This window comes from Hemibagrus wyckioides, linkage group LG18, assembly GCF_019097595.1.
Source record: "Hemibagrus wyckioides isolate EC202008001 linkage group LG18, SWU_Hwy_1.0, whole genome shotgun sequence".
In the NCBI taxonomy this organism is placed as follows: domain Eukaryota; kingdom Metazoa; phylum Chordata; class Actinopteri; order Siluriformes; family Bagridae; genus Hemibagrus; species Hemibagrus wyckioides.
The window spans coordinates 12,978,142-13,049,959 of NC_080727.1; the positions used below are offsets into that span (position 1 = coordinate 12,978,142).

Genomic DNA, 71,818 nt, shown 5'->3' on the forward strand with positions numbered 1-71,818 from the left:
CTTCTGATCAACAACCCAGAGCCTTAACCACTTGAGCAACTACCGCTCTGTTTGATTATGTCAGTGAGTCAAAAGCTTGATGTAGTTATTGCAAAAAAGGGATCATGCAGCCAAATTTGTTGACTTGAATTGAATGGTTTGTTACAAAAAAGTTTTATGTTGTTTAATACATCTAGCTGTAAATGATTTGGCCTTGCTATTCCAATAGTTTTGTAGGGGACTGTGTATGTTTATAGTTTGGGAACTAGCATCTAAATTTAGAATAAAATAAAGCAGGCAGTTAAAACGGAGATAATAACTGAATAGGCATACATTCATAATGAACAGATAACGAGTTCTAATCAGATACAAAAAGGATCCTTAAGATATTTTTAGAAAGCTTGCCAAAAAGGTTCACCACAAGAATCCTAAAATAAATCATACTAACTGGAGGATATTTCAGGCTCTTGCTTGAAGGCCATTAGTATTAGGCTTGCAAGAGAAAGACAAAATTTATTAAAAAGATATAAATAGTTACACTTACCTGGGATTTTTATCTTTGTATGTTTATTGTCTTTTTTTATCTTTTGTCAGTGGTTTGCTCTAGCAGCCTGAACATTCAGCTACAAAATAAAAAAAGGATTTCTGTCATACTTCTGCATAAACAGGCCTGACATGTTCTATTTATGTAAAGATATTTTTAAATGATATTTTTTTAAAGTGATCTTTTTTTCATGCACTGGAGTTCAGTGTTCAGTTCACCAGATTTAGACTTCTGACCCTATCTGCATTTTGCGTCTTTCCATCCAACAAAAACAATTATTGCACAAGTCTCTGTAGCTCATGGATCTGGCAGTCCTAAATGGTTTAGGGGAATAAAAAAAAACTATTTCGTCACATTCTTCATCACATGCTGCTAAGTTCAACAAATGTTCTGGAAATTATAGTTCAGTTTGCTTAGGGGTCAGATTGTGAAAATATGCTGGTGTCAATCCAGAACCATAAAAAAAACAAGAACATAAAAAGAGTTTGTGTAGAAAAACATAACCCTTTAGGTTGAGTAAGTGCAGGGAATCACTGGGTTGAGTAATCTCTCAGCATTAGCTACTATATTAGTGTGGCCTTGTTCTGCTTAAGACAGATAACTGGTAACAGTTAGACAGATAACAGAGCCACTCAGGCCTCTAGCATGAAGGTAAGCACTGAACTCAAACTACACTGGATAAAATAATGCAGATTTCTATAAAAGCAGCTCCGACAATTCAAAACTATTTCAATTCATTTTCATATGATTATCGTTTCCATAGTAATGTCTCATGCACAGAGATATTACACACGTAATCTAAGCCTAAAAATACACAGATTATGATAATGTATCGCTATTTAATGCATAGAAATATATAAATGTTGATACGGTGACGTTTTCTTTAAGGAGATGTTAATTTAACATTTATGGAAGGACTCTTTGTAACAGTCAGAATTAAAGCTGGAGCTTTTGTGACAGAGGAGTTCATCATTGCAGGAGATTTAGGACCGGTTCTTACACAAATTTCCTTATTAACTGTACACACACACACACACGCAGCCCAAATGTACACAAAATCCAGTTTGTTTTTCTGTTGGTTATATACCCTGTATTATAAAAATCCAAATGAATCCTCTTTAAGACATCATAATCTGATGTTGAGGATAAAAATTAAGCCTTCTATTGATATTTGTTTACCATTGAAAGACAGAGCACTCAGCTCTGCTTCTGCTATGTCATATTAATTAAGGCAAACATGCAAAGCCGTTGTACGTTATTTTGCTCATTTCATAATGCTCACATTCGTATCATGTTTTATACATAGCTTTACTCAATTCTATTAAAAAAAACACTTTTGCTCCTTAAATTTATTCAATTTCTATTCAGTAACAATATAATAATAATATTCTTTTTTTCTCTTTTATTTATTAACTATTTAAAACATGTGTTTAGTTTATTTCCAGCATGAATGGATTCTAAAACCAATTAACTTTGGAAAGTTGCTTTAATGACAAAAAGCTGATCAAATTCTTTCTATTTCATTCAAGATAAATCTTTGGGTTGAGTAAGTGCAGGGAATCACTGGGTTGAGTAATCTCTCAGCATTAGCTACTATAAGAGTGTGGCCTTGTTCTGCTTTAGACACAATAACTGGTAACAGTTAGACAGATAACAGAGTCACTCAGGCCTCTAGCATGAAGATAAGCTCTGAACTTAAACTGCGATGCTCTAAATATTATAATACAACAGATTTCTAAAAAGCAGGTCTGACAATTCAAAACTATTTTTATTCATTCAAAAAGATGCATTTATTTCTTTGTAACCTTTTACATGAATCAAGTTCTGCAAAACGGATTTAAAAGTTTGAGACAATATTTTTTTTAGAAAAAGTTATAAGTTGTAAAAAATAATTTGTATTTCACTTGTACATACCCGAGTACATTTAATTGTGGCGCTCTTTTGACTCATTTTCTTTCTCATTTTGACTCACTACATTTTAATACAGTATGTGCCTCTGTCCTTTTTCCACCCCCAACACCTTCCTTAATAAGCCTTATATTGTATATTTGATTCATTTCTGGTTTATAATGTAAAGAATAGAAGGCTTTGTGTGCTTCATCACTGTATGTGTTTCCAGAAACCTCTGCTATGTGTGACTTCACCCTCCTTGTTAATCCTGCTCATGTCTCTGTCACATATCAGGTAGGTTAAAAAAGCAACTGTGAAAATGAAAATGCTCATCTCTTTAAAGGATTAACTTGTCCAAAAACCAAATTTGTTTCCTTGCAAATGTAGTTGATCAGTCGATGTTTGCTGTGTAAACTTTTAGTGCTAATATTAAGCACCGGTTTATCATTCTACTTCAGACGGCTTTGTGAAGTTGTCCGGTGAGAGAGAGTGACTTTGTATGACACACTGTTATCTATAAAATACAAAACAATGTCACATGGATTGAAACAGTCATGGCTCCATCTTAAAGCTGAATCACTTTATTGCTCCCGGTCTTCTGGTGAATCGTCCAGCTCTTTTAGTTAAATACGTTACTTATTTTATGTAAATGAGTCAACTCTTTTAAGGGAATGGGTCAGTTCTTTTAGGTAAATCAGTCTTCTAGGTGAACGAGTCATCTCTTACAGGTACACAAATCAGCACTTTCTGGTAAATGAGTCAGTTCTTATCAATGAATGTTTTGATGAATGTTTACCAAGGTAATGAGAATTGAATATGCATTTATTCTACTATATCATGCAATTGTTTATGTATCAAGCTGGTAGCTGTAAGCTTCCATTAAGTGTTAACTATATTAGTCTCGTAGCGTCAGTGGCAAATGTCAGACACCAAAATTTAAAAATATCTTTGCTGATCATCTACATTTTGAGATCTGTCTCAGACACTGAACAACTCTACAAAGCCACTTGAAGCACAGTGCTACTCTAGTGGTTAACATTACCCTGCTTGCAACAGAATTCTGAAGAATTCTAAAGAATCAGATTTTAATCAGCAAAAATAGCTTGACTGACATTTGGTTTAAGAAAGAATTGTTTAGGCATACATCAGTTATTTCTGTCAAAGAGTTTCCTCTAGTGTTTTGAGTCAGTTTCATGTTTGCTCTGACAGATGTGACCAGCCAGTAAACTGCATATGGGGCAGTTACGGAGACTGGTCGGAGTGTGACGGCTGCACCAAAACACAGGTACACAGAATCAAGTGAATATGGCTAAAAAAAGAGCATCAAACCAATAAAAAAAAAAAAGTTTACTCTTTTTTTATTTTATTTTTTTGTCTTCTCTTAGGTTAGAACTCGCTCTACACAAGTTTTCCCTCAGTTCGGTGGGAATGTTTGCACAGGGGATGCCGTACAAAGACGAGCTTGCGTACCTAATAAAAGCTGTCCCCTGGAAGCTGGATGTGGAGATCGTTTCCGCTGCACTTCGGGTACTAAGTCTTGTAAAATGAGTGAAATGTCTGGCCAAAACAAAATAAGATACGAAGTGTTATCTAAATAAGACAAGAAGTAATAAGAAGAGTCAAAATGAAAATCTATTATTATTAACATCACTCTCTGGTATAATTCCCACTATAAACATTAGGAGCCAGATCCTAAGGGGTGGAATCATACCAAACTTTGCTAAACAACTGTGAAATAAATTCTGACTGAAGAAAAATTAGTTTCTAGTATTAGGACAGTAGTCTTCCTAACATTCCAGCATTTTATTACATAGTGAGGAACATAGAAAAAACAGGTTGATATTTATTGTGTGATACATACTTTCTTTTATGTGTCAGCTACCTCATACCTCAGATCCAGTTGTGAAAATAAGACGTTCTTTAAAAACATTAGTGTGTGTGTGTGTGTAGGTCAGTGTATCAGCTCCACTCTTGTGTGTAACGGTGATCATGACTGCCAGGAGGATGGTTTAGATGAGCAGCGCTGTACACAATCCAGCGCTCTCGTGTGTAACCTGCACAAAGCTCCACCCAATTCTGATCTCACTGGAAAAGGGTAGGACACACTGCTTATTAAAGGAATACTTCAGGAATACTTACCTGATCTCTAGTGTATCTACAGTACATTCTATTAACGTAATAAGAATTCAGTATCTTTTCCTTTACTGAGAAAAAAACAGAATCCCCAAACTCCAAGGATATGACCTCAAAAACCGTCTACCTGAGTAAACTTGGAGGTGTTCTTGTTTATAATTCTTGCCGATATTAATCACATATGAGTGAAAGGTTGTGTTTGATAAGAATTTGTTTAAAGCCTAAAGCAAACTTATATTTCTACCATGTATTTGCTGCTGTCTTTCACAGGGTTGATGTGTTGACCGGAAAGCTGAAGGCTGGTGTTATTAACACGCTCAGCTTCGGTGGCCAGTGCAGGAAAGTGTTTAGTGGGGACCACAGAGACTTTTACAGACTCCCACAAAGTATTCTCAGATACAGCTTTCAGGTGAGCAAGCTTTGTGTGAAGAACATACTTCACTATGTATAAGGAGTGTGAATGAAGATAAATATTTGGAATGTGTACACTTCTAGGTCATCAGTGGGAGGTTTTTACTTTCATGTGGGTGAAGGGTCAGTTATGAACATAAGCATGTGGCAGGAATTCACTGATCATGCTCACATTTCAACATCTGAATGGTTTCCAGTGTTTCTAAAGGCATAGTTGTAGTGTTCATATTTAATCTTTAAAAAGCTGTCTGGTTTAGGCTACACCCACATTGGTTTAAATCCAAACACAGGAGCAAGAAACAGATGCAGATATTGTCACATTAGCTCCTTATAATTGAAACTTTTTAAACTATAACATAATTGTAAATATAAGCTGACATGTTATGTTACTTATGAGCTAGTAGAGTTCAGTAGATGTCAGAAAACATATCACTCACTATATTTTCACGCTTAAATTAAAATACCCTGCACCCTTTAAATTTCCTTAAGCTTAATGAAGCTTAATGAAAGCATTTTTAATACATTAATTACATTAGCCTGTATGACAACTGACATGCCTTCATTATGGCAACGTTTTAAATGTCTCATCCAGCAGGTGTCACCTTTCACAAGGACCATTTCTGTAAATTTTGACATGAAGTTTAGTCACCTGACAGATTTATTTTGCTGTTGTCATGACATTTGTTGGGTTGATATAATCTTAGAACAACAGGGCTACTATGTCAGGTATAATTTTTGTCAGGTTTGTTGTCCTGTAAAATGCTATGCTGCCTGTAGCAGTTGTAAAATCAGTAACCTTTGACTTAAATGAAGTGTTTATAAGCTTACATAAGACCTACCAAACTAATTTGGGGCACTTACTAATTTGTGATAAAATGATATCAGTATAGAGAAATGTTTACACTATAACTAGCCCACTTTTTAAAAAACACATTCATGTCTTAGAAGTTTGCTTCATTAAAATCTAATTTCCTCACATTTTTATCAGGTGGCTGTTGACAATGACTTTAGTGACGAGTTCTACAACAGCGCCTGGTCCTACATAGACCATATAGAGCAGCGCTATAACATCCAAGGAGGCCATGATCACAAAACCTTCCACAATGAACTGAAGAAGGACAAGGTAATGCAAACCTATTAAACGTACTCAGGATTTGGTTATTAAACTGACAATGATATGATATGATTTCTGTCTTTCTTTTCCTATAATTCAACTTTATCAATATGACTTGGGTCACTTTGTGAAATGTGTTGATTTTATTAATTAATGTAATGATTTAGAACATTTTCATCATGCCTGCCTGTAGAAATGAATAGCTGAAGCAAATCCCTGTGTGTTGTTAATTGTTCATTGTTTAGGTCTTGATATTTTTGTGATCATATCTTCTGTATTCATCTGGGTTATACAGGACTTTTTGTTTGTCCATCATAAACACACATCTGGTCTTTAATTTCACTGTGAACGTGTTGAGGGACAACACACACCAACACGTGTAGATGCTTCGTTGTCTTTACAACAAATTCACAACCAGGTCGAAAGCTGAACTTATCAATGTGAGAGGCTGTAGGAAACAGGCCTGAGCTTTAGTCAATAATTCTGATGCAAAATGAAGAAGAAAAAAATGCTAATTGTTTACAGCTCATATTCACTCTTAATAAAAGTTTCCATCAAGTACATTAAAGTGCTTTTTGTTTTGTCACTCTAGCAGAACAGCTAAAAGGTTTAGAACCCCTACTATAGGTGACAATACTACATTACACAAGAAATTTTTCATTTAAAGGTGCAGTTTGTATTAAAAAATGTTTGTAATGATTTCAGATGTGCCATTCAGGGTTCTGCTTATATTTTTCTGGGCCTCAAACTAGCTCTGCAGGTGAAATAGATCTGCTCAGACATGCACTTTAAGAAAGGAATTGCCGTTCATTTTTCAATTCATTTTCAGAGCTATATACAATAAGACAAAAAGTTCCATCTAGCACCATTAAGAATAGCCATTTAAAAACCATTGAGGAACCCTTGATCTACGGGGCTTCAAAAATCTCAAGGCTTCACAAAATGTTACTATGACATTCACATGCTTTCACTTTAGGCAGCTGTGAAACTATTCAGCTGGTCTCACTGTGGATCCACAACTTTAAAATAATCTAGATCTTCAAAAATACACTACTAAATGCTAATGATTTACAAAGACATACAATCTGTTGTTCTTCCCCCAGGTTTACCAGCTCTTGATTATCAAGAACGAGGTGGAAGTAGCTCAGTTCCAGAATAACATCCCAGAGTACCTCCCTCTCTCTGAGGAGTTTTGGAGAGCTCTGTCTTCTCTTCCCAACACATACGATCCAGCAGCTTACCGCTCAATCCTGCAACTCTATGGAACACATTACATGGCTGAGGGCTCTTTGGGTGGAGAGTATCAAGTCCTGCTGGAGTTTGACTCACAGTTTATGAGTGAAATGAGTATGTGTTATTTTACTGCTGTTCTCGATTTGAGGGGAGGGGGATGAAATGCCTCCAGTTCAACTCAAGCCCTTAAACTCTACAGAACTGGCTCACTCTCATAAGACACTTGTAATACATAAGTTATATAACTCCCTCAGTACTGTAATTATTGACTCAGGAGCTTTAACGTGTCTTATTAAAACTGATTTACTAATATGTGATTTATGGGCTAGATTCTGTAGAGAACCTATAGGAATTTATATCTCAACACTTTTTAATTCTCAAATCTGATTAGGCAAAATGTTTCTTTTCTTTTCTTTTCTTTTCTTTTCTTTCTGTTTTTTTTTTGTTGCTTTTCTTTTCTTTAATAACACTGTAATAGTTGGAAAATAAGTGCCAGAGAAGAGGAATAAAGCCCTTTCAAGCCTTTTCACCTGCTGTTATACGATAATAATCAGCTTTGGGGTGGTAACAGTAGCAGTAGTTTTATTCTTTATATGTCCCACTGATTCTAATGAAGTTAATATTTTTCCTGTTTTAACATGCAGGTCAAACAGATACTGACTTTCACAAGTGTGTCACACGTGTCAAGAGACGTCTGTTTCGAAAGAAGAGAACGACCAAGTGTGAGAAATTGGTCCAGTCACTTAGGAGCTACAATGGTTACTTTATTTCTTTTCATACAGTACTGTACATTCCACAAGCTCACAAAGAAATGTGCAGCTTATTTTAACCTATAAATGTTGTTTCACAGAGCAAAGCAGCCAGACCATGCCAGTGAAGACCAACATAATTGGAGGTCATGGTGCGTATGTGGCTGGTTTAAGCCAGCTGGATCTGGAGAACCCTGAGCGAAACCTTGACATGTACACCAAATGGGCCGGCTCAGTCAAGGACTTCCCTCAGGTCATCAAATCGAAGGTATGTCTAAACACATCAGCAAATTAATTTCCTAACATACAATTAAAGAATAAAATTTTTTTATTTCTAATTTCGGTAATACTTTACCATACTGTTCTTCACCTTGTAGGTAACTATGCAGGAATTTAGCAGGAACAAATAAGTAGTTATCTGTTCCTATCAATAATCAGTAGTTAATCACTCTTCTTCTTCTTCTTCTTCTTCTTCTTGCGGCTTTTCCCTTCAGGGGTCACCACAGCGAATCATCTCTGTCCACCTATCCCTATCTTCTGCATCCTCAACACTTGTATCAGTAGTTAATCACTGGTTATTATAAAAGAGCTGTAGTTAACTAGTAGTTCTGCAGGAGAAATGTAACTCTCAGTAATGACTGCTTAATATTCAATCAATTAATGCTTGGCTAATAGTGAACTCCTACTAACATATTTAATTAACGAGCAATAAACTTGTAGTTCTTAGTATTTTATATGAATAATCTACTCATTCATTTCTGCATAGTTACCTGGGTTGAACAGTATCGTGAAGTGGTCTTCTTTCTTTCTTTCTTTCTTTCTTTCTTTCTTTCTTTCTTTCTTTCTTTCTTTCTTTCTTTCTTTCTTTCTTTCTTTACGTTTTTTAACAAAAGAAAGGAAATTGTTCCCGTACTTGTACAATCGATCAACATTTGGTTTAAATTCAAATATTAAAAGCAAAACACTGTAATACAATGAACCTCTTTGCTATCAGAAAAATGAAGAATGTGCAGTGGGCTACAGGGAGGCAAAAAAATGTACACCTGAGAGAAAGAAAAAGCTGTTCAGAGGATATGAAAGAGGTTGTAGGCAGTCCTAAAGGCATAGTGAAGGAAACTGCAAGCTTCTGAAAGTTTTTAATGAATAATATCTGTGAATACTATCATATCAATTGGCTTGAACTATAATAATATAATTTTTTCTCTTCTTTATTTTATATGTAAGTATATCATTTGCCTATAGCCAATATTTTGTTTTGAGAGGCCTAGACAATCGCAACACAATACATTTATAGATTTTTGTCATAATATCCTCAGCTGAGGCCAATCTATGAGCTGGTGAAGGAGGTATCATGTGCACAGCTGAAGAAGCTACACCTGAAGAGGGCGCTGGAGGCCTACCTTGAGGAACAGAGCCCGTGCCATTGCAGGCCATGCCACAACAACGGCAGGCCTGTGCTGAGTGATGGAGTGTGTACCTGTGTGTGCAAACCCGACACCAGCGGCACATCCTGCCAGAGCGGTCACGTCCTTGGAGAACAGCCAGGTACAGCTGAGTATATTACACATAATCAGATATTTTTCCACAGTCTTGAGTTCTTGAATTTCACTGGTCGTTAATTCATAACTGCAACTCATTCACAAGGACATTACATAACATTGTTTAAATGTTAGATAAATCCTCTACAGGGAGATGTTTATTTAAGATTAATGGTAGTCTCAAGAAAAACAAATTTAAATTTGTATTTATAAAATTATAATTAATATATAAGAATCACGATATGTTGTTTTGTTCTTTAACAATAAAAAAAAATGTAATTGGTGCAAAATTGCTTACTATAGGAGTTATACATTATAGGAGAGAAACACTCAACTTCAGTTTCATCACACTATACTGTCATTGATTATTTTCTCTGAACATCCACAGGAGTGGTTCACGGTGGTTGGAATTGCTGGTCAGCATGGGGAACTTGTTCTCGAGGTCAGAAATCAAGGACTCGCACATGTAATAATCCTGTACCGAAAAATGGGGGCAAGCATTGTGTAGGCCCTTCCATCGAGCACAAATCCTGTGAGGACCCGGACCTTGAACACTTAAGGTGTGATACTGAAAAACATTTCATTGTAAAACACATCATATTGCATCATCTTCAGCCTAATTACCGTAATTGACATTTTAGATTTCTGGAGCCACATTGTTTTGATCCATCCCTGACCCCGGTAAAGTCGTGCAAGCTTCCACCTCCTCTGCGAAATGGGTTTGTTTTGGTGAGGTTCTCCCACTATCATGAAGCAACACAACATTTCTATAAACAAACTGGAGGGCTGGCTCACCCCTTACTCATCTACTCCCTCACTATTTAGAGCCCTAAAGATGTTTATGCAGTTGGCAGTAAGATTGAATATGCCTGCATTGATGGATATTATCTTGCTGGGGATCCTGTTGCTGAATGTACGGAGAGCTTGAGCTGGAGGAGAGGACAAACAGCGTGCAAGAGTAAGTCAGAGTCTAGTTCCTCTCAAGGTTTCTTCCTCACTCCGTCTCAGGAAGGTTTTCCTAGACACAGTTGCCTCAGTCTTGCTCAGAGCTCAATATTAATGCAATTTTAAACTTCGAGACAATGTCTATGGTTAACAAATAAATTTATATATAAAAAAAAATTGATTTGATTTGAATTGGAAAGTTTTCAGGACATATGGCTTTGTGAGTTTTAGGTAATGTGACAAGCTGAATCTGTGGTCTTGTTAACTTAAAAAGAAAGAAAAAGGAGAGTCTGGGGAAAGAAATACTATATAAGACTATATAAAGATTCAACATCAGTGAATAAAATGTAATTGTTGACAAACATAATGTTATTGGAAAATATCAGTATTTGGTTTGTAACAGTAACTCCACGTCATCACACCACCCCATCATTTTTTATTTTCTCGGTTTCTATCATCAACATTATGCTTAGATTTGTTTCCTGTATTAATAATAAACATAAAAGGTCTTAGCTTAAGATATACAGAACTGTGCAAAAGTTTTAGGTAGGTATGAAAAAATGCTGTAAAGTGCTTTCAAAAATAGAAGTGTCCCACTGGTTTCTGTCAGTTCTTTGCTGAAGGCACTGCTGGACATCTTCTGATGTTGAAGGGACGTAAGCATGATGTGTCTTTTATCTGCTTTGTCTTTTATCTAAGTTTCCTTAGCATACCATTTCATTGTGCTTCTTCAGAACAGCTTGAACAGCACATCTTGAAACTCTAGTCTGCTTTCAAATCTTTGCCTGGGAGAGACCTTGCTGATGCAGTCGAACTACTACTGTGACATGAAACTGTCTTCCACAACCTCACCTTATTAGCAGAGCTTGGCTGTTCCACACCTGCCTAAAACTTTTGCATAGTACTATATTTCAGCTCTATTCAAAATCTTAAAAACTTCCATTTAACCGTTGTGCTCTATACCAGGAACTTCATGTGATGCTCCACCGCTCCTGAATCATGTCATCGCCTCACCCTCGAAGCAGACGTATTCGATAGGAGAGGCAGTGTCCTTGTCATGTCCCAGTGGCATGCAGCTCGAGGGACAGCAGGAGATAATCTGCCGTGCAAGTCTCAGCTGGTCTCCAGTACCCAGCAATATTAAATGCAACCCAGGTACAAACTTTAAGCTGGTTTCCTGCACTGGCTAAACCAGTGAAAGCGTATTTTAATCCAGTTTTGAAACTGTACAGAAGCACTGAATCTGAATCAGAAGCCAGAAGTTCATTATTTTTTTTTATCACAAATTGTGATTCAGGGCTTCCATTAAAAGCAGCATACAGAAAAAGATTCATTATTACTATATACTAGATAATGTGCTGTTATGTATTAAGTTGAAATAATGAAAAACATAATGTAATAATTAATCAAACTGCTTTCTCACTATTTTGACTTAATAAGTAACACCAAAGGCATTTTTTTAGATTTATATGGCATACTATATTGTATCAGATTAACAAGATATTAAGTTCAAATAATAAAATATCTTGAGATAATAAGATATTAGTTCAACTAACAACATGCTGTCTTGAAATAATGATTTATCAAGTTAATGCAATGACATACTGTCTTTGGATTGCATGATATTAAGTCAAAATAATGATATAATATCTTGAAATAATGGGTTATATTTTTTCACAAATTGCTGCAAAACATAAAAAAGGATTTAGTCTAGAATATTTGCAAGTTTATCTGCTTAGCCAATAGATCGCAAATCACCTGTAGCTATGTTTCTTAGTGTTGAATTTCTAGTGTTGACTACAGTATGCCGAACCTAACGAAGACTCACTGGTCACTAAACTCACTAGGACTAGTTTATGGCAAGTTAGCAACAAAAGCTGTTTGAAAATGTTCTTAGGTTGCCAGTTTTAACTATATCTTCTGATATTCCAGCACATACAGACACATATTGAGACACACAGTGTTTTACATTTCTTGGTTGGTGCAACAATTTGGCCTGTCATCCTAAAAAAATGGCATTGCAAAAGCCAAGAAAGTCCCGTGCTCCATGTTCCCTTCACTTTTGGCCAAGCTTAGAGCACAGCTGCTTTTTAAATGGAACAGCCATTTTTATCCACATTTTTGGCAGGAGTGTGCAGGAGTGTAATGGTTGGAGTTGTGCAATAATAACACCCTCTCATTTTCCTCCACTGAAATGGATTGTGTGTTTTTAGTGGTCCAGTTAGAGTCGTCCCTGAGCTGCAAGCCATGGGAGAAACCTGGACAGGCCCAGTGTGTGTGCAAGATACCGTATGAATGCGGGTAAGCTGGTCTGAGGGCTCGGTTCCTGTATCATGTCATATACAGAAGTATGCAAAAGTCTTAGCCACCCTATGTTTTACATGCACATTTTGACTTAGATGTTTATTTGAAAATTGGATCAAAATTCCAGAATACAGTAATTACATTGTATGTAGATATAATACCATGTGCAATATCATACTATCATACCATGTGCTATACCATATCACGTGCAATATCATATTATGGGCAATATGTTCTTAGTTCTCTAGCACCTTTTTTGTACTTTTAATACATTTTGTATATAGAATATTTCCTTTATTTTTCATTTATATTTCATTTATATTTATTTTTCTTGTAATCTGAAGCAGTCTCTGGCAAAAGAATTTCTTTCAGGATCACTATCTTATCTTATCTTATCTTATCTTATCTTATCTTATCTTATCTTATCTTATCTTATCTTATCTTATCTTATCTTATTTGATGTCTTTTGAATTACTGAATGAGTAAAATAGAGTTATTTTGAAGAAAATAGAGTTATTTTGAAGCTCAGTCAACTTTACTTGTTGGTGGTCTTTGATATACTTGTTGTATATCAAAGAATACATACAGTATGGTGTATGTAAAGAAACATATAGTATGATGAAACTATACACTTCCAAAAAATAAAACATAAAGAGGTTGTCAGAGTTTACCTGCACAAAGAGAAGCAGGTCCTCAATAAGGACCTTTATCCATTGCATGTATATTATATTTTGTTGTTATTAAATATGTGCATTTTTTGTAGACATATTTTACATATTTTTGCACAGAAAAGCCCGTTATTTCCTCCTGTCTCATTCCACAGGTCTTCTCTGCAAGTGTGTGCCTCTGTGCGTCCCGGCCTGGTGAAACAAATGGGCGTGTGTCAGCTCGGTGCCCTGCAGTGTCTGGGCCGGACACTCTCTCTCCTCCAGGACACTGCCTGTAATTGGCCAGAGACCAAATTCACATCCTGTCAAGACTGCAAGCCATGGGAGGAGTGCACTGGTATGACTTCCTGATTATTATTTTAAGAATCAAACACTGTGGGTGGTTTAGAGGCTGGCACTATGCTGTACTACTGATACTATCCTGATGCTGAAATTGATTATTTTTACTATAACAACACATTCTGAACAATGTTGTTCCTCTTATGCCTCAATAATTTGGCAATATGTATAATTCTTTATTTATTAAAGAACGAAACACACATGACACATTTATTCCTGTTAGCACTGGGACACCAGTTATTCCCTCACCAGTCTTTTTCTCTTTCTCAAATTTAAAAAGACAAATTTTAGTAGTAGTAGTACTCATATTAGTAAGAAACCTGTCCTAGTAGATTTTTTTTACTAGTGTTGGAAAACTTAAAACTACAGCTTTACCGCTGAATGCTACAAAGCCCTGACACCGGAGACTCCTTCCTTAAATATCTCCACACAGGTTTTTCATCTGTTTAAGTGAAGTGTTAATATAAGCTGTGACATGCAGCTGCTTTCTGACCGATCAGAGTTGAAAATTCAATGGCTCTGTTGTCTAAAAAATTATATCAGTAATGCAGCTCTTGCACTACAGAGAGGGCTGAGATTGAACGGAATGCTGTGTGTTTCAGGTGTAGAGTGTAGCTGTAAAGACCCAGAGGATTGTCCAGAAGAACCCGCTCACCTTTGTGTCTCTGTTAACAACGGCAGCCATGAGTCTATGACAGAATGTGAGGCTGGGGCTTGGAGGTGCTCAGGGAACGACATCAGAGTCATCAACATTGGAGAATGTCTAAATTGAACTAAATCAATATAACTTTTATATGCTCCTTTTCTACTTTATTACTGCTGTTATTTAAAAGGCTGTGTGGCATTGCTGTTTCAGCTGCAAATAAAGGTTGTGTTTTGTATCTTGGGACTGTTATTACTTCAGAATTTATATCACATGGTATTGAGGAGCATAAAGCCAGCTGTAGTTTTGGATGTTATTGATTTGAGAGTTTTGGTCAGAAAAGACTGCACACTGTAAATGATTTCTTTGCCGGTATCAAAACACATAGTAGGGATTTTCATATTTGGTTTATTCTTACTCCCAGACAAACTGAATTCTGGGTAATGTTTCATGTTTCACTCATACTGCTCATACTTTACCAAGGGGTAACAATCAATCCTGGTTCTTCATAATTTGACATTTCACGCTGTACAATTCCTTAACCCTGAGTTAATGTTCTTATTTGCATATATGCACTTTCAACAACCATGATTGGATAAATACAGCACACAACCTGTTTAAATAAAGGCTTGACTCATACTTTGAGAAAATTAGGCTGGACACTCGCCCAATCGTTAAGAATTGGGTATACAGTTAAAAAAATAGACAGGTCTGTCATTCAGGTCTTGTTATCTTTCACAGCTTTGTAATCTTTTTGGCCTGTTTGTTATGTAGTTGACCAGGCGTCCATTGATAAATCAGTTTCCTAAATACTTACGGTCATCCAGTTTGTCCTGAACAGACTTTTCTGATTAAAACTCATCCTCTTTGCTCCAGCTGATGCCTTTTCTGTCACCATTTAACATTATTTCAGTTCATTTTTCCCTCCAAAGCTACAGCTACTGTTTACACAGCATGCAGGGTTTCTGTGACTGTACAAAGCACGTGATATGAGGTACAAGCTGTTCAATTTCTGCGTCTGTTGCTAAGCATCTAGCCTGACACTGCATCATTTCACACTGTACACATTTGGCACCACGATGTGCCAGAGAGGGTAAAAAACACACAGTACTTAACCCCAGTTAAAAGTGCGAAATGTTCCTCTGTATTGGGTTAAGCTTAGTATGAAAAGTCCTAATGTGACGTGCTGATTATCGGCTGAATCTGCCATTGTAACCATGATCATTTACCTGTGACTGAATATAGTCAAGTCCAACATGCAGCTGAAGTTCTCTAGATTCTGGATAGTGTAGGCAAACAACCTCCTCATCACCAGCATTACACCAGGCTTTATTTCTCCATCTTATTTCATCTTTATTACACTAATCTTTATTTAATATTGTATCAGTTATTGCCTACGATAAAAAATCTAATCAAGCTGGATTAATTAGCCAATTCTAGCTAGGACTGATAAGAGTGTTGTGAAAGCTGCAGTGTGTGCAATGCATTTTCACAGTCTCTGATAAGTAATCAGTATTATTCTGGTTGGGCAGAGTGAAGGCCTCTTACAAATGCACAATATATAAAAATGAAACTAAAAACTGTAATTTAAAGTTCCTGTTTAAATTATATACTACATATTAAATATTTGTAAAATCATGATAAACATTTTCATCAGCACACGACACACATTACCCTTGAACTTTATTCACAATAGTGTTCCACATAAATATTTAACACCGACTAATTCAAAGTGAAAGTGTTTATAAAATGTTACCTCAGTGCTTGACAATATCAGAAGAAAGTGAGTGAATAGGTATACATAGAGCATGGTTATGTCACAGCATCAGGAGTATGAATTCGATTTATGGGTTTTAACATACACCTTCATGAAGGATTTCCAAGTCAAAGCCGCTGCACTTCATGGCAGCCATGTTACACAGCTTGAGAGTTTGCTTGCGCTGAAGTCTCACGATATTCACACAGTAATCTTGTCCATCGGTCTTTGGACAATCTCTGGGAGATATGCACGCACACCTACCAGATGCTGGGGATAAACACAGAGAAAAAAAGCAGTGTGCTTAGAAATTAGCTAGGAAATTAATTAATCACCTAGGATTTGTAATATATTAGCTGTTGACTCTGCTAGTATGTTGTTTAGTCAAGTAGCTATACTGTGATATTAACTACTTAATTAGCTATGTTTGCACATTAGCCGGCGCATTAGTTATACTATATTAGCTAATCTATTTGCTCTACTAGTATATTAGCTAGTCCTTTATCTGTGTACTAGCATATAGTGTATTTGCTATGCTAGTCTATTAGTTAGCTATTATACTGGTGAGTTAATTAGTGGTGCTAGACCATCATTTATGCTTAGATTTATCATCAGCCATGTATTCTGCAATCCATTGTCATAAAATCCTCAGTTACTGTATGATTTGAAAAAACTTAGTAGACATCATGATTTTTCATAAATGTTCAGTGTGAAACATTAATGTTTCACATAAATGTTCAGTTTGTCCTGTAGGATCAAATTTGATTTCTAGAATCATATTGGAGCTCTGCTTCGATTTGATCAGAAATAATGTCTTGTTATTGGAAAGTTGTTGGAAATTTTAGATTTTTGTGATTTGGGAGATTTTCATTTTTATTTTTAATGCCAATGCTGTGTTCTAAATAGCGTACTACACTGTATATGGCAGAAATGTTATGAGTACTTTGGTGGTATGGTATTTTTATACACATATTTGCTGGATTTTTATTATTTGATTTCTGATCAACATAACTACCCTCTCTGCTGCCCCCTATGTTGTTTATCATGCTACAGCAAGTTGACCAGCATGATAAACCAACAACACGATTGCCTCTTTAACTGGTGTGAAAGGACTTATATACAGTAGTACATCCTCCAAGTGCTATGTACTGCATTCATAATTTAAGCTTTGGCTTCAGTTTTATATTTTGCAGTTGTACATCCCACCATCAGCAACTGAATGAAAAGAATGACTCCATGGCAGTGTCTTATATTGATTCAATTGATTGTATTGACTCATTCAAAAAGACTGAACGAAATGCCAATAAGATGGTTTGCTGCACTGAAAAAACCTTAGCAGGGAATTAACACCTAAAGCTGGCACTGCACATGTTTTTGCATGATGCTGCTGTCACTCATTCTGTTAATGACTGTATATAAATGACTCTTGCATGCAGAAGTGTGTGTACCCTGTTCCTCATGTGAGTACATGTACCTGAACAGGTCTCCCACTCGTAACAGGCGTCTGATCCACATGGCTTCTGCACCGAGCTCTTCTCAGAAATGCTGGCCCTGAATCTGGCCCAGTTCACATCATCTTTACATGGACCATTGTTAATGAAGTGTAGCTTGTCTCCATGGCAACGGTCAGCGTGAAAGGAGCAGAAGGACATCATCACAGCGCGGTCTTTTGTCACGTCCAAAGCACAAATGTCGTTCTTATACTTCCTAGAGATTAATAGATTTTCCAAAACACATAGAAACCATTCAGGTTCTCCACATAATGTAGAGAAAATAATGCTAATATAATGAATAACACATGATCCATCCTAACACACCAGGGTGGCTGGATATGACCCAACTCGGACCACATAATAACACATACAATACATTTGCTCATTTAGGATACAATTAAGCCAAAGGTTAAGGGATTTGTCCAACTAGAGCAGCTTAATTGTGCTCAGACTTGAACAGACAGTGTTTGGATCTGTGACCAGTGACAAAAATGCCACAACTGGATTGCATCCATTCAACTACATATACTGAATTAATTCCACCAAAATAGTCCATTAAGCCACTAAAGACTAGATGTTGTGTCTCTGTGCCTTAATTAGTTCCTTGAGAAAGATGCTTTAGCTCAGTCATCAACTTAGTCAGTCATCATTAATATAGATTTCTCAGAAAAGAAACAGTTGCTCCATTGTTTTTAAGCAGTTACAACAAAACCTGATCTTTGTCACTTAAGTGAAGGTGTCCTTTAAAATCTGAACATTTGTGTCCCTCTCTCACAAAAGAAATTGTGTCCCTAAATGTGGGTTATTATAAAGGACTCACCTGCAGTCTTCTCGAGGAATGCAGACACATGTGGAACCCACACGCTGCTGTCCCATCTCACAGCTGCTGTCTGCTATAAAGGGCTCATCTGTGGCCAAATAATAAGGTCTGTTATATTTTTAATCAAATGGAATAACTACTCACATCTATAAGCAGGTTTCTACTGCAGAATTCTTTAAAAAACATAGAAACTATTTCAGAAATCTAATGACTCTATTTTCATGACTCATGACTCTATTTTCATGAAATTTCATGACTCTAATCTATAATTTTATGTAAATCATAAAAAATCTCTTTCTTAAGATGTTTTGCTAAATTTTAAACAGACACACAGATGACTGGCTGGATGGATGGATGGGTGGGTGGGTGGATGGGTGGGTGGATGGATGGATGGATGGATGGAAAAAAATTGGCCTTGACTACCTGAGCATGGACTTATAATTAACATTTCTATAATGTGACAAACAAATATTTCAGACATTTGACCTTGCTCTGACCTTGACCCTTTTCAGTTCCAAAATCAATCCATATAAATCCTATAAAAATTCACCTACTTCCTCTAGAGATATTATGCTGAAAAGAGTCTCAGATGGGCAGCCATGTGGAAGTAAAAAAGGAAAGACAGATAGCAGAAACTGTAAATGGGCTTCAAGCAGCATCGTAGTAGAAAAATAGCAAGGAAACCATCGAAGAAAAACTATTTCAGACATTTGACCTTGCTGTCACTTTAAACCTGCTTGGATCGATTGCAGAATCTAATCAGTTGATTTGTTACAATAATAATGCCATCATAATCCTACAAATATTCAACCAGACATTCTACAGATCAAATATCATATCATATGAATATCTCAAAAGGGGGGTAAAATGGCTTCACCACCTAGTGCTGGTGTTGAGTTTGCTGTACTGAACAGCATTGATTGGTGAAAAGCAACCTAACAGAATGACCTTTAATTAAGCTAAGAAATACTTGACAGGAAACAACTGGCAAAGAATTTAATGCCACTGTTGTTAGTATATATAAAAAGTAAATATCTACTTAGTAAATATAATAAGTAAAATAAAAGTTGTACAATAGTCATTTCAGTTAGTTCTTCTCAGAGAAGTATAAAATGTCCTGTGTAGATTCCTGCAAAAGGAGATGGGTAAGGGTAAGATGAGCATGGGTAAGAAGTTATGCTATAATTAATGGTACAAAGCTAAATGAACCCTGTGGGGACTGGTGATATGTTAGTACAAAATATTTTTCAAAATATTAAAATTGCTTAACTTTTGGGTTAACATAATATTCTTTCTTTTGTGTGTGTCTGCAGTGTTAATGCGCTCTTGTCTTATGTGGATATATTACATACTGCACCAATGGAAATGCAAATTCTTCCTCTAAAAGTTACTGAACCTCAGTGGACATGCATTCAGATAAAGAAGCTCTAATAAAACAACAGAAATAAACAACACTGATTCAGCAAACAGCCTAGAACGCTAGAAGTACCGCTTTTGCACTGTATGTCATCAGGGATGGACGGCTCCCAGTTGAGCACGTTAGTGCAGGTGTAGTAAGTTGGACCTGATGGACTCATGGTACTGTCCGTGCAGCTCAGAATGACACCGGAGCCAATACTGTATTCCTCTTTGCTTGGGGATATGTTCATGTCATGGGGCACTTTAGGTCTGGAACACGACCTCTCTAAAAAGAAGTGAATACAGAACATGGACATCACTTTACACAGGACAGTTCTAGAGAGCTTTAATGGATTTTTCTTACATTTTATCCCTTTATAGTTACATTTAATGTTTGAATTAATTATTGACCAATCAGAATTCAATGTATTATCGTTTGTTCATACTGGCTGTAATGTAAATAATAACTAATGTAAGAAATTAAGTTACTTGTTTCATCAACATTCCAACACATTAACTGTAACTATGTTTATAACATATGATATGTTATAAAAGGAAATGAATAAACAGTGAGTATTTTCCTATAAAAGTGCTACATTTGCCGGTGTAGTTTGTTAGCTACGTGGCCTCATAGCTTCATAGTGCAAAACAAAAGCAGCCAGCTTTGGATCTCAATCATGTCCTGTCATGTGATTTAAAGATTAGTTGATTTTCTTGAACATACTGATGCAGCTGCCCTTTGCCTCCTCCCACGTTCCATCCTGCTGGCAGTGAATGAGCTGGTAACCCTCCAGCTCGAAACCAGAGAAGCACACAAACTCCTCATGATCTCCATAATCATACACTCGCTTATTGATCTAAAAAGGAAGAAGAAGATGGAACAGTGTAACATAACACCAACAGTGATGGAAAAGGTGTTTCTAAAAAGGTGCAGTGAGATATACTGAAGTGAATAAGAGCATTAAAAAATTAAAGACTCTGTTAGAAAACTGAATTATGCAACACATCCATGTCTCTAGAAAGGGAAATGTGCAAAAAAAACTACACTCATTTCCTCAAATTAAATGGATAAATGTTATATGATGTGAACATAATGTGATGTACAGCACAACTAATTACAAGTACAATGAAATTGTGTGTGTGTGTGTGTGTGTGAGAGAGAGAGAGAGAGAGAGACCCTCAGGTAGCTGTGGGCAGGTGGTTTGGGTTTGGCACAGCCAGAAGCTCCAGGAGGCAGAATGCTCTCACTTTCTCCCTCAAACTCAAAGTCATCATCATTGATGCACACATCCTTCCTGTGAAACAAGCACTGATCAAAGTGAGGACATAGGAAGTACTTTAGAAAACCACAGCTACATCTTTCTTCATGTTTACTCAAAATGAAGAGCACGCCTACTGTTGGAAGATAGAGATGGTGCACTCCTCCTCCTGCCGCTTGGGGCCTTGGCAGGGATTCCCTCCTTTCTGAGGAGCAGGGTTGTTACAGGAGCGTGTCCGGTGCTTCTTTAAGGTTGCGTCACAGACACTCCATGAGCTCCAGCAGCTCCAATGGCCATCAACTGCCTCTGGTCATGGAGGAATACATGCATTTAGACACAAAGGATCATGACTCATTTATACTATAATAAAATCTGGCAACGTAAATTAATCTTCAGTTTCTATGTAGAACCCCATAAGAGAGGATTTCTAACCAGAACCACCTGGCTGTCCCTTAAGAAATATTGTACACTTAAAAAAATTGATGTGATTTATTGATATGATTTACAGTAAAGTACTGTAAATCATAAATATTACATAGTACAAAATCACACAGTCCATTATACTGTATTTGCAAACATTTGTGAAATTTACAGCCAATTATTTTACTGTGTAGTGTGCTCAAGTCACATTTTAATTAACATTGACATAAACATGTGCTAGCAGATGAGCTAATATCTTTCATCAGGTTCAACTAAAACAGCTTCAATCCACATTTTATCAATTTAATCTTATCAATCAATTTAAATTTATCAATTTAACTTACTTTTAAGTATCTACACGTGTCTATCTCACCTAGATCACTGTATCACCTAATTAAATAAAATAAACCTGAAGTATAGTCCTTTGCTCGTTTCTCACAGTTGGCCCCATAGGTTCCAGTCTGGCAGATACACACACACACTGTCCCTGACAAGGCGGGACGGCCATTGTTGGGACATGGGGCACATTTACATGAGTCAAAGGATGTCAGATACTCATCCAGAGCCTTATGCATGTGCCGTCTCTTAGTCACAGCACAGGGAATGCCGCGTACAAGATCCACCAGAGGCTTCAGCTGGTTAAAAAAAGTAGAGAAAAGATCACATGAGCAGTGAACTTATGAACATGACACATTTTGTATGCATTTGTGTTTTTTAAAAGTACACATGAATGTACAAAGATGGTACAGATTCATTTATTAACTAGTGGAAGCTCCAGCCCCAAGATTATCCCAGTCCAATGGGGTCTTCTGGTATTATTAGTCTGTTTCTGAAAATGATATGCTTTGCTTTAGCATACAATCACATTTCTGGCTTTTGGCAAATTCCCTTATCCAGAGCGACTTACATTCATCTCTGAGCAATTAGGAAAAAAAAGTTTAAGGGCCTCGCTCAGGGCCCCAGCAGTGGCAACATGGTAGACCCAGGATTTGAACTCACAATCATCCGATCACTAGTCCAACACCTTAAACACTAAGTTACCACATGTTTAAGTATATTGTTTCACAATGCATATACTATAAACAAACCAAAATGTATGAGATAGTGAATGAGGGGAGAAAGATCCAAATCATCCTATACACCAGTGAGAGGCAACATTCCACTCCCTGGACATTTGGTTTTGCTCCATCCAGGTATGTGGGGTTGGATCAGGTCCACCTCCACCCTCTTAAATTAAGGTTATGCCATAAGGGAATCTTTTTATTTACTGTGTGTGAGTTTGATTAATGTGGAGAATAAATCTAGCTTAATCTGATCTTAGAATTTTTCACCTCGTAGTCTATGACAGTGGGGTTGTCTATAGTGGAACTGATCCAGTCCTTGTAAGTCGTGCTGTCTGGTGGAGCACCTTTCTTTTCCCAGGCCAGAGCTGCAGCATACTCCGCTCTTCCTCCCTTCACTGATGATATGGATTTCTCTGATGTCTGTAGGAATGAACCTGAGGAAGATCCCGATAAGATGCATTATGCATGCAAATGTATAACAACGAAAGAAGTATGGTGAAGATGGTGTTGATTATTTACCTTCATATCTGGTGGTCTGCGTGTTCGTACCACATCTATTGCTATGTGAACTTGTAGAATAAATGAAGATGTGGATAGAAAATTCTTTCTGAAGGCAGCTTTTCGTCTGCTCCTGTGAAAAACCTGACAATAGCAGATAATAAGAGTGAAGCTACAAGATAAAGCATTTACTGATGAACAACTCCATGCCATGCCAGTATGTAAGATACCCTGAGTCTTGAGCTGTTCACGATCATATTGGAAAAGCAGATCGTACCGCCCTCCCAGAGTACCAGAGCTGAAGTAGTGAGTCCCAAACTGCTGAAAGATCTGCCTGTAGAGGGCGTAGTTGTAGTCCAGAGGTAGGTTGTGGAGGAAGGTCAGGAAGGGTTGCGAGAGGTACAGGTCAGATGATTTTGTTCTGAAAGTGGATATGGCTATTTCCTGGTGTACCCTGAAATACTCAGAGTCCTGCAACACAGGTTAGGAAATACTATAGAATTAGAATTTCTAATTCTAATCTTTAATACATGCTATGTTTGCATACAAACTTATTATTTTATTAAGAATTTTTGAAGTAATTTGTCAGTATCACCAAGGTGTTTTTCTTTCTCTTTTCAGTCATGTGGAATTTGTATGTTTGGTTCATTCATTCATTCATTCATTCATTCACAGTAAGCACTTTATCATTTTAATGATTACTAATTACTGATAATAATGGGGACATGGTGGCTTAGTGGTTGTATGTTTGCCAGTTCAAAGACAAGCACTGTAGGCTGTTTGCCTTCTCTAAACTTTCTCCTTTCTTGCTTGCTTTATTCAATTTGTATAGCACGATTGAACATTGTCTCAAAGCAGCTTTACAGAAGCACAGAAACAGAAAAAAATTATAAAGTTTAAAGTTAAGTTACTATTTATCCCAAAAATTTATCCCTAATAAGCAAGCCTGTGGCCATGGTGGCAAGGAAAAACTCCCTGAGATGATATGAGGAAGAAAGCTTAAGAAGAACCAGACTCAGAAGGGAACCTCATCCTTATTTGGATGACACTGGACAGTAAATAATGTAAATGTAGATAATGTCCTTTCTACAACAGCAACCACAAGCGCTTGAGGGACTAATAGGTCAGTCTAGTTTTTGAGTTCATTATAGACTTAGCACCAATTCCTTCCTGATGAAAGCTGACTGAGGCAACAGCATTTGATGGCAAGATGAACGGCAAGACTCAGATCTATCCTCAGCAACAGTGAGCACCACCTGTGCTCTGACTAGGGGTAAACTGTCTGTAATGTGTGATTGTGTGTGTGCTTCACAGTGACGCCCCATCCAGCATGTCCTCTGGATTGTGCCCTGGTATAGACCTGGGAAAATAATAATAATAATAATAATAACTGAGTTCTCTGGAAGTCTCCCACCTCCCAAAAACATGCTTTAACCATGTGGATTGCCTATTTTAAATTAAACTGTGATGAAATGATGGGTCATGTTTAGGATCCACTGTCACCATGTCCCACCATGAAAATGTTCCAAAACAAAACTTCTAGTGAAGGACCTCAGCCATCTGAACAATGGACTTGATCTTGGACTTTTATACACAGCCCTCACTACCCTAGGCAGATTTTTACACAGCACATATTACATACAGTATATTGCACAAAATTTGCACACATTATTGCAATACACATCAAAGCAACACTGTGATTTTTGCAGCTCCAAATTTTTCTTACCTTTTTTTGAAATGCGCTCAATTCTTCTTCGAAGGATTTGGACTGGTGAGATTGTCGCAGAACTTTCAGAAAGATGGGAATATTCAAGGAATAGCCCCCTGGATTAGACGATTCAGAGCTTGAGATCTGAGTTTTCGGTGTGACTTGCTCAGAATGCACTGGTAGGTTCTCCTTAATGTCCTCAAGTGTTTCCACCTAATAGATCAAATTAGTGAGAAAAAAGTCAATTTGTATTTGTAATTAAAACAAAATACTGGATAGGAGTGAAAAAGAGAAAAAATCCTCACATTAATTTCATAGCTCTCGATGTTGGCTGGGATGCGGTAGACTTTCCTGTTTTCTTTGCTGCGGTTTAAGCGACATTCATCTCCCATGATAGAGTTGTCTAAAACAGCACCCCTCATCTGCTCTGCGACAGCATCAAACCTGCAGTCCAACACAGAATGAATCAACTTGCGCATAAATTCCTCCAAATCTGTGAGTTCACAATAATCACTTCATCTCATCCTCATCTGCTATGATGTTTAAATCACGAGATCCGCTGTCTTAATGATTCTTACCCACTGCCGATGAGATCCACTCCAGGCAAAGGGATAAACACTCTTTTTGTAGCACACACGTCTTTGATTTGGCCACAGTTTTTCTCATCAGAGTTGTCCAGGCAGTCATTCTGGCCATTACACTCAAGAACAGCTTTTATACATCTGCCTGTTGAAAAGAATTATTTTCTCATTGCATTGAATTATTCTGTGGGGCATTGAATCATTCTGTGGGGCACTGAATTATTCTGTGGGGCGTTGAGTCATTCTGTGGGGCATTGAATCATTCTGTGGGGCATTGAGTCATTCTGTGGGGCATTGAGTCATTCTGTGGGGCACTGAATCATTTTGTGGGGCACTGAATCATTCTGTGGGGCACTGAATCATTTTGTGGGGCACTGAATCATTCTGTGGGGCACTGAATCATTTTGTGGGGCATTGAATCATTCTGTGGGGCATTGAGTCATTCTGTGGGGCATTGAGTCATTCTGTGGGGCACTGAATCATTTTGTGGTGCACTGAATCATTCTGTGGGGCACTGAATCATTTTGTGGGGCACTGAATCATTCTGTGGGGCACTGAATCATTCTGTGGGGCATTGAATCATTCTGTGGGGCATTGAGTCATTCTGTGGGGCATTGAATTATTCTGTGGGGCATTGAATCATTCTGTGGGGCACTGAATCATTCTGTGGGGCATTGAGTCATTCTGTGGGGCAATGAATCATTCTGTGGGGCATTGAATCATTCTGTGGGGCATTGAATCATTCTGTGGGGCATTGAATCATTTTGTGGGGCACTGAATCATTCTGTGGGGCATTGAATCATTCTGTGGGGCACTGAATCATTCTGTGAGGCACTGAATCATTCTGTGGGACATTGAATCATTCTGTGGGGCATTGAATCATTTTGTGAGGCACTGAATCATTCTGTGAGGCATTGAATCATTCTGTGGGGCATTGAATCATTCTGTGGGGCACTGAATCATTCTGTGAGGCACTGAATCATTCTGTGGGGCATTGAGTCATTCTGTGGGGCAATGAATCATTCTGTGGGGAATTGAATCATTCTGTCGGGCACAAAATCATTCTGTGGGGCAGTGAATTATTCTGTGGGGCATTGAATCATTTTGTGGGGCATTGAATCATTTTGTGGGGCACTGAATCATTCTGTGGGGCATTGAATCATTCTGTGGGCATTGAATCATTCTGTGGGGCACTGAATCATTTTGTGGGGCAGGCTACTTACTCTTGTACTACACATTTTGTTGTTTTTCTGCTCTAAAACATACTTCACTTTAGCTAATGGTGACTGGGAAACTGGGAACCACAACGGTTTCATGAACATAGTAGTGCATGTGATTCCTACATGAATTACACATGTCCACATTTTTTTTAAACAGTTTGGCCAATGAAGTTGTACAAATGCAAGTGTTTTTTCTTCAAAACATGATCCTGATTTGGTCTTTCATAATCACTCTCAGGTGAATCAGGCAAATCAATTTGTACACCACTACTATTAACAGTGTCAATAAGACAGTACTGTATGGTCATGGTATGGGTGTATGAAGTGATTCACTAATGATTCATTAACAATTCACAAATAGTTTTTCATTCTCAAGCCACAAACAAATAAGGGGTCACTCCTGTAAAGGACCATTGTTAAAATTGGGGTCTTAATTGAATAATTAAGCTTTCTAGGAGTCATTTAGAAGAGTGAATCAAATGAATCAAAACTCACAATTTTGACTCTCTCGTTTTGGCAATTCAAAAGAATAAAAAATATGGCCAATACTTATATATAGTATATGCATACATCACATATATACAGTGTATACATGTATACACTCTCTGGCCACTTTAATAGGAACACTGGTTAATCATGCATGTATCCAATCAGGCAGTCATGTGGCTGAAGTGCAGTATATAGAATCATGGAATTACAGGTCAATAATTAATGTTAATGTTTACACCAAACATCAGAATGTGGAAAAAACATGTAATCCCAGTGACTTTGACTGTGGTAGTTGTTGGTTTAAGTAATTCAGAACTGCTAATCTGCTAAAACAAAAAAAATAATCCAGTGAGAATATGTTCTCTGGACAGAACTGCCTTTTTGAGAGAGGTCTGAGGAGCATAGCTGGATTGGTTGGAGCTTAAAGGAAGTCTACACTTAATCAAATAACCGTTCTTTACAACTATACACATAAAATTATCTCAGAATCCACAAGACTCTGAGAGAAGAAGCTTGATAGGCGGCAACAGCAGAAGACCACACTGGGTTTCACTCCTGTCAGCTTCAAAAAGGGATGTTAAGCAGTCGGCACATAGTCACCAACACTGAACAACTAAAGAGGTAGCTATGTTTTGGAATAAAGTGGTCAGTAAGTAACAGCTAAGTACCGTTATCACAGGTGAATTGGTCCTTGCAGTTGATTTTTTCAATTCTGCATTCTTTAGAAGGATGACAAGGTCGTTCCTCCATCAGAGAGTCACTGCAGTCCTGTCCCCCAAACTGAGCTGGCCTCAGGATAGACTTGGTTCTGAACTGTTAAATAAATAACATGAAGACATGAAGAAATGAGGATGATAAGTTTACATCAGAAAGGTCAATGATAAAGTGAGAGAGAGAGAGAGAGAGATTGGTCTATTGATTTTTACTTACCATTTTTTTGGCACAGGGTGAACATTCTGACCACGGTCCAAACTCTGTCAGTTGGCAGTTTATGGGACATGGATGAACATTACATGTCCGGCGCTCATATGTCTGGCACAGCTGAGCACATTTGTTCTTGGTCCAGTGCTCATCATACCGGACGTTTCTGCGAAATAGTCAGTGCCCTTGTCAAGAAACCAGGCATAACATAACCCAAGTTAAAAATGTTGAATAAACCATACCTGCTACGTTCCTGAGTCCCCTGGTCACAAGTCTTGGTGCAATAGGACCATGAGCTCCATGCATAATGATCACAGTAACAGCCAGAAATGGTCTTGACTGAGGCCAGGATTAAAAGGAATATGAGAAGGAACCTGATGTGACCCATTAGTACACAAATTCTATGGAAGAGCAGATTTGGGGTTTAGACATTAGACATTTTGATAGCTTCTTTAGCCTAGTGCATCAAGTCAACATGATATGACAAAGGTGTATAACACAATACCACTATATGTATCTGATTACTACCTCAAATATCCATATCTGTATCTTTATATGGGTTTAAATATGAAGGGATCGGGGTTCAAGCAAGGCCCTTAACCCTCTCAACTCCAGGGGCACTCTGTCATAGTTGCCCTTGTGCTCTGACCCTAACTTCCGCAGCTGGGATATGTGACTGTGCTGTAATGTATGTGTCGTGAAAATAAAGGCTTTGTGCCCTCAGTTCTTTTAATATAAAGTGTGTGTGGTTTGAAGCGTGAACATAAATACCTCCAGAAACAGTTAACTGTTAGCACTGTCTGTGAATTTGACTCTGACAGTTCTTTGTTGGTCTCAGCTAGATGTTGAAAATAAGACATTTGTTTAATCGCGACTATGTCATTTTTGGTCCTATTTCCCAAAATACAAACACACTAAGGAGTTACTGAGGATGAAAGAATAAATGCTGTCCTGCAAACTTGTCCTGCTGAATCTCGATCCCAATACACACCTCTACTCTCAGATAGTACACACCTCTACTCTCAGATAGTACACACCTCTACTCTCAGATAGTACACACCTCTATTCTCAGATAGTACAAACCTCTACACTCAGCTAGTACACACCTGTACTCTCAGCTAGTACACACTTCTACTCTCAGCTAATACACACCTCTATTCTCAGATAGTACAAACCTCTACACTCAGCTAGTACACACCTGTACTCTCAGCTAGTACACACTTCTACTCTCAGCTAATACACACCTCTACTCTCAGCTAGTACACACCTCTACTCTCAGATAGTACACACCTCTACACCCAGCTAGTACACACCTCTACTCTCAGCTAGTACACAACTCTACACTCAGCTAGTACAGACCTCTACACCCAGCTAATACACACCTCTACTCTCAGCTAGTACACACCTCTACACTCAGCTAGTACAGACCTCTACACCCAGCTAGTACACACCTCTACACTCAGCTAGTACAGACCTCTACACCCAGCTAATACACACCTCTACTCTCAGCTAGTACACACCTCTACACTCAGCTAGTACAGACCTCTACACCCAGCTAGTACACACCTCTACTCTCAGCTAGTACACACCTCTACACTCAGCTAGTACACACCTCTACACCCAGCTAGTACAAACCTCTACTCTCAGCTAGTACACACCTCTACACTCAGCTAGTACAGACCTCTACACTCAGCTAGTACACCCCTCTACACTCAGCTAGTACACACCTCTACACTCAGCTAGTACACATCTCTACACTCAGATAGTACACACCTCTACACTCAGCTAGTACACACCTCTACACTCAGCTAGTACACATCTCTACACTCAGCTAGTACACACCTCTACACTCAGCTAGTACACACCTCTACACTCAGCTAGTACACATCTCTACTCTCAGCTAGTAAACACTTCTACTCTCAGCTAGTACACACCTCTACACTCAGCTAGTACACACCTCTACACTCAGCTAGTACACATCTCTACTCTCAGCTAGTACACACCTCTACTCTCAGCTAGTACACACCTCTACACTCAGCTAGTACACACCTCTACTCTCAGCTAGTACACCCCTCTACACCCAGCTAGCACACACCACTACTCTCAGTTAGTACACACCTCCACACTCAGCTAGTACACACCACTACTCTCAGTTAGTACACACATCTACACTCAGCTAGAACACACCTCTACACTCAGCTAGCACATATCTCTACTCTCAGCTAGTACACACCTCTACACTCAGATAGTACACACCTCTACACTCAGATAGTACACACCTCTACTCTCAGCTAGTACACACCTCTACACTCAGATAGTACACACCTCTACACTCAGCTAGTACACACCTCCACACTCAGATAGTACAGACCTCTACACTCAGCTAGTACACACCTCTACACTCAGATAGTACACACCTCTACACTCAGCTAGTACACATCTCTACTCTCAGCTAGTACACATCTCTACTCTCAGCTAGTACACACCTCTACACTCAGCTAGTACACACCTCTACTCTCAGCTAGTACACACCTCTACACTCAGCTAGTACACACCTCTACACCCAGCTAGTACAAACCTCTACTCTCAGCTAGTACACACCTCTACACTCAGCTAGTACAGACCTCTACACTCAGCTAGTACACCCCTCTACACTCAGCTAGTACACACCTCTACACTCAGCTAGTACACATCTCTACACTCAGATAGTACACACCTCTACACTCAGCTAGTACACACCTCTACACTCAGCTAGTACACATCTCTACACTCAGCTAGTACACACCTCTACACTCAGCTAGTACACACCTCTACACTCAGCTAGTACACATCTCTACTCTCAGCTAGTAAACACTTCTACTCTCAGCTAGTACACACCTCTACACTCAGCTAGTACACACCTCTACACTCAGCTAGTACACATCTCTACTCTCAGCTAGTACACACCTCTACTCTCAGCTAGTACACACCTCTACACTCAGCTAGTACACACCTCTACTCTCAGCTAGTACACCCCTCTACACCCAGCTAGCACACACCACTACTCTCAGTTAGTACACACCTCCACACTCAGCTAGTACACACCACTACTCTCAGTTAGTACACACATCTACACTCAGCTAGAACACACCTCTACACTCAGCTAGCACATATCTCTACTCTCAGCTAGTACACACCTCTACACTCAGATAGTACACACCTCTACACTCAGATAGTACACACCTCTACACTCAGCTAGTACACACCTCTACTCTCAGCTAGTACACATCTCTACTCTCAGCTAGTACACACCTCTACTCTCAGCTAGTACACACCTCTACACTCAGCTAGTACAGACCTCTACACCCAGCTAGTACAAACCTCTACTCTCAGCTAGTACACACCTCTACACTCAGCTAGTACAGACCTCTACACTCAGCTAGTACACCCCTCTACACTCAGCTAGTACACACCTCTACACTCAGCTAGTACACATCTCTACACTCAGATAGTACACACCTCTACACTCAGATAGTACACACCTCTACACTCAGCTAGTACACATCTCTACACTCAGCTAGTACACACCTCTACACTCAGCTAGTACACACCTCTACACTCAGCTAGTACACATCTCTACTCTCAGCTAGTAAACACTTCTACTCTCAGCTAGTACACACCTCTACACTCAGCTAGTACACACCTCTACACTCAGCTAGTACACATCTCTACTCTCAGCTAGTACACACCTCTACTCTCAGCTAGTACACACCTCTACACTCAGCTAGTACACACCTCTACTCTCAGCTAGTACACCCCTCTACACCCAGCTAGCACACACCACTACTCTCAGTTAGTACACACCTCCACACTCAGCTAGTACACACCACTACTCTCAGTTAGTACACACATCTACACTTAGCTAGAACACACCTCTACACTCAGCTAGCACATATCTCTACTCTCAGCTAGTACACACCTCTACACTCAGCTAGTACACACCTCTACACTCAGATAGTACACACCTCTACACTCAGATAGTACACACCTCTACACTCAGCTAGTACACACCTCTACACTCAGATAGTACACACCTCTACACTCAGCTAGTACACACCTCTACACTCAGATAGTACACACCTCTACACTCAGCTAGTACACATCTCTACTCTCAGCTAGTACACACCTCTACTCTCAGCTAGTACACACCTCTACACTCAGCTAGTACACATCTCTACTCTCAGCTAGTACACACCTCTACTCTCAGCTAGTACACACCTCTACACTCAGCTAGTACACACCTCTACACTCAGCTAGTACACATCTCTACTCTCAGCTAGTACACACCTCTACTCTCAGCTAGTACACACCTCTACTCTCAGCTAGTACACACCTCTACACTCAGCTAGTACACACCTCTACTCTCAGCTAGTACACACCTCTACACTCAGCTAGTACACACCTCTACTCTCAGCTAGTACACATCTCTACTCTCAGCTAGTACACACCTCTACTCTCAGCTAGTACACACCTCTACTCTCAGCTAGTACACACCTCTACTCTCAGCTAGTACACACCTCTACACTCAGCTAGTACACATCTCTATTCTCAGCTAGTACACACCTCTACACTCAGCAAGTACACACCTGTACTCTCAGCTAGTACACACCTCTACTCTCAGCTAGTACACACCTCTACACTCAGCTAGTACACACCTCTACTCTCAGCTAGTACACACCTCTACACTCAGCTAGTACACATCTCTACTCTCAGCTAGTCCAAATCTCTACTCTCAGCTAGTCCAAATCTCTACACTCAGCAAGTACACACCTCTACTCTCAGCTAGTACACACCTCTACTCTCAGATAGTACACACCTCTACACTCAGCTAGTACACACCTCTACTCTCAGCTAGTACACACCTCTACACTCAGCTAGTACACATCTCTACTCTCAGCTAGTCCAAATCTCTATTCTCAGATAGTACACACCTCTACACTCAGCAAGTACACACCTCTACTCTCAGCTAGTACACACCTCTACTCTCAGCTAGTACACACCTCTACTCTCAGCTAGTACACACCTCTACACTCAGCTAGTACACACCTCTACTCTCAGCTAGTACACACCTCTACACTCAGCTAGTACACAACTCTACACTCAGCTAGTACACACCTCTACTCTCAGCTAGTACACACCTCTACTCTCAGCTAGTACACACCTCTACTCTCAGATAGTACACACCTCTACACTCAGCTAGTACACACCTCTACTCTCAGCTAGTACACACCTCTACTCTCAGCTAGTACACACCTCTACTCTCAGCTAGTACACACCTCTACACTCAGCTAGTACACATCTCTACTCTCAGCTAGTCCAAATCTCTACTCTCAGATAGTACACACCTCTACACTCAGCAAGTACACACCTCTACTCTCAGCTAGTACACACCTCTACTCTCAGCTAGTACACACCTCTACTCTCAGCTAGTACACACCTCTACACTCAGCTAGTACACACCTCTACTCTCAGCTAGTACACACCTCTACTCTCAGCTAGTACACACCTCTACTCTCAGCTAGTACACACCTCTACTCTCAGCTAGTACACAACTCTACACTCAGCTAGTACACACCTCTACACTCAGATAGTACACACCTCTACACTCAGATAGTACACATCTCTACACTCAGCTAGTACACAACTCTACACTCAGCTAGTACACACCTCTACACTCAGATAGTACACACCTCTACTCTCAGATAGTACACCCCTCCACACTCAGATAGTACACACCTCTACACTCAGATAGTACACACCTCTACTCTCAGATAGTACACCCCTCTACACCCAGCTAGCACACACCACTACACTCAGTTAGTACACACCTCTACACTCAGTTAGTACACACCTCTACACTCAGATAGTACACACCTCTACACTCAGATAGTACACACCACTACACTCAGTTAGTACACACCTCTACACTCAGATAGTACACACCACTACACTCAGTTAGTACACACCTCTACACTCAGATAGTACACACCACTACACTCAGTTAGTACACACCTCTACACTCAGATAGTACACACCTCTACACTCAGTTAGTACACCCCTCCACACTCAGCTAGTACACACCACTACTCTCAGTTAGTACACACCTCTACACCCAGCTAGCACACACCACTACACTCAGTTAGTATACACCTCTATACTCAGCTAAAGGTAGCACGTTTTCTAAAATATATTTAAAACAACAATAGTTCATTTATTTGTAGCTGTATTTGTACAATTTTCTATTTTCTAACCTAGAAGTCATTTAGAAGACTGAATCAAATGAATCAAAACTCACAATTTTGACTCTCTTATGTTGGCAATTCAAAGGATCAAAAAAAAATCATATTCATAACACTTACATACATAGCCTATATACAGTGTATAAATGCATACACTCTCTGGTCACTTTAATAGGAACACTGGTTAATCATGTGTTTATACGTTCATGCAAATCATACAATCATGAGCTAGCAGTGCAGTATAAAATATGGAATTACAAGACATTATCATTAGTAATAAATAATTTTAACGATAAATAATGATTATAATAATAATTATTATTATTATTAATATTATTATTATTGTTGTTGTTGATGTTGTTATTATTATTATTGTCAGTTTTATAAATTAAAACGAGGAAAAAGATGAAAAAGTGTGCATAGTTGCAATACAAAATAAAATAATTTATTTAATGCATGATAAGTATCTTAAATTTAAATATTGTGAAACATAACTTAATTTTTTTTTTGTTTTCTGCCTTCCACTGTACATCTATTTCACGGCCAACTGTTAATTGGTTGAACTTTCACACCTATCTAAAGCCAGTCACTAGCTTTGTAACATTATCCAGTTGATGATTTTTTTAACCAATTGCTTTTGCAAAGTTTTTCCAAATTGCAGGACTTGCCAGCCACTTGGCTCATCAATTACAAACAACAAGCTGAACATGACTCTAGTGATGTTGATGGGGATGCACTAGAGGAATACAGCAGTATGATTTGGAGGAGAAGTTGAATTAGGTCAGTTGTATGAGCTGAAGGAAATGTACAGAAATAGTGGAAAAGAATTACATAAGTAAGCATTAGATATGTATTTCAAAATTCTAATAGAGTGATGATAAATAGTCACTGACTCACCATATACTGAAGACCCTCTTTGTATGTCAAGATTAGCTTTGTGGTTAAAGTTCTAGGTTATTCTAACAAAAAAATAAACAGCCGAATAATGTCCTTTTCACAACACTGCTGACTGCAAAGGCTCAGATTAAAGGAATGACCAACAAGCCAGAGTGAGTTATTACCCCCTCTATGTGTCCTTCCTTTTCAACTCTTTTCCCCTCTTCTTCCATCCCCTCACCCATCAAGCCAGACCTCCAAATTCCAGTAAATCCAGCAGCTGGAAGTGCTTCTCTTGGTTCTACTCTGCACGACCTCTAAACTCTGACCCTCTTGGACATCAATTTAGAAAAGGAGTCACGTACAGATTATCAAAAACAGTAGGAATTAAGTAGGAATCCGTGTTTATAGCTACACTATATAGAGAAAAGTAGGTGGACATCCCATTAGAGATCTAGTCCTCCGGGTGTTCCAGGTCATCCTATAGGTGGTCATTGTGGTTGAGGTCAGGGCTCTGCCATGTGTTTACGGTCCTGACTTTTGGGCACAGGTCATGTCTTAGTTCCAGTGAAGGAAAATCGTAATTCTACAGCATATAAAGACATTCTAGACATTTAGGTGCATCAAACCTTGTAGCAACAGTTTGGTGAACACCCACATATGGTTGTGATCATCAGTTATACACATACCTCTGGCTATATAGTGTATCAAGTTACCAAGAAATCCTTTTGCTCACTAACACCATTTGTATACAAATCAATTTTCCAACTTTCTAAGGAAAACCTCTTATCAGCATGATGGACTGTAGATGTATTTGCTTATTGAAAGTTCCCATATTCTAGGAGAGGAAAAATGCTCGAAGCTGTGGTCTTGGTGTAATATCTACAATCCCTAAATTAAAAGTGGTTTTCTAAATGTTCAATGCTTTACTGCAGCATATGGTTACAAAGACTGTAACAATTCAAAAAGCAAAGCAACCACCAATATTTCCAAGCTCTCACCTTCTTATTTAGGGCGAGTGTGTGATGGTTTAGGTATGTGGCTTGCATGACGCTAAATAATCCAAATTAAACATTCACTCTTGGATAGAAATTTTCATTCTACAATAAGAGTATTATATGTAATGCATGAAACTGGATACAAAAACATATAGACCAGCTTATAATAAAAAAAAAGTTTATTATCATTATAAAATGGCCTTTACATGATGGATGTTGACTCTATGCATACCTAATATACTGGACACTAGAAGCATGCTGCAGACTCTCATAAAACACACACAAATCACACAAATGAATGTGTAAAACATCCAGAGAACAGGACATGAATCATCTTGAGTTTTTTGTATACATTACACTGTATTATGTACATAAATCTATTCTGTCTTCATGTTAAGAATGAAGAAGTAATGGCTTTAGTGCAGAGCACATGTGTGCCCTAAAAATGAATCGGAATTGTATACTTTTCCCATTTATGGAAGACTAAATAAGAAGCCTTGCACAGTGACTGAACTAAACTGGAGTAAAGTCATGGAGCCTGTACTGAATATCGTTGCATATGTTCACTATCGCTGAGGACAAACTTCCTGACTGCAGACTGGGACGAAGACGAAAAACAAGGAGAAAAAGAGTATTATGCTTACAAAATACAGTAGGTCTGATTCTATTATTTTTTTTTCGTTTTGAGATTCGTTCATATTTGTACTACAAATGACAGAAAACAAAAGGACAATTGACAACAAAAAAAAAAGTGATTTTGAGAAAAGTCTCTACAGAATTTAGAGTTTGGGGTGGGGCAAGGTGTGGCGGTGTATGGAAGGGTGGGGCATGGCAAGGGGATGAGAAGCCAAGGAAGGGGTGCAGTGCATGGTAGAGCTGGGTGTGATGGGTACAGCAAGGATTTTCAGGGTAGAGGAGGGCATGACAGGGCAGGGTATTGCAGGATTGGGACAAAGCAGGGCAACATGGGACAGGGTAAGGCAGGGTGGGATGTAGCATTTCGGTTTGCACTCTCTAGTAATGAATGAAGTCTGTAGTGATGGTGGTGACAGAGTTAGATTACTGCTGCACATTTACAGTGAACGAATTAGACAAGTGGAACTTGAAGTCGCCGTTGAGAGGCGAAGACTGTAAGTGGTTCATCCCGACACAAGGCAGCAGAGCCCAGAGAAACGCCTCTTCCTCTGCCTGACCAGTGGGTAGGGTGTCAGGTTTAGCAAACTGCTGTCATCTATACACAAAGAGGAGAGGCATGTGAATTGACTCTCATATTACACTATAAATGAGTTCAGTGATTTAAGTGTTAATATTCGTGAAATGTACAAACCTTGGTTCTTCAGTGGCAAAGGCATAGTCTCCCTGAGTTTGCTTAGCAGATTTCTCATCTCACGCATGTCACTAGAAAGCATATTACAATACATGTCAGAATAAATGCAGCACTTTAATCGTTAATAGTAAAGGTAATATTTGCACCATAAACATAAAAGCTTTGCAAAATCAGCAAAATGTTGAAACAAATAAAAATAAGCAAAATCTGATTGTCATTAAATTAACTAGATGTTTATGAGTGAGAACAACAAAATTTATATCATATCTTGTGTTTCCAGTTACACACCAGTACACTTAAATGGTAATACAATACACAGTTGATATCAGTGATTCAGATAAAATTGCCTTGTGCTTAAAATGTTTTCAACAGTTTTTAATGTGGATGTTTGTATCATATTTAGATTTATTATATTTATTGACTATTGACAATTACATAAGAAAAAAAGCTTTTGCTTTTTGACTAATTAAACTGAACTACTTCTAGTACGCTGAAGTGAATTCGTACTAAAGTGTTTAATTATTCAAAATGATTCAGGGAGACTTATTTCAGTCAATACCTTTCTATGTTCTCAATATCTGTGCACACAAGCCAGGATTCATGAGGGAAGTCGACAGGTGATGAAGACCTGTCCTCCAATATGGGGACATCAGAGCTTTCGTCCACCCTGCAGTCTGCATTTGACTCGGGGCACGGCTCGTTTCCTGCAGGAAGTAACAAAAGATACAGAGAGCTATATCTGTGTGTATATATACAACGAGTCTACAGTAAGGAGGCACTGACATCAGGTCAGTTGTTTGAGTCAGGCACCAGAATACAGTTTGTAGATTTAGTTGCTCTAAATCTCGTGCTTAGTGCTGAATCAAGACTTTTTAAAATGTAAAACGCCACATACGAGCGACATCTGCTGGCCAAATGTCTGTAACTGCATTGAGAAAATAAACAAATACAGTACTTAACTTACATCATTTAATAGAGACTTGCATATAGCTTGATTTTATGCATTGTGTGTCATTTTCTGTAAACATTTTGAATTGTAATATGTATTTATATTCCAGGCATTTTACAATACATTCTACAATAGTGTAGTACTGAACTTGTGTTACTGTATAGAATCTTTGGGCATGTTCTCTCAGTGTCTGTGTGGGGTTTTATCTGAGTGCTGATCTATCTATCTATCTATCTATCTATCTATCTATCTATCTATCTATCTGTCTGTCTGTCTGTCTGTCTGTCTGTCTGTCTGTCTGTCTGTCTGTCTATCTATGCTAACCAATCGCAGAGAACATTCATATACACTCACACACCAATCCACACACTACGGACAATTTAGAGATGTGCAATCAGCCTACAACACATGTCTTTGGACTGTGAAACGAAACTGGAGTACCTCGAAGAAACCCCTACAGTACTGGGAGAACATGCAAACTCCACACAGATGGAAGAGATGCAGGAATCAAACCCCAAACTTGTTATACTCTAAATCACCATGCTTCCATAAAAATGTGATTATGTTATATGAAAATAATCAATGGCAAAGTGGTGTGATGAAGTTGCCTTACAGTAGCAATCGTCTTCCTCTATCTTAAATACAGATTGCCATGTTACCAAGAATCTGCCTCCAAGATGTTAAATAAATGTCTCCTCAGAGAGAACCAAATCAATTGCACACCTTCTAACACAGTTTACATGGATCGTCATACAAGTCCCTGTGCATGAGCTGTTAGTATAGAAATGGTAATGTATTACAAGTGTGATAATATAAAGAAGTGATTTATAAAGATAATATAAAATAATATAAAGAAGTGATTTGCACTACTGTGAAAGCTGCTATTATAGAAAACTAATCAACACCTTCTTTGCATGTTTCAGCTGAGATAATTAAGATGGGTTTCAGTAACCATTCACACACTCACTCACACCTAGGACCAATTTAGCTTAGCCAAACCACCTGGAGCCAATCAGCACTTTTAGAAGGTGGAAGGAAACCGGAGAACCAGGAGGACATGGGAGTACATGCAAGAAAAAAACCTCCAAAAAGGCATAAACCCAAACAGGGAACCCAGAGCTGTGAGGTCACAAATATACTATCGGAACCACCATGCCACTATTATTATTATTATTATTATTATTATTATTATTATGGTGATGATTATGACCCCTGGACAAGAATCTTTCTCGGTCTTCTGAACTGACATATAATATGAATAATCCTTATGTGGTCTTCAGTTTATTTCTCTCAGGACAATTATATATTTCCTTAACATCTGAATGTTTCCTACAAAAAGGACCCTTTATAGAAAAGCAGAAGGTTTTTTAGTTTATATTTTCAACAACTCTGAAAGCTTTTCATACTAGTTGCAGCAGACAAGGACAACTGGACTTGTGACCATGGTAACGTTGTGACACCTTGCCGGTGACCAACAGAGCAAAGGGTTTCACTGGACCGTGATGTCTCGCATGCTTTCCCGAAACACCATTTTAATTACTTCTGCAGGGAGCTTTGTGCACTGCATGGTATAAACACTGCCACCTGGAATATTACTGCAGCTGAGCATTTCACCAAGCCAGACTAAGGCTTTACTCGTTTAATTTTCCAATACTTTGTCGCCCCCTGCTGTACTCATGCAGTACCTCACCTTTCCTGTGGAGCTGCAGCACACCCAACAGACACATGGACTTGAGCATCTCGGTGATGTACATCTCCAAGCAGCACTGCAGCTGGATGAAAAGCCTGCAGATTTCAGGGTGGATCTCGCCATCCTCTGGCCTATGTGTCCAGAAAAAAACACATATCATATTATGAAGGGCACACTGTATTTTTTTTCCAGGGCATGGAACTAATAATTAGTGCAAAGTTTCCTACCCAGAGATGAGCGTAAGGTGCTGGTAGGCGCTCTGAGCCACCGTGCAGCCTTTGGTGCGTGTGCTGTGCATGCGTGCCCTCAAAGTTGGACAATCGGCCGTGATCTCTCCAATGGAGATGACCTGCTCACGGTGGAGTGCCACCAGAGTGTTAAACTCCTGCACCGCCTGAACATGAACACAAAGCTTTCTCAGTGTGATGTCCACAGCAGGACAGTGACCATCAGTATCATCACACACCATCAAGTGAGGTATGACATTAAATGGTTTCTCTTGGTTTCTGACAGGAGTATCAGCTGATAATCTCTAAGCATCTAATGGTTTCCAGAGAGGCTTGAAGCTTTGAGAAGTCCGCCGGTGTCTAATGGTGACCTTGTGGGCATAGATGTGGTTTATAGGAAATACAGAGAATCTTATGGTCCACGTCTTGGTTGCTTGCTGTTATCTGTAATGAGTGTCTCAGCTGATTCGGTATACCACTTGTGCAATGTTACTTGACATTGTCGTTCCCATAGAGTTAGTTCACGACAATAAACAGTGGCCTTAGACAGACAGAACACCCAATCACAGGTTTCTGATCGATTCCTGGAGGTTGGTAATGGTTAGCGTGTTTTTGTTGTCCATATGCACGGATATGACCATGTAAATGGTCCTAACCCACATGACATAAAATACAAAGCCTTCTCCCGGTGCTATGCTAAAAACAGTATAGTTACCATGACATACCATGGCTCGATGCATCTCGTTGTGGATGTGACATCTCCAGATGAATGCGTTCTAGCATGAAAATTAATCTGCGTGAGTCACGATACTGGGAAAGCTCATTTTCAGTGGCAAATTACCAACCAAACATCTTACTATTATTAATGAACAGCTCATTTGACACCCGGTAGCAGGGTCATTACCAACAACAAGCCTGACAACAATCACATCAAGGTGCATCGGTCATTATATAGTCTATTACTGACTGCTACAATTACTGACAAATGCGGCAGTGCGCATTTGGGAAAACACTGCAAAATCTGAAAGCCCCAGCGTGATTAAACGCCGACAGAATGATGCAACGTTAACACTGCGGTATTCCTGCCGTCTACCCACCGCTCTGCAGTGCTCCAGAGCCCGCTGTCCTCCCCTGCGGGCGCTGTCCGTGCTCTCCCGCCGCTCGGGTTCGCTGCGCGCCGCTTTGCCCAGCTGAAACATGCGGCCTGCGGATCCGGGGCGGCTCTTTCGCCCGTTCGGTGCGGAACACATGCATACGCGTCCACGGACGAGACCACCCCCCGCGCCAATAAATTAGCCTGCGTGTTCGTGCTCGGCAGAGGTCGTCGAGTCGTAACGAGTCGTAAGCGCGGGTTCGTTTTTTTCAGCGTGATGGCGAGCCGCACGGACGCGCTCGACTCCTCTGCATCTCTTCCTCGGATGAAGCGAGCGGCGCACAGAGCGACCGCGCGCGCGCACTCACTCACTCACTCTCTCTCTCTCTCTCTCTCTCACACACACACACACACAGAGGCACGCACGCGCGAGCGCCAGTGCGAACCGACAGTAGCAGCCGTCTGTGTGAGATGCTTCTGTCCTTAAGGACGCAAGGACTGATGAGAAGAGAAGTGTGTTAGCTTCGGTCATCTTCTCAGCACGACACTGCTGCGGCACCACACACTCTGTAGCCTAAAATCTGCATGTTGTAATGTTATGGTTAATTTATTTCCCACACTGACCACTAAACTATCAGCTGAGACTTCTTACTTCGTGTCTTTCATGCTTTGGTGGTTTAGAAACGTAATATATTGAACTGATTTAATTGTATCCTCCATACGATTTGATATTATTTGAGATTTTCCAATGTCACTGCGGCGTAGCACACATTTTTGCGGGGCCCCCCGGTTTTAAATAAATAAATAAATAAATGAATAAATAAATCTTCTGCTCCCCCTCGCTAATGATATGGGGGCTCATGATATGATCGTGACCTGGAAGCTATATTAAGTAATTCATCTAAACGAATTAATTAATATTTAAAAGATCACTTTAACTACTGCAGGTTCTGCGTTTAAGTTTTAGTTTTTGGCAATAGATGGTTTAGGGCCACGTTTAGGCACTTAAGAGTAAGTTACTGAGCACAGTTAAGGTCACACACCATTCAGCCATAACATTATGACCACCTCCCTAATATTGTGTTTGTCCCCCTTCCCTCGGGGAATGGACTCCACTAGATCCCTGAAGGTGTGCTGTGGTATCTGGCACCAAGATGTTAGCAGCAGATCCTTTACTTTAAAGACACTTACAGGTCTTAAAGGACTTACAGGACTTAAACCATACTAAGATGCTCTGATCCAGTGGTCTAGCCATCACAATCTGGTCCTTGTCAAACTCACTCAAATCCTTACACTTGCCCATTTTTCCTGCTTCTAACACATCAAATTTTTGAGGACAAAATGTTCACTTGCTGCCTAATATATCCCACCCACTAACAGGTGCCATGATGAGGAGATAATCAGTATTATTCACTTCGCCTGTCACTGCTCATAATGTTATGCCTGATCAGTGTAAGTTTACACAAACCTTGCAGAATTTGAATTTTTTTTAATATTTTTAATGGGATTTAGTTCTTCTATTGAGTTCTACCCTGAATAAGCTAATTTCACATTACGGATATTTACATATAGTCCACAAGACAAAATGATAACTAAATTTCGACAAACGAAGAGCAAATAGTTCTTCATGAGTCGCTTGTTTGTCCTGAGCAGATTCACATTTTCTGTTTTTCCAATATCTTCAGCATATTTGACTAATTTTGAGATCCATCTTTTCACACTGAGGACAAGTGAGGGGCTTGCACGCTATAAACAATTACAAAATGTGCAAATATTCACAACACGGGACATGAAGAGGTTGGAGGGTGTAAACTTTTGATTGGGATGAATTGCCTTCTGGTAAACATGTATCTTATGAAGGGATAGATAGGGATGGATGGATAGATGTAGGGAGGGATGGATGGTTGGATGGAAGAAGAAGAAGAAGCTCTTTGGATGACATGATCAAAATGAACTCTACCTTACATCTTGCTTGTATATGACTTACAAGTATGTATGGATTACACTGTCAATATTACATTGTTCATTTATTTCAAATACACACAAATTTCATTTCATATTAATGGTATTAATGAACGAAATATTAAATATGGAAAAAAAAGCAAGTTGTCACAAAATCATAAATTAGGATAATAGTCACTAGCTATGACATCATCGTTTAATGACATGCAACACTTTAGAGCCATTACTAAGTGTCTGATGCCTCAAGCTAGTGTAGTGCTGTTTAAACTCATCAAGCATCCTGAATACATCAGATTTCCTTATGAGACATTCCCTCCTGCTATTCCAGCACAGTACTGAGGAGAACACACTGGTGTGCAAGAACCTGAAGAGTGTTTTTCTGGCAGGCCGAGAGAATTAAACATTGCAGTTTCCATTGTGATGTACTGGGTACAGTGACAGATGTCTATTTCTTCATTTTCATTTTCCGATCAAACCTCTTTTCTTTCCTCTTCACTTAATTCATAGATAATTTACCATTTGGGGAATTTATCTCTTGTTTTTCTCTTTCCGAGTGCTTTTACACTACTTATTAAATTTTATTGATGTAGATTCAAGTAAAAATAAATTGATCAGGAAGCAGTTACTGAAGATGAATGAATTCAAATAAACACAATAAGCAGTAAAATGCATTTAAACCCCCAATAGATTCTATTCTATCTTGATTCTTAGCAATATAAACTCTAAAGTCACTAATAATAATAATAATAATAATAATAATAATAATAATAATCAAACCTTTTTGGCTTAGCTTTAAATCAGCTATTGTCACCTTGTTATTCTCAGCTCAAATCGACCTGAACAGCATCCCTGAAATATATATTATCATTTTAAAAATATAGTTTTTACTCTATAAAAACTTGTCTTGTCTGCAGCTTTGCCTCATATATCTCCGGCATGGTAGAGTTCTTGTCATATCACCATAGGAGGATGTAGAAAAGGCCACACAAGACAATAAAAGTGGAAAGCACCCAGTGGAAAGAGAAGATGAAGGTGACCATATCAGACTGAAAAGTCCAGCCCCTCATGTCTCCCAGCTCCAGAATGTTTAGTCCCAGCGTTCTGAGTGGGAACTGCCACTGACCAGCCGAGGCTCTGTGTCTCTGCAGTCCTGAAAAGTGGAGAATGATGCTTAATAAACAGTTAAGTAATTACCAAACTTATATACATGTTACATTATAGAATCAATACCTTTTTTAAAAACACACTATACCATGAATATTGCTCTGATATGACTTGGCAGTGAGCTCCAAAACAGATGGAAAATTATCTGATTAATATTTTAAAAATGGCAAATTTTTCTCTAGTAAAAAGTCAAATCTCTCTCTAATAACAAACCCCATAAAATGTGAAAATGCTTGGGACAGCTGGGCAGGGGCCATTTGGAATAGTTGGTCTTCTGGAAAGTCTCATTTCTCATACAGTATTCTTTGGGGAAGTGGCTTCTGGTGTGTTGGTGAAGCTCTGAAACACAACCGCATACATGATTTATTCAGAAATGATTGACAAGCACATTCTTCCTGAGTACTACTGTTTCTGTTTCTAATATAAAAAAAATAATCATTTTATTGTTTATCATTTTCAGTACTTTAATGGCAATAAGTCAATCTGGAGTACAAGACCTACTCTATTAAACTCATCTGCTAAAAAAACAAATCTAAATCAAATATTGCCTACTCTGTTGCATAAAGCCACATGATTTTTACAAACATGTTTGTTCATTTGAACTCACAGTGCAGCTAAGACCCATCATTAACATTTTCACACAGAAACAACAAAAGTAGGTAAAGTCTGAAGGCTGAGTGCCAAATCAGTCCTCCTACTAGAACAGTCTAGTGTTTGTCTCTTGTGTAGTGTTTCCATTATTCACCACTGTAGTTTTTAGCTGAAGCCTTTCCTTTAGTGCTGAGCTGGTGCGTAGACAGAAGACAGCGTTCTTCTGTCTTCTTATTATTCTTATTGTGTAAACAAAAGGAAGTGAGTTGCATATAAATCTTTTGCACTCATATTGGCACAGAGATCTTATTTACAGCAGTACAAATGTCAGTTTATTTATACGGTTTATTCTAAATTTAACCTCTCTCTCTCAGGTCTGGAAAATATCAATCTATCCTTAATAGAAAGTCATTACATAGCTAGCAATGACGATGCCAAAACCTCATAATTCACTTTATGAGGAGCCCTTGTTTGTTCAACTAACCAACATGTTATAAGGTTTTATTAAATCTGTATAAGAACCAAGCTAGATTTCCATAATTTGACCATAGATGCTGCAGTAGGCTGGCTACTGTAAAACACTAAGAAATAAAAAATTGGAACATACACCAATCAGGCATAACATTATGACCACCTGCCTAATATTGTGTTGGACCCCCTTTCGCTGCCAGAACAGCCCTGACCCGTCATGCACTGTGTATTCTGACCTCTTTCTATCAGAACCTCCTTAGCAATTTGAGCAACAGTAGCTCGTCTGTTGGATCGGCTCACACGGGCCAGCCTTCGCTCCCCACCTGCATCAATGAGCCTTGGCCGTCCATGACCCTGTGGCCAGTTCCCCACTGTTCCTTCCTTGGACCACTTTTGATAGATACTGACCACTGCAGACCGGGAACACCCCACAAGAGCTGCAGTTTTGGAGATGCTCTGATCCAGTCGTCTAGCCATCACAATTTGGTCCTTGTCAAAATCGCTCAAATCCTTACACTTGCCCATTTTTCCTGCTTCTAACACATCAACTTTGAGGACAAAATGTTCACTTGCTGCCTAATATATCCCACCCACTAACAGGTGCCATGATGAGGAGATAATCAGTGTTATTCACTTCACCTGGCACTGCTCATAATGTTATGCCTGATCAGTGTATACTTAGCTGGAAATTGAAGTCATGTTCTTTTTATATTTAACTAATCTCAGTCCCAATGCCACTCTGCTGAAAGAGATTGTTTTCATTGATTTGCTGACCTTCCTGGAAGATCACGTGTGATATCAGAGTTCTGCAGAGAGGACATGGTGTGCTGCTGGCCCTGCTCTTCGCCAGCGTCCTCAAACAGGGCTCACAGAACACATGGCTGCAGGGCTGACACATGTAGGGCTTGTAGTACACATCCAGACACACAGCACACATGCATCCCTCCTTCTCCTCTTCATCACTGCTAGACTGATTCCAGCTCACACTCTGCTGAAACACACACACAAATTAAGTTTACCAAAGGAACGGTAACATCTCTTCCATCTTTTATGAATATTCGCTTGAAACAGTATATAAAACATAAACCACTACCTTCTCTTCAAGCTGTCTCTGAATCCAGCGTTCTTTCTTTCTCTGTTTTCTCCTCAAGCTCTTCAAGCGATTCCTCTCCCTTTTGGTCAACATCTGCACAGGCGTTGAGCAGGGACGGTCCTGTGGTTCCTCTGTAACACTATCGCTGAGGTCTGGTTCTCCCGTGACCGTGTTCTGAGTAGGTGCTGAAAAGGAATCAACAGGAACGTCCTGGTTCTCCAGATAATCTGACAGCTCTGTCGGTGTCAGTCTTGCGTTTCGGTCAGGATCATGAGCCGCTGCCTCTTTCACTTCCTCGTTTACAGGACGAATGAGAGGCAAAGAAAGGTGAGGACTGTGTGGAGAGATGACAGACGGCTCACCGTCAAAATGAGGTGCTTGTATTTGTCTGCTCAGGAGTTCAGGCTCTGGGTTCAGTCCATTAGTAGTGACTTGATGTGGATCACCGCCCAGGGTTCTGTCCTCTGGTCCTTCTAAATCTCTGGGTTTAACCTGAAACCCTGTGTGTACTCTAGCTGTGCCTGGTCTGCTTAAGTAAACCAGATGCTTTACAACCTGATCAACACGGCTTTTGATGAAGTGCACGTTTGTGTCGTGTCCACAGGGACAGCGTGAACAATTTAGTAAGTTGAAACCACCAAGGCGTGCTCCACAGTGCTGGCAGTTCAGTTTCCCTGTCGTCCAGTGAACCTGTCAAAAAAAGAAGACACTCAGTCATGACACTCACAGACATATTTAATGCCGGAAACTCTTATTTAGTTGCAGTTTACGCAACTAAGTGCTGTAATTTATACAGGTACACCTTTTTGTATTAACCCCATTTTAATTCTTGTGTTTAACTTTAAAAGTGTTAACAAGTGGGGGTTAATTTTCCATAACAGCAGCTTTCACAGTAGTGCAGCTGGAAGTGGTTTAATAGAAGAATCTTGTGCTTGCAGTTTCACCAATTCAAGTAATTTTCAACATAAAAAGCAGTGATAGAAAGCTGCAGCAAAAATCAAAATACATTAAATGTACTTGTTCTAATGTTCAGTCTACCAACTGCCCATTCAAAGGGACTTGTATAACAGACGTGCCAGATAACGGGATTAAAAAGTGTGTGTAATGTTTTATATGATGATACTTTCTCAAAAGGAGACATTTATTTAGTCTCCAGAGTCAGCACTTCCTAACAGTCAAAGATTGCAAGTTGGTACTTTAAAAATACACTTGGAAAATCTTCAGAGAAAAGGACTTTCTCACCAGCATGACAAGCTGTGTTTTATAGTTTATTAACTAAATGACAGATAAAAACTAGAGACGGAATGATTTTTTTTATACCCGCTATAACACAAGTTATATTCCTCATTAAAGGTAACAACAGACATATAGAAAGCCTGTTGTGGCATTTTTTAATTAATAAGATTGTGAGCTTTGCAAAGAGGACAAAAACAATAAGAAAATAATCAATTTAAGAGTGGTAACAGTAACTCACACCCCATCGTGTTTTATTCCTTACAGTCTTTGAGTCAAATGATCTTAAATTGTCTGATATCTGTCTTGAAGTGATCATTTAAAGAGACTTGAGGAAAACATTACAATGCCAGTACCTGATTAATAACGGACAAGATCCAATCAGGTAATGCATCAACATCCACATGCCACACTGTGCATCCAGCCTCTGCTGAGGTCTGTGGGGAGAATAAGTAACAACTTCAGCATTTATTTACTACATCCATGTCACAAGCTGACAGATGAGACTGTGATAGTGACAGTGATATTCCTCGTTGCATATAGAAATATACCCACTCTGCAATTCCTGTCCCACAATTATATACTGTACTTATTTATTTCAGGTTTCTGAAGGTAATAAACAGCTGCTCAGGCTATAGGTTTTTACAGACACTACAGAAGAGTACACTACAGAGTCAGCGGAGCTCGTTCTCCAAAAGACTCATTCAGATTCGTTGTCACAGAGAACATTAAAGGTGGTCATTCATACCATTCACAATAACATTGTTCACCTGTGTGTGAACACTCTCACACTGCACTACTACAACTATTAACACTATTTTCTAGACTCCCAATATTTGTTCTTCATATGTGTTATCTAATGGCAGTCTGGACATGTGTACTATACTGTAATGTAAATGTTGTTGATCTTTCGGCTGCTCCCTACGTGTGTGAGGGGTAACCACAGTGGACCAACTGGTCTGCACAACAACTCGGCACAGGTTTTACGCCGGATGCCCTTCCTGATGCAACGCTCCCATTTTTATCCAGGCTTGGGACCAGCTGGGGTTTGGGCACTGGCTGTGAATCGAACTCGGGCCTTCCGCATGGTAGGCGAGAAACCTAACACTGAACCACCGTTTAATTTAATTAACTTACTGTATTCTATATTTAAGGTATTTCTTTTCATCTTAATCTTATATTTTTGTGTATATACACCGATCAGCCATAACATTATGACCAGTGACAGGTGACGTGACTGACACTGATTATCTCCTCATCATGGCACCTGTTAGTGGGTGGGATATATTAGGCAGCAGGTGAACATTTTGTCCTCAAAGTTGATGTGTTAGAAGCAGGAAAAATGGACAAGCGTAAGGATTTGAGCGAGTTTGACAAGGGCCAAATATACACTATATTGCCAAAAGTATTCGCTCACCCATCCAAATAATCAGAATCAGGTGTTCCAATCACTTCCATGGCCACAGGTGTATAAAATCAAGCACCTAGGCATGCAGACTGTTTTTACAAACATTTGTGAAAGAATGGGTCGCTCTCAGGAGCTCAGTGAATTCCAGCGTGGAACTGTGATAGGATGCCACCTGTGCAACAAATCCAGTCGTGAAATTTCCTCGCTCCTAAATATTCCACAGTCAACTGTCAGCTGTATTATAAGAACGTGGAAGTGTTTGGGAACGACAGCAACTCAGCCACGAAGTGGTAGGCCACGTAAACTGACGGAGCGGGGTCAGCGGATGCTGAGGCGGATAGTGCGAAGAGGTCGCCAACTTTCTGCAGAGTCAATCGCTACAGACCTCCAAACTTCATGTGGCCTTCAGATTAGCTCAAGAACAGTGCGCAGAGAGCTTCATGGAACGGGTTTCCATGGTCGAGCAGCTGCATCCAAGCCATACATCACCAAGTGCAATGCAAAGCGTTGGATGCAGTGGTGTAAAGCACGCCGCCACTGGACTCTAGAGCAGTGGAGACGCGTTCTCTGGAGTGACGAATCGCGCTTCTCCATCTGGCAATCTGATGGACGAGTCTGGGTTTGGCGGTTGCCAGGAGGTACTTGTCTGACTGCATTGTGCCAAGTGTAAAGTTTGGTGGAGGGGGGATTATGGTGTGGGGTTGTTTTTCAGGAGCTGGGCTTGGCCCCTTAGTTCCAGTGAAAGGAACTCTGAATGCTTCAGCATACCAAGACATTTTGGACAATTCCATGCTCCCAACTTTGTGGGAACAGTTTGGAGCTGGCCCCTTCCTCTTCCAACATGACTGTGCACCAGTGCACAAAGCAAGGTCCATAAAGACATGGATGACAGAGTCTGGTGTGGATGAACTTGACTGGCCTGCACAGAGTCCTGACCTCAACCCGATAGAACACCTTTGGGATGAATTAGAGCGGAGACTGAGAGCCAGGCCTTCTCGTCCAACATCAGTGTGTGACCTCACAAATGCACTTCTGGAAGAATGGTCAAAAATTCCCATAAACACACTCCTAAACCTTGTGGACAGTCTTCCCAGAAGAGTTGAAGCTGTTATAGCTGCAAAGGGTGGACCGACGTCATATTGAATCCTATGGATTAGGAATGGGATGTCACTTAAGTTCATATGCGAGTCAAGGCAGGTGAGCGAATACTTTTGGCAATATAGTGTATATATATATATATATATATACACTCTTCTGTATATATAGTATAATAATTCTATATTTGTGTGTGTTGTATGTTGTAACTGACTAAGCTGCTGTAGCACAAGAATTGGTGAACACAAGCATATCTATCTACCTATCTATCTAGCTGCAGACACATTGATCTGTGTGAAGCTGGACAGATGAAGCCCCTGCTTATCCACATGGAAGTAAACTACTTTTTCTTGCATTTGCCATTCTGAACCTTTTCCTGCTCAGCATGTGGATCTGGTGTGCAGAGATTCAGTGTGAATGCTCTTATTTTAGTAACCACTGATCATCAATTGTATATACAGAACTTTTCAGCTTCAAAAACAAACTCACTGAAAGCAGGCACGAAGAGTCTACAACACATCTCCGGCACTTTTTACAGCGAAGGATCAAGCTTTCCTCTCGGATTCCAACAGGGCCTGATGCTTGGTGCTGTATCTGAAAACGTGGAGCACTGGTTAGATTGCATCAGACACAAAAATGGACCATTATCAAGGCCTGGATTGTATCTCTTAGCCACATAAAAGTGTTCGAGGATGTGATGAGAGACAGGTGCAGGAAAATATGTATTCATATCACTAGTTTATTTCATGTAAAGCAGATTCTAGTCATGAAAAGCAAAAGATTAAATTTGCTAGGCTAGGAGTAAAAATAGGATATTGGAACAGCTTTTCAACAATGCTTTTTGGTAAAGGGTTTTCTACTGAAGAAAAACATTTTAATGAACATCATTAAAACATCATCATTTTCATATTTAAATAGACAAAGCCTTATTTGCATTTCATAACGCTCCAATACAATGAATAACAGCAATCAACAACAAAAAATTGATTAGATTAAAAATAAATACCTTTTTCACAACTGGCTTTCCGACAAACCGTTTGTAACACATCATTCAAGTAAAGTTTCTGTATGCTGGTGATCTTTCTGACCAGATCACCATGTTGTTAATTTGTTACCTGTCTACCTGGTTTTAAAAAAGTAAATACTTTAACTAGTTTTCCTGCCATATGGGTTAAATATCCGGCTAAACTTAAGCTAATGTGAGGCTTAGCTATGGTACAATAGCATCAAGATACTTACTGTCAATCACCTGAAACATTCTAATCAATAATGTAATAATTCAAAATGTAAATACCGCATCGAAGGAAGCCATTGTTTAGACGAGATTTCCGAGAAAGACCTCGACAAAAAATGAAGCTAACTAGCAAGCCAGCTAAAAACAAACAACACGTTGAGTCTGCACTTTCCAAACAGCCATGTTACGGAAGCCGCGTGGGGACGCCTAAAACGCGATTCGAAATTCACTTCAAAATGTGTATTTTGTCAGGGGTTTAGTCTTTTTGTCAGGGGTTTAATCTTCATTGATGATGGTCTCGTGAAGTCTACAGATACATTCTGTCTGCCAATTTACAGAGAAATGCATGCGATTTAATTGTGAGGAACTTCGTCATGCAGCAAGACAATAACCCAAAACACACTGCTAACACAATAAAGGACTTTATCACAGTTAAAAAGTGGAAGGTTTTAAGACTGACCAAGTCAATCACCGGACCTTAACCCAACTGAGCAGCACTCGACCAAAACAAACAACTAAACGAAGCTACATCAGTTTAGTGATGTCACTGGGTTGTATGCAACCACATATTAAATGTTTTTACTATAAGACGATCTGTTCCAATACTACACCTCATGAGTCGTCTGCTAGCAATGTTATTTTACAGATCTAGATGTGAATTATGTGAAAATTTAAGCTGAAATTCTGATCCACCGTGTCATATTTATATTTTGAAGAATAAAACTGGGGGAATTCGGGGGTTCATATGGTAGATGTATATAATACCCAGGCCAATGACATTATTATTATTATTATTATTATTATTATTATTATTATTAGTAGTAGTAGTAGTAGTAGTAGTAGTAGCAGTTGTTGTATTAACAGTGGTAGTATTTATTTATTTATTTATTTATTTATTTATTTATTTATTTATTTATTTAATGATTTCTACATGGACATGGAGTGGTGTCTCATCCCGGGTGTATTTCCAGTGTTCCTGGTATAGGCTCCAGATCCACCGTGACTCTGGCGAGGATAAATGAATGAATGAATGAATGAATGAATGAATGAATGAATGGATGAATGGATGAATGAATTGACGTACAAGTGCTTGTTACACCAGATGGCAGCAGCTGCACATTTCAGGTTTGTAAACCTCGCTGGCCCCGGGGTTGAGTCTGTAAACTTTGGTATCAGTTGTCCTTTATTTTGTATAGTAACTAACAAGCAGTGCGCACAGGAGACTGTATATGCCATGTATATGACATTTTTGTTCTTAAACCATAGGATGCTCCATGCCTTCTGTTAATGATGCCAGGTATTGCATGCGCGGATGCACAGAGTGAACTCTGATCCACCTGCGTAGGTACCTGACGTATGATCCGGTGCTGCTATAAAAGCTCGCGCGCTCGTCGCAATCCGCCAGTGACGATGTTCATGTCCTGCTCGTGCGCGCTCCTGCAGAAGGAGTTCAGTAGGTAGGTGACCGAGGCTTTTTCCCACTTTTGCGCTCGTTGGTGAACAGCGACATGGACGAAACAGAGAACGCGTCTTCGTTGTTCCAAAACGACAGCAATCTAGAGGACCAAAATGATAAAGTGTCGCTGACAGATAAGGTGCCTCTGAGTTATCAAATATCGACGTCTGTGCTGATCGGCGCGCTTATCCTATGTTCGGTGTTTGGAAACGCGTGCGTCGTGGCTGCCATAGCTTTGGAGAGGTCACTCCAAAACGTGGCCAACTATCTAATCGGATCTCTTGCCGTGACAGACCTTATGGTTTCGGTACTCGTCCTGCCTATGGCATGCCTCTACCAAGTTCTGGACAAATGGACACTCGGGCAGGTCGCATGCGACATATTTATCTCGCTGGACGTTCTGTGTTGCACGTCTTCGATTTTGCATCTGTGCGCCATTGCGCTGGACCGCTACTGGGCGATCACCGAGCCTATAGACTATATGAAAAAGAGGACGCTGAAACGTGCGGCGGTTCTGATCGGCGCTACGTGGCTAGTGGGCTTCTTGATTTCTGTACCGCCTATGCTGATTATGAAATCGCAGCCCAAAAGCAAAGCAGAAGGCATGGCCAACCCAGAAGCGTGCGCGATCAGTCACGACCCGTGGTACACCATTTACTCAACATTCTGCGCTTTTTACATCCCGCTCATCCTCATGCTCGTGTTGTACGGGCGCATATTCAAAGCGGCAAGGTTTCGGATCCGCAAGACGGTACGCAGGACAGAGAAGAAAAAAGTCACATGCTTGACTGTGTCCCCGGCGCTTTTTAAGCGCGCCAGCGGAGAGCCTGGGAAAAGCTGGAGGAGCAGCGTGGAGCCCAAGCCGGCGTCGTGCGTCAACGGCGCGGTGAAGCACACGGACGACGGCGAGTCTGTGGAGATCGTGGAAGTTCACGGCAATTCAAAGCACGACCTGCCTTTGCCTAACACACCGAGCTCGGCGCCGGTCTTCGAGAACCGACACGAAAAAAACACGGAGGCAAAGAGGAAACTTGCGCTGGCGCGGGAGCGCAAAACCGTTAAGACGCTGGGGATCATCATGGGCACGTTCATCCTGTGCTGGCTGCCTTTTTTCATCAAAGCCCTAGTGATGCCCTTCTGCCCGTCGTGCCAGATGCCCGTGTGGCTCCAGGACGTGATCAACTGGCTCGGCTACTCCAACTCGCTGCTCAACCCCATCATTTACGCATACTTCAACAAGGACTTCCAAAGCGCCTTCCAAAAAATCATCAAATGTCATTTTTGTCGAAAATAACTGTGGATTGCTTTGCTTTGTGAATCGCATTGGGACTAAGATCTGTTGTTCATTTGCTGAATTGAAAGGAAAATCTATAGTAAAACATTCCTTCAGTGGGATAAAGAATGATGACGTTTATCCCATGGTGGAAATGGCTCATTATTCTCATCGTTTATTATTTTTTATTATAAATTTGTTTCTGTTTTCAGAAAAGATGTATGATACTGTGTATAAAGAAACCCCATGTACTGCTCATGTCACGCTGGAAGCATGAATGTCTTCATGCTGTGAAATAAACAGTCTCTAAAGTCTTGACTCCTCTGTGCTTTCTTGCGTGTCATATAGCTTAAATAATTAAAAAATAAAGTAAACAAAAAAACTCAAAATTGTGATCAGCAATCTTTACTAATCTTTGCTAAACGGCTGATAATGCAGCATAATCTTTTATACAAATATAAATACATCACACATGTTTTTTGCTTATTTTATTTTGTTATTATATATTCACATAACACATAACCTGTGCTTAGTATTTTATAAATGGAAGTATTTGATACAACTAATAATCACTAAAGTTTCAAACAATACCTTTAGTTAGTATTATAGTGTGTCATCAGTTAAGGTCATTGTTTCCTTTAAGATTTTTGGTTAGAAATAATTACATACTATTACTACTACTTATAATAATAACAACAACAACAACAATAATAATAATAATAATAATAATTAGTTGTAGTAGTAGTAGTAGTATTGGTGTTGGTGCTATTCTTACCGTATTTTAAAAATGGTAAATATGCATTGCTGCTATTTTCCAGTGCTGTCAAAAATACATTATATTCCCAAACAGGTGGATTTCGTTTTTTACAATTTATTTGAATAATTAGGAAAACCGGAACATAGTATAGAAAATGGGCTCATATACTGATAAAGCTCAATTTATTCACTGAAAACTCATTTCTGTGTCATTTTCAGCTCCATCCCTCATGGCAAAAAGCAAGCAGAAGGCAAACAACAGATGAAGCAATTTAATTTATTTTTGCATGATCAGGCTTCCAAATGCAAGGTGATGCAGATAAATGATGGTGGAGTATCTGCAAATATTTACTGAAATAGTTTCAGGTCAAAGTCAAGTATATACCAGGTACATTGTTGTTCACCAAACACCAATTACTGGCCCTTAATGGCTGTTTTTAGTACACTAATTGTGTTTCTATAGCTATAAATCCCAAAGAGAAGTATTTAAGGGAAAAATTCACCTTGAACTACTTGCATATTAACCTTTAGAATTAACACATGAATTTTAGTAGCAAATTTAGTATAGAAATCTTTGGTATCCAAGATAGATTTTAGAATGAGCTTTAGTCCTTTAATCTGTCCGGATTTCTCACCTCCTCATCTGTATGCTCTTCTCAGACAAATCAGTTTCCAAATTTTGACCTTTCATGCTAAAAAGACCATCAACTTCATTATGCTCTTCATCTCGAAGGCTGCCAACTGGTCAGAGCTGCATCTCTGCTGCTGCATCTCTGCTCAAGCACAGCAGCTGCACTGGACAAAAAAAAAGCTCTGTTTACAGGAGTTAGCAGTAAAACCTGATCCTTACTACTTGTGTTTTGAGAATGATTCATTTTGCTTTGCTATCAGAGCAGCAGAAAGATGCTAGCTTCTCATAAGAAAAACAGAAATACGGCACCAACCTACAAATTAGCACTAGAATCATTGAACACAACATGAATATTACATTATACCTAGTGACAAGTGACAAGTCTGATACATTTTAATAGGTCGGTAACTTCCAAACACTGAAGCGAGAACATATACACTGTAAAGATAAAAAATTGACAGCATTTATTTCACAGGATTGTACTGTATTTGATTAGACAATTAGAGCAGCACACTGAATTACAGTAACATACCAGAAAATGCAATGCATTGTGGGATTTCAACAGGCTTTGCTAAGATTTGTAAAACTATGGATAAAGCATTAATATTTATTTATAAGTAGAAGTAGTTCAACTTAGTTGAGTGACTCAGTGGTTAAGGTATTGAGTTATAGATCAGTATGGTCATGTGTTTAAATTCCACAGCTGCAGTGGTTGAATCCTTGAGCAATACCCTTAACCTTCTATTCAGTTATATCTTGCCTCAAATATAAGCTGCTTTTGATAAAAGCATCTTGAACTGTTTTATTTTATGCTCTATTTATAATTGCAAATGACTGTAAATCTACCAGGATATACTGTGAAAGTAACAGGAATTATAGATAAAAATAAACATGTTTTACAGTTATTAAAAAAAGTAAACTAATCGTGCTTTACTGGACACTCGGCCGGCTGTAAACGAAGATAAATCTTTACAGTAATTATTATACAGTGTACATACACATATATATTTTCCCCTCAATCAAGAATCCTTCATTGGACATTCCTGGGATTCCTGGATTACTAAAAGAAATCTTACACCTTTTTTTATTCCCTTGACCATAATAGACATTTTTTTACACGTGATTCATTTTTTTTATTTATTTGTGATTTAATTTTTTTGCACATGATAATTTACACTTTTTATTTTTCACATGGCGAACATATTATATTATTCACAGAGATTTACTTAAATCCACATGTGCAATTGACATGTTTCTTACATTACAAACATATAATCAAGTAAAATTGTAAAAGTATATGATTTTTCCAACAGAGAAATGAAACTAGAGTTTTACATTAAACATAAGGTAAGAGTTAATAAGAGAGTTAAAAAGCAATAAGAGTTCTAAGATTAGCCTTTTAAGATTTGTAAGAAATGTAGGGTCCGAAGAGAGCATACTATTGTGTGTCTATTCTATTCTATTCTATTCTATTCTATTCTATTCTATTCTATTCTATTCTATTCTATTCTATACTGCATTGTTATCAAAATGCAGGTGTCAAAAAAAAAATAGGAAAAACATTTATTTTTCTGAACACAGCTGATTCACATTCTCACATGACTTCATATTGGTGAGCAGAGCTCATATTCCCGAGTCACTCCAGCGGTCAAGCTGAAACCACTAAAAGCCACTCCACACAGCTGGCAGATATGCTGGTCTCCATAGTGACACTCAGAGGTTGAAAACTCCAGGTTTGAGGGGCAATTATCTGATCAAAAGCCCAGGACAATAGAGCGAGTGTCACGTGGGCACCACCAACTGGACAGATACACAAGCTGTAGGGTCCACACACAGCTACATGCAATAGACACATAGTGCTCCCAGTGTAACCAGATATGCCTTGTGTAACGAATAAAACACAACAGGACATGTTGAATGAACAAGGAACACTATTTTTTTTTATCCATTTATAGTTACAATTAATGCTGCGGAAAGCGAATGAAACGATGCAGCTCCTGAAAACGTTACATAATTGCTATAGACAGTTATACCTTGTCCTCTCTTTTTCCTGTTTTATGAAGTAAAAGTAATGCAGCTTGTCAAACTGAGAAGTGCAAAGCGTAAATTGGAAAACTTTACCTCAGGTTACAAAAAGCTTACACTGTAGACTCCTTCCATAAATGTTAATTCAGTATCTACTGAAAACACCATGTTAACGATTTTTGATTTGTTAAATAACAACAGGGTTTTTAAACCAAAATTAAAAGTTTATAATTAGCCATAGATTGCGTGATATAAGTCCAGATGAATGGGCTATTACTATAAACAGAATAACAGATTAAAACAACAACATTAATATAAACATTTTGTTCACCTGTTGTAAGGATATTCACCTGGAACTATTGTCAGAACAGCTGAATAGACAATTAATCAACATCTTCTAACCAATCAGGTTTGAGAATTCATCAGCACTAGTATAATTATTTATTGACTAAAAATCTGAGTAAACAAAGCTTTAAATACTGATGCAGATAACAATGCATAATCTGTTTGAGCATTATGTTTCCTGCATACCGTATGTTTCATCCCCTGACATCTGAAATGTGTTGCTTCTCTCAGCTTTGCCTGATCCCCATTACCCAGCATGCTCCTCTCCCGCCTACTCAGAAAGGCAGATGAAGGCTCATCAGGTGGCGAAGCCGATAGCTGGTGATGCACTTGGAAGAGGAAAGAGCGAAAGACAGAACTCTTTCACCTCAAGTCATCTACCTTTCAAAGCTTCATTGCTGATTCGAGCTGTCATGCCGAGCAGAAATAAGAAGTGTATGATTACCTTCAGGACCTAGAGATGGAGATAAGAGGCTTCAAATTCGCTCTCTGGCATTGAAGCGAATGACGAGCTGTGATCCGTGTTGTGATTGCTTTACATTCTTTAGTTCAAATCAAGACAGCTGATTTGAGCCCAAAAATATCTGATGCAAAGGCATTATGTACCTGTATTGGCAAATAGATCAGAATAATTCTGTTAAAAAATCTAATATTTTAGACAGTTGGTAGAAGTGACTATGATAAAGAATTGTCTTGGTGTCAACATTCGTTGATTAGTGGATTAATGTTTTGTGATCTTTATTACAAGCAAACATAAACCCTCTCTAATGGAAGAGTATATGCTTGGTTCAGTGTCAAAAGGTTGCAGGTTTAAAACCCTGCCCTGCTATACTGCCATGTTTGGGTCCTTCATCTGTATCTTACCTTAACTGTAAGTTGATTTGCATAAAAGCTATTTTAGTGGATTGGATTTTGTTCTATACTGTACAGTTTAGCTGAATCAACATTATAGTAAATGCACTCTGCTGTGAAATCTGAAACTGTAGAATCTGGGTACTGTAGAGTATATTACTGTAAAGCGACAATGTTATGCTGTAAAAAGTAAATCAATTACCTGTAAATATGCCACAGTTCTTTATTCTAAATGTTTTACAATTATTAACTGTAAACTTCATTCATTTACTGGCAGCTTCATACAGAAGTCTGGTGACTAACATTATTATTTACTAGTATGATAAATGCTGTAATGCTAGTTTATAGATAAGTGTTTGCTACATATAATGCTAGCTTATAGTTTTTTTGTACACCATAATGAAAGTTTGTCAACGTACATCTATACAACATTATTACTATAACACTAGATCGGAGTTAGCCTGTTTATTTGTATGGTTAGCTTGTTTCCTTTAATGCTAGGTGATGGGTTAGGCTGATTACATGAACTGCTTGATAATAATTGGTATTTGATAACAAATTGAAAAATTTGCAAAATGAAAAAGTTTGATATCATGCTAGTTCGTTTAGCCTGTTTACTGTACTTCTACTTGATATGTTAGCCTGTTAACATTGACCTACTCACTGTTTTAAATTGTTTACGAGTAAATTAAATAAAGACCTACAATGACCATGAAACGCAGTGTTCTTTATCATCTTTTGAATCTAGTCAGAATGAATGTGTTGCATTTCGTGTCACATCGTGTGTGCCTTTCTGTTTCAAATGCTACCACACTGGTCTCTACATTTTTTGCATATAGGACTTTAAATAGATTTTCCAAGCAACAGTAACGCTACTATGGAAAGCTGCTTCCTTGTTGCCTTTGGTAAATTAGGTACACAATTTCTATTGTGGCACATGTAATATGTTTTCCATTATGTTCAGTAACACTAAACATGTTTAGTGCCCACAATGCATTGCCCAATTTATCATCTGCTCATTTGAACGCCTTCCACTTTACTTCCTTGGAATCTTGGCTGTGTGACTCAGATCAGCTGGGTGGATAGTTGGCTGTATAGAATTGTGGTGTCTGTCTTCATTTTTCACCTTCCCCCATCAATTGGCACTTTTTGTAAAACCATTTTTTTTGCAGCCAGGCTTTTACCCTCCACTTTGTTAAACGGTGTGGTACATTGATATCTCCCTGTCAAGTGCTGTGATATCAGCTGTCTCATTCCACTCAGCACCCACATGTGCTAGAAATGTGCTCATTTCAGATAATAAGAAACAGATGCAGCACTCTAGATCAGATCTGCTACATGTTTAAAGATAACAAATGACTTGTCTGCTGTGATATACACTCAGTGTCCATTTTATTAGGAACAACTACAAGCTGCATATATGCAGTTATCTAATCAGCCAATCATGTGGCAGCAACACAATGCAAAAAATTCAGTAAGTAAGTAAATCAATCAAAAAGGAACATACACTCGAAAATACAAAAAAGGAGTAAATCAGTATATCAATCAGTAAAAGTGTGATCTTTGTGACTTTAACTGTAGCATGATTGAACACAGACTCACCCAAACTGGACAGTTGAAAAATGGACAAGGACCAGGTGATTTTTTTTTATCTTGCCCAGACTGCCCTGTTTCTGTGAGTCTGTGCCCATGATAGCTTCAGATTCCTGTTTTAGGCTGACAGAGATAGAAACTGATGCTCTTCAGCTCAATGTTTGTTGTGTTGTGCATTCTGAGATGCTTTTCTGCTCAGCAAAGTTCTAAAGAGTGATTTCCATTCCAAAACTGTAATTCACACAATGATTTTATTTGTCACACCATTCTGTGTAAACTTTAGTGACTGTTGTGTGTGAAAATCCCAGGAGATTATGCAATACTCAAACCAGACCATCTGGTACCAACAACCATGTCAGGGTTAAAGTCACAGAGATCACACTTGTTTGATGTGCTCATTAATTGAAACTCTTGACCTATATCTGCATGATTTTATGCATTGTGCTTTTGCCACATGGTTGGCTAATCAGGTAGTTGCATTAAAGTGACCGGTGGGTGTACATTGTTAAAATAGATAAATAAATAAAATATCTGCTTCACTTTTACTACTAGATTGCTAACAATACTGTATCCACAGTTTCTGTAGCTAGGAAAGCTTTACTTTTGAGGAATTTTGCTTCATTTAGTGAAAACAGGGGTTTTTACTCGATTTTTACTCAATTTTTACTCGACTTTTTAATTTCCAGTGCCGGAGTAAAGTTCCAACACTCAATCATGCTAGCTACAAAAATGAAACTATTCACATATACAGAGGTGTTTTTTGACCTTGCCTAAATATTAAGATTGAATCAGTTGGTCATTTGGCAGCATGAAAAAAAATGAAAGACTTATCGTACATTTTTATTCCTTTTTCAGAAATTTTCTTAATCTAAAATATTCCTAAAACATCCACCTTTTTAGCAAGCACTCCCAAGGCTGATTGTATGTTTCAGGCAACAGCGTTTTTTCCAAATTGTACATCTTTATAACAATGAAATGTAAGGGACAGTATTGTTTTTCTTTTAATGCTATTATTTTAATACTACCTCATAAAGCAAAAAGTTTTGCTTTGAAAAACACTTGGAACACACTATTTCAAAATGTAGAACCCCTAAGGGTTGTTCATTTGTTTCCTCATAACTCATGCTAGCTCATGCTTCCTCATGCTAAATTATGATTTATCCTGTGTGCTGTAACGGTAGTTATGGTTTAGACGGTTTATTATGATGCTAGTTTCTGGTTAACTTGTTTAGTAAAGTGCTAGTTTGAAGGTTTGCTCGTTTGCTATAATAGTAGCTTGTGGGTTAGCGTGTTCACTCTAACACTATTTATGGGAAGGCCAGTTTATGAAAATATTAGGTTATAGGTTTGAAGTTAGACGTGAAATTGATTTGTTCTGCAAAGCAAACAAGCCATAAGTCACAGAGAAGAAAGCAGCATACTGAGTTATTTTCCTTTAAAGTGTTGTGCAGGTGTTGTAACGCCTCGTCAGGCGGAGGAGTGTTAGAGTCCATGTGCAGATTTCGTAAAGGACGGTGGGCAGAAATCATGGTCAAGATAACGAAAGCAAAGGGTCAAATACCAGAAAGCTGTCACTCAGAAAACTAATCCAAAACACAAATCCGAAACTCGAGGTCAAGAGATAAACTGGCAAGGTCATACACAAGGTAACTAGACAATAACAGAATAAAGGCTTGGCAAGTGACACAAACGGAAACAATGCTTCGCAATGAGGCTGAGGTGGCGCGCTGCTTAAATAAGCCTCAGTACCGGAAGTGGCCAGAGTGGCCGGGCGAGGGCTCCCTCTGGTGTTCTGGCCCAGACTGTTGTGTGACAGGTGTTTACACAAATGCAATCAAATGCGCTTAACTCTTAACCCAAAAAACAAACTACACACAAGCAAACCTGATAGTTTAGAGCACAGTTAAAACAAGGGAATGTCTCACAACAAAGACGTGTTGGTTAGGTGTTCTGACTGGATGCTTGTGCACATTATGCCATCAAATCTCTATTTCTCAAATACACCTTTTAATAGCAAAATGTCATTTTTGTTTAAAATCTATCACCAGGTTACAGGTGTGCTCATTGTTATTATGTTATTCTTACTTACCAAAAAGCAACACCAGTCTAAAGTTCACATTCTTGGTACTAGGAAAGATTCACAGTCATTTTCGGCAGAATTAGTTTCTGTATTATTATGGAGACAACTTGTCAATTGTAACATTTCTGCCTTTTTTTGAAGCAGATAGATTGCTCCATTATAAAGCACTAAGCTTTGGGAGTAGGTGATGTGCTCTCAGATCTGGGAGGAACTGATCTAATCAAACAGCTGTGTACATTTTCCCCCAGGTTTACATCAAAAATACAATTAAACCCACGCCAGTATTTGATGATTTACTGAAAGGTTTCGCTGGATGAAGGCCTGCTGTCTCTGAGCCTAAACTGAAAGGCCTGTGCATGCTGGGGATTTGTTTTTAAACAGAAAAAGAAAGAAGAACAATGGATGTGTTATTATTGTAGAAAAAGCATGAAAGACTCAAGGATTAAAACAGCCTCTGTTCACTAGCCATGAAAAGAAACGTTTCAAAAATGTTTCTTAGGGAAAACCACAAATACAATATCACAAAATGCTACAGACATCTTTAAAATATCACATAAACTATCACTGTATCACACACACACACACATCATATAAACCAAAGCACAATATAGCACATAGAAATTCAATATCACAGAAACAAGCTATCATAAAGAGTTTAGTGTAAAATGTCCAACCTGTTATCCAAATTATCGTAAATGTATCAAGACTGTGTAACTTCTTTCTGTAGATGCGTTTTCCTTTCTTATTTCTATTCAAAAACGGTAGGGGGTGTAAACTTTTGTTCTTGACAGGGTATTCCAAACAACAGAAGAAGTCCCAGTGAGGATCACTGAAGCTGTGGTGCATTATTGATGATGTGTTGCACCTTTAACTTATTCTTTCTGCTGATATTTTCACAAAAAAAAATATGAATTATATATATAGTTACATAGGCAATAAAAAAGGAAACATCATTAAATGTTTATTTCTCTAGGACTGCCACCTTTTCTCACCTTTTTTATATTCCAGTTGTAAATAGAAACAAGGATTGGCCAAGTGGAAATATAGGAACTAGTTTCATGGTTGTTCTACAAGATTAATTGTAACTATAAATGGTTAAAGGTTAGGGAACGTTTTAACAAATAACAAATTGTAATCACTGGTAAATTGCTGTGCCATGTGCTAATCAATATTAAGTGTCTAAACCTTGTTTGTAGGGATTTTCCTTTTGTTTGCTTATATGGATTTTGACACAGCAGGACAGACACGATGTCATCTATAACTATGGACAAAAAACAGCTTCATTTGTCTTCCTCACCACAACATCAGACTCATGCAGGAGGTGTGCCCTAAAATCTAAAAAAAAATATATATATATGGGCTGAATTTCTCCTTTAAGACAGAACAGAGGAAGTGAAAAAGAATTCAGTGGAAAAGCTCTTCAGGAAATCCCACCCTCTGAAGGAAAGCCACAGTTACAAAAGGAAATAAGAGGAACATGCTGGAGCAAAAACATTGTTGTTAATAATGCCGTCAAATGGAATAAGGCCGCTGGTCCTAGCAATCATATACTGTAGAAACGGAATATTTTAAAGGAATAGCGTAGCAATAGTTGCACAATTTCCCTCTTGACATCAGTTCTGACAGCAGTGTAGCTCTAAATCACAGTTTTATGTTGCAATCTTTCTCGATTGCTGACACATTCTTAACGTAACTGAGCTGCACTTGTTCTTCATCATTATCTTCTTATTACAGCAGAAGTGCTTTCTTGCAGATGTGTTAACACTTTTTCATTGGTTTCAAACATTTTTCTGTGTTTTTCAAAACATTTCAAAACCAGATGCTCTCTTGGATTCATTGTGTCAAACAAAAGGTACATCTTTACTGACAGCTAATAGCAATTACTTGTATAATTATGATTGTCCAGTGCACCAGTCTAACACTCCTTCACACAGTTCGATCAGCATTCAGTTCTTATCCATTGATAAATGATGCCACCTTTTAGTTGCTATATGCAAGCATGGATCAAATAGGCCAAAGACATGCATGGCAGAGGGGCACCAATGTCACCATAGGACTTTTCACACTGTGCTTAAACCCAGGTTATTGTCTTTCCACGCTTGTAACCCCAGGTAGAGGAATGATTCATGCTTACATTTAAAAAGCTGGTTTAGCCCTTAGCACTTTTTACCCATGAAAAAGTGAAACCCATTGCAGTGCCAAACATGTAGAGTGTGAAATGATGTGGTGTTAGATCGTTACGGCTAGATGCTTATCAGCAGACACCCAAACAGAAATTGAAAAGTGTGGTAGGTATAGAGGCAGTCACAAAACATTGAACATCTCAGAATTATGCACTGTAGCAAGGGGGAGATTCTCAGTCTGTGACCTAATGAACCAGTGTCGATCTGTACATTACTAGAGACTTCTATAAGTTGCTCTGGATAAGGCATATTATCCAGAGCAAATGAAAATATAAATGAAAATGAAATGAAAAGCCTCCTGGTGGTCCAGCGGCAGGATCCTGTGCTCCCGTGGCCCGGGTTTAATTCCAGGTTTGATTCACTGAGAGTTAAATCTCAGTGCCGGTCCCAAGCCCAGATTAAAAAGGAGGGTTGCGTCAGGAAGGGCAAAATCCTGTGCCAAATCAAAACATCCGGACGAAATGATCCACTGTGGCGACCCCAAACGAGATCAGCCGAAAGAACAATAATAATTGAAATTTTAATGTAATATACTTGGTCATCTTCATGAATACAGGTGCAGAAACACTTTAAGAGTGTACAGTATAAAATGTCAGATTATGAACAGTCCAAACTAATTGTTATAATATTTGCAGTGAGAAATGTGAAAAAACCTAGGATTCTGTTTACCCGGGGTTTAGTATGAACCAGGGTTAACTATTTCAAGTGTGAAAAGCCATCATGTTTGTTGCCATTTCCAATCAAGGTGTCCTTTGCCACATAGCAACTGTTGACCCATGCAAGACAGAGTTCCTCATCATATCTCTGCAGTCACTGAATGAAAGCTTGGTTCCACCTGAAAAGAGAGTTGAGGCCTGACATGACTCTGTATGTTTTCATTTGTGACAATGTTGCCTTCCACCATTCTCACCCTGTGAAAGGATGGTTTGAAGCACACCCCCGTACAATAATGCAATTCCTCCCTGCCTACTCTCCTTTTCCGAACCTGATTGAGGAGTTCTTCTCTGCTTGGAGATGGGAGGTATATGATAACCTACCATATGACCAGATGCTTCTCCTAGAGGCAATGAATGTTGGTTGCCTGGCAATAGGTGCACAGGACTGAGAATGCCATGCAATGAGGGTTTTTTCCTCATCATGTTTTAATGTGATGTAAATGAGAACCTGTGGCCTAATAATCATTAACAAATGGACTGAATGATGATTAATTCTTTGGCTATGTAATACTGTGAACAGTGCAATACAAGAACTGTATCATAATCCATCCATTTTCTGTTCTGCTTATTCTACACAGGGTCATGGGGGGAACCGGGATCTTACTCCAGGGGGGACTCTAGGTACAAGGCAGGGGACACACTGGACAGGATGCCATTTCATTCAGGCAATTTAGAGATGCCAGTCAGGTTATAATGCATGTCTTCATAGTGGGGAGGAAACCAGAGAACCTGAAGGTAACACACAAAACATGAGGGAACATGCAAACTTCACACACACACAGCAAAGGTAGGAATCAAACCCCCAAACTCTAGAGCTGTGAGGCAAACATGCTAGCATCTAAGCCACCATGCCCCCCTGGAGCATAATGAATGTCAGAATTTGTGCACAAAAGAATCAAATAGATGAAAAACCTTCTTGGTTACAGTAGTTCAACAGTGCATCTGAAAAATAAGTATAAAAATTGCAGAGTGCAGAAGAGATTTTTTTCTGGGAAAATCAACATTGGAGAAAAGAATACTGTTCCTGCTGTGATATGCCTTTGCTTGCTTGCCTTTTTTGACATACACTATAACTACGTTTCATTCAACAAATGGCACAGGCATATAGCACCGATGACGGTTGAACAGGTTCCTATCGATAGTTGTACTTTCTATTTGTACTTTTCTGTCTATTATATAACAATTGATTGAAGGAATATATTTAATTGATCTCAATCTATGTTCTTTGATAAAAACACTTTCTTTTTGTTGCATGTTTTTAATGTAATTCAGTTCGGCCACTGACTTTCAGTTGAAGCTTGCGTGTGAACCGTTATGAAAAGGGAAGTTCTTAATGGACAGATTCAGATATTTAAGCAAATGATAAATATGATAATGCGCTCGTTCGACCACTTTGTCATTTTTTATAGTTACAGCTCATGCACGGGATTATATGGCAGATGCTCTACATCGCCTGGGACAAAAAAAATGAATTAAAAAAAGTGTTATTTAACAAAAAATTGAGATGGGGAGGTTTTCTGAAAGGAGAATTTTATTTAATATTTGTAGAAGGAGTCTCAAGTGTCAGCTCTTTGTAATAGTGGTGTGGCATGTGAAAATCTGCAAAAGTATTATAGTTTATCAATAAAACATGACAAGCTCTTTATTTTCTGCCTTATTAAGTCTTATTAAGAGAGGAGGAAAAGTGTTGGTAAAAGAATGACTGCATATAGCTGCGTAATTTAATTAATAAAAAATCCATTTGTTGGCAAATTGCTGTGGTGTAATGGAACAAACACTCTAGGATGTGCTGTTACAGGAAAATACTTTGCATTGGTCATATTATATTCTCCTTGATTATTTTCCTATAACAGCACATCTTATATTCTTTATATATTATCTGTATTATGTCTTCTAATGTATAAATTATGTCTTAGCACTGTTTGAGGTGAGTGTGTGATGCGGTGTTAAACTGGAGGCTATAAGTGTCCTTTATTTGTTACAACCTACATGGCTTTAGTGCAAATCTACAAAAAAAAAAAAAAAAAGAAGAGAAGACGGATGATACAGTAGTACCACAGGCCAAGGATATGCAAGTTTCCAAAAATAAAAACAAACAAACATATGACTTAAAAGTTGCCTGAATGACTGGACTGTGAAAGGCAGTCTCTTAGCAAACTCTGTGATGGAAGAGACAGTGGGGCAGAGTTTCTCTACGAAGGGTCACAGGGACGAGTGTTCAAAGAGAACCACCTGCGTCTGACTCACGTTCGAGTGCCTGGAGAGCCGCACAGTGCCAATGCGGGAATATACCTCTGCGTCAGACTGAGGGCTAGGTGGGGTAGTGTAGATGATGGGGTGCGGCAGAGGTAGAATGGAGGGAGGTCGAGATGAAGGTGGCGGTGGTGGAGGAAGGAATGGAGGGATGACTGGTTGACTTGAAACCACAGTTGGAGGTGGAGAAGATGATAGTGCCTCCACAGGGGGAGAGGAATTCACTAAAGATAAACCTGGGGGTTCATGTGGGTGTTTCAAGGTGTAGTTTGCCATGTGGTAGAAGCCAAAGTACTCCAAAGAATTTCCTGCCTGAGCCAAATGCAGTTTGTGCCGCAGGAGAAAGACACAGTAAAACAGAACCAAGATGAGGAACCCGGCAAGAACCACAAGCACCAAGGCCACGTTTACATCCCAGCAAGCCAAGGTCTTACAGTTGTCAGATGGGGAGCCCTCTGCGGATGGCTTGTGTCCTACATGCGGAAGTATTAGCTGTTCGGAACACTTCACGTTTGTTTCAGTGACTGTCGACATGGCTGTTTCCACTACTGAGGACACATCACTGCAGACTGGTGTCTCTGTAGAGGCTGTAGCAGTTGAACATGGCAGAGCATCTGCTTCAGTCTAAGCCTAGCTCCTCAAAAAATAGTAGCAGAACAGAATAATTAGGAAAGCAAATATATTGCGGGAAAAACAATCTCAGAGTAGATTAACTCTGATGTAAACATAAACACAGCACTGCACTTACTATTCAGCTTAGCTTTACATCTCTTCAAGATGAGGAAGGCTAGTTGATGCTCACAGGTAGACAAGTGAGCCTAATAAGATATGTTTAATGTATTATAACATATACATATTCTGTATATTTACCAACACAACATGAAGACAGACCTGCATCTTTAAACCTCATTTAAAATTCTCTAAATATAGAATGGTTATAATTGAGCTGAGATATGTTTGTGGCTTTTTTTTATTTATTTACAAACAAGCTAGATCTAATTGGAAAAATCCTCACTCTTAATCACTGTAATTAGATACTTGGCACACAGCATGAGTCTTTTATCTGCAGCTTATTTACCCTGCAAGTGCACCTGTCTTTATAAAGCATTATTTTAGTGTCTCATCAGGATCTGAGAGCTTCTTTGTGAAGCCACACAAACATGATTTAGGAGTACGTGTTTAGTTTTTTCCCTATTCAATTGCTATTCTCATTGGATTCCAGGCATTACAGAGCTGTGTGTCATTGTCTAAGTTTTCGGTTTTGTTACTACAACTAGTAACAAGAACTGGAGCGGTTTGCTTTTTGAACTCACTTGTTGTTTTTTCAAATCTTATTAAGGTTAATTGATCATTTACACTGATAAATATAAGCTCTTTCTACCCACAGGTTACTACAGAAGCAATAACATTAGAATGAGTGCACAGATATAAAGCTACAATTTGGAGCGGTACTATTTTTAGAGCAGAGTTAGAGAAAACAATGCACAGCCAATCAGAATCCAGAATTCAACAACACTGTAATAAAATCTGTAATAAAACACAAAAAACGCATGTTTAAAGACTTAGAATAGTAGAAGAGCTCGACTTACTTGAGCGCTCATGCTATAACCAGCTTCTACATGTAGAGACCATCATAAAAAGTTAGGTCCGGAGCTCTCTGGATGGGAGGAAACTCAGCTCTCTCAGGAAACAGAGCATTTCCTTAGGCACATTCCTGACTAGTTATTGGTCACACTGGCATATACAGAAAATAGGCAAATGACACTGAGTGCTAGCCATGGAATGTCTATTTTTTAAATTTCTATTTTCTAAAATGTATAAATATATATATATATATATATATATATATATATATATATATATATATATATATAAGACAGATGAGAAAAAGGAGACATTAAGCCTTGTATTTTAGTTGAGGTGGTCATGTAACATAAATGTATGTTTCTGACAATTATGACATAAAGATCACACAGGCTAAATATGTTAACGTTAATGTGTGGAATGCATTTAAGTGCAAACTGCACTGCAAATGGCTTTTCCTCAAGAAGCTTTTACTGAAAAAGAGCCATTACTGTTAAAATTGAATCTGTTATTATAAAAGCACATTAAGGACCTCCATTGCTTTCAAAGTCATTTAATATCAAAAGCAAAATAGGTAACCCTAACCCTGAAAATGTTCATACACATGTATGTAGTGAGACAGAAACGGTTCAACATGGAGCTCTGAGTGTTTTTAGTTCTGGGACATAATTTTGGTCATGTTTATAGACAACAGAGTGTCATATAGTCATCAGCATTAACATCAGCAGGTTTGTATGAGACACAGAACAACCTCACACCTATAGAGCCGAGTGTGTGATGATTTAGACATGCAGTTTGCTACAAACTACAGATAGTTCAGTAGAATCGAGTAGACTACTGTAGAATAGAATAGAGTAGAATAGTAGAATAAAGAGGAGATGAGTAGAATAGATTAGAGTTGAACAGAGTAAAGTGGAATATAATAGGGTAAATTAGAACAGAAAAGAGTTGAATAGAGTCGAGTAGAGTAGAGTGCAAAAGAATAGAATAGAATTGCTAGACCAGTGGAGAGTATACTAGACTAGAGTAGAATAGAGTAGAGATGAGTAGAGTAAGTGGAGTAGAGTAATGTAGAGTAGAGCAGAGTAGAATAGAGTGGAGTAGAGTAAGTGGAGTAGAGTAGAGTAGAGTAATGTAGAGTAGAGCAGAGTAGAATAGAGTGGAGTAGAGCAGAGTAGAATAGAGTAGAAATTAGTAGAGTGGAGTAGAGTAGAGCAGAGTAGAGTAAAGTAGAGCAGTGCAGAGGAGGGTAGTGTTTTTTTGGGTTTGACGACCCCAACTCATTCACACCTCAGCACACCCCACCCACACTTTTGCTTTCAATCTACCCACTGAGAACAACTGTGGCACAGAGGAGGAGAATATCCCTCCACCCACAATCACAGCAGCCCAGGTGTGCAGAGAGCTGAGGAGGATCCATCCCAGCAAATCTGCAGGCCCCGATGGAGTATCTCCACGACTACTGAAGGCCTGCACAATGGAGCTGGGAGAACAGTGCATCTTTAACCTGAGCCTGGAGCAGGAGAGGGTACCTAGGCAGTGGAAAACATCCTGCATCATCCCAGTCCCAAAGAAACCACGCCCTGGAAAGCTGAATGACTTCAGGCCAGTTGCCCTGACGTCTCACATAATGAAGACCATGGAGCAGGTGCTGCTGCACCACATTAGGCCACATGTCCTCCACACCCTCGACCCTCTGCACTTTGCATACCAGGAGAAGGTGGGAGTGGATGATGCAATTACCTACATGCTACACAGAACCCTGTCTCACCTGGACAGCAGCAGCGGGGCTGTGAGAAAAATATTTTTGGACTTCTCCAGTGCACCATCAACACCAACTTCAACACCATCCAGCCGCTGCTCCTCAGAGATAAATGAACAGAGATGGGAGTAAGCTCACACCTGGTCGCGTGGATTACAGACTACCTGACAGGCAGACCTCAGTATGTGCGACTGGGGGATTGCAGGTGTGACTGTGGTCAGCAGTACAGGAGCGCCACAAGGGACTGTGCTCTCTCCAGTCCTGTTCACCCTGCACACGTCGGACTTTCAGTATAACTCAGAGCTCTGCCATGTGCAAAAGTTTGCGGACGACACTGCTATCGTTGGCTGTATCAGGAAGGGACAGGAGGAGGACTACAGAAAACTGATACGGGACTTCGTTGCATGTTGTGACTTTAACCATCCGTTCCTCCGCCATGTGACACTTTAACTCCACTCGGGGTGGGAAAAGTCAGTGCTGACACTACTCTCTGTCCTGTACTG

At 39.0% G+C, this 71,818-nt stretch overlaps 5 protein-coding genes across 16 annotated transcripts; 2 read left to right on the forward strand and 3 right to left on the reverse strand.

Annotated features, from left to right (window-relative positions):
• The first annotated feature begins 1,054 nt into the window (after positions 1-1,054).
• c7b (complement component 7b) lies at positions 1,055-14,728 on the forward strand. 4 transcript variants are annotated; one of them, XM_058415338.1, is made up of 18 exons: positions 1,055-1,174; positions 2,643-2,707; positions 3,623-3,698; positions 3,799-3,940; positions 4,364-4,508; positions 4,817-4,955; positions 5,946-6,080; positions 7,175-7,418; positions 7,949-8,062; positions 8,155-8,321; positions 9,370-9,598; positions 9,980-10,151; positions 10,233-10,320; positions 10,417-10,549; positions 11,503-11,691; positions 12,750-12,837; positions 13,664-13,845; positions 14,450-14,728. In XM_058415338.1, exons 1-18 carry the CDS (start codon positions 1,169-1,171, stop codon positions 14,617-14,619), a joined length of 2,484 nt encoding a protein of 827 aa, XP_058271321.1. In that variant the 5' UTR covers positions 1,055-1,168; the 3' UTR covers positions 14,620-14,728. The 4 variants fall into 4 exon arrangements, with proteins under 4 accessions (XP_058271321.1, XP_058271322.1, XP_058271324.1 ...); XM_058415339.1 differs by lacking the exon at positions 1,055-1,174 and adding an exon at positions 2,059-2,203 and having other exon boundaries at positions 2,641-2,707; XM_058415341.1 differs by lacking the exon at positions 1,055-1,174 and adding an exon at positions 2,249-2,269.
• Positions 14,729-16,156: 1,428 nt separating this feature from the next.
• Positions 16,157-41,880, reverse strand: c6 (complement component 6). Its single transcript, XM_058415624.1, has 23 exons — positions 41,560-41,880; positions 40,463-40,629; positions 40,236-40,366; positions 38,156-38,300; positions 37,597-37,667; positions 37,419-37,500; positions 28,360-28,518; positions 28,127-28,283; positions 27,865-28,009; positions 25,485-25,632; positions 25,212-25,350; positions 24,925-25,119; positions 23,429-23,669; positions 23,220-23,342; positions 22,968-23,134; positions 22,046-22,271; positions 21,354-21,522; positions 21,135-21,252; positions 20,682-20,814; positions 20,049-20,243; positions 18,560-18,647; positions 17,721-17,953; positions 16,157-16,516 (listed from the first exon to the last, which is right to left on the reverse strand). Exons 1-23 carry the CDS (start codon positions 41,710-41,712, stop codon positions 16,344-16,346), a joined length of 3,558 nt encoding a protein of 1,185 aa, XP_058271607.1. The 5' UTR covers positions 41,713-41,880; the 3' UTR covers positions 16,157-16,343.
• A 1,683-nt stretch (positions 41,881-43,563) lies between these two features.
• Positions 43,564-52,006, reverse strand: rnf180b (ring finger protein 180b). Of its 6 annotated transcripts, none has more exons than XM_058416170.1 (8): positions 51,867-51,960; positions 51,579-51,695; positions 51,062-51,166; positions 48,426-48,506; positions 46,837-47,526; positions 46,518-46,731; positions 44,895-45,020; positions 43,564-44,667 (listed from the first exon to the last, which is right to left on the reverse strand). In XM_058416170.1, the coding sequence occupies exons 2-8, from the start codon at positions 51,621-51,623 to the stop codon at positions 44,474-44,476; spliced, it is 1,455 nt and encodes a 484-aa protein (XP_058272153.1). In that variant the 5' UTR covers positions 51,624-51,695; positions 51,867-51,960; the 3' UTR covers positions 43,564-44,473. The 6 variants fall into 6 exon arrangements, 5 of the variants coding, with proteins under 5 accessions (XP_058272153.1, XP_058272152.1, XP_058272154.1 ...); XM_058416169.1 differs by having other exon boundaries at positions 46,518-46,734; positions 51,867-51,959; XM_058416171.1 differs by lacking the exon at positions 51,579-51,695 and having other exon boundaries at positions 46,518-46,734; positions 51,867-52,006.
• A 1,038-nt stretch (positions 52,007-53,044) lies between these two features.
• Positions 53,045-54,847, forward strand: htr1ab (5-hydroxytryptamine (serotonin) receptor 1A b). Its single transcript, XM_058415784.1, has one exon. The coding sequence runs from the start codon at positions 53,315-53,317 to the stop codon at positions 54,554-54,556; it is 1,242 nt and encodes a 413-aa protein (XP_058271767.1). The 5' UTR covers positions 53,045-53,314; the 3' UTR covers positions 54,557-54,847.
• A 12,774-nt stretch (positions 54,848-67,621) lies between these two features.
• Positions 67,622-69,660, reverse strand: LOC131368787 (uncharacterized). Of its 4 annotated transcripts, XM_058414910.1 has the most exons (3): positions 69,559-69,637; positions 68,718-68,787; positions 67,622-68,606 (listed from the first exon to the last, which is right to left on the reverse strand). In XM_058414910.1, exon 3 carries the CDS (start codon positions 68,501-68,503, stop codon positions 67,919-67,921), a length of 585 nt encoding a protein of 194 aa, XP_058270893.1. In that variant the 5' UTR covers positions 68,504-68,606; positions 68,718-68,787; positions 69,559-69,637; the 3' UTR covers positions 67,622-67,918. The 4 variants fall into 4 exon arrangements, with proteins under 4 accessions (XP_058270893.1, XP_058270892.1, XP_058270895.1 ...); XM_058414909.1 differs by lacking the exon at positions 68,718-68,787 and having other exon boundaries at positions 69,559-69,660; XM_058414912.1 differs by lacking the exon at positions 68,718-68,787 and having other exon boundaries at positions 67,622-68,603; positions 69,559-69,611.
• Positions 69,661-71,818: the final 2,158 nt, after the last annotated feature.

Excerpts from the sequence above, each read along its gene's own strand:
- htr1ab (XM_058415784.1), top strand. The coding sequence starts at position 53,315 with ATGGACGAAACAGAGAACGCGTCTTCGTTGTTCCAAAACGACAGCAAT.
- c7b (XM_058415338.1), top strand. Across the intron at positions 6,081-7,174 it reads ATGAACTGAAGAAGGACAAG|GTTTACCAGCTCTTGATTAT; the intron begins GTAATGCAAACC and ends TTCTTCCCCCAG. Across the intron at positions 11,692-12,749 it reads CAATATTAAATGCAACCCAG|TGGTCCAGTTAGAGTCGTCC; the intron begins GTACAAACTTTA and ends GTGTGTTTTTAG.
- c6 (XM_058415624.1), bottom strand. The coding sequence starts at position 41,712 with ATGTGTTCCGCACCGAACGGGCGAAAGAGCCGCCCCGGATCCGCAGGC. Across the intron at positions 25,633-27,864 it reads CCAATTCACCTGTGATAACG|GCAGATGTATAAAAGCTGTT; the intron begins GTACTTAGCTGT and ends TCTTTTCAACAG. Across the intron at positions 17,954-18,559 it reads ATTCCTCGAGAAGACTGCAG|GAAGTATAAGAACGACATTT; the intron begins GTGAGTCCTTTA and ends ATTAATCTCTAG.
- rnf180b (XM_058416169.1), bottom strand. The coding sequence starts at position 51,623 with ATGATGTGTTACAAACGGTTTGTCGGAAAGCCAGTTGTGAAAAAG. Across the intron at positions 46,735-46,836 it reads AGAGACAGCTTGAAGAGAAG|CAGAGTGTGAGCTGGAATCA; the intron begins GTAGTGGTTTAT and ends TGTGTGTTTCAG. Across the intron at positions 44,668-44,894 it reads GCATTTTCACATTTTATGGG|GACTGCAGAGACACAGAGCC; the intron begins GTTTGTTATTAG and ends TCCACTTTTCAG.
- LOC131368787 (XM_058414909.1), bottom strand. The coding sequence starts at position 68,503 with ATGTCGACAGTCACTGAAACAAACGTGAAGTGTTCCGAACAGCTAATA.